The sequence below is a fragment of the Phyllobates terribilis genome, unplaced genomic scaffold, assembly GCF_046119375.1.
Source record: "Phyllobates terribilis strain yellow unplaced genomic scaffold, ASM4611937v1 Scaffold_5__5_contigs__length_657084704, whole genome shotgun sequence".
NCBI lineage: Eukaryota > Metazoa > Chordata > Amphibia > Anura > Dendrobatidae > Phyllobates > Phyllobates terribilis.
The window spans coordinates 27279864-27351952 of record NW_027362765.1 but is presented as its reverse complement, the minus strand read 5'-3'; the positions used below and the strand labels follow the sequence as shown (position 1 = coordinate 27351952).

At 46.0% G+C, this 72089-nt stretch overlaps 1 pseudogene; it reads right to left on the bottom strand.

The window, feature by feature from the left end:
* Nucleotides 1-23358: 23358 nt before the first annotated feature.
* On the bottom strand, nt 23359-56977 carry LOC141271782 (uncharacterized; annotated as a pseudogene).
* Nucleotides 56978-72089: the final 15112 nt, after the last annotated feature.

Here is a 72089-nt window from a genome sequence, read left to right as displayed (position 1 = left end):
CCCAATGATTCAGAAAGAAAATGTAACATCAACTGATCTTCACTGTCCTTTTAAAGGAATAGAGGAATCCAAGTTATCTGTAAACAGAAAGATTGTGAGGGAATATTTAGCTAACATAAATGAGTTCAAGTCTCCAGGTCCAGATGAATTACACCCCAGAGTACTGAAGGAGATCGTAGAAGAAATTTTAGAACCACTCTCCATAATCTTTGAAAATTCTTGGAGAACAGGAGAAGTCCCAGAAGACTGGAGAAGAGCAAATGTTGTTCCTATCTTCAAAAAGGGGAAGAAGGTGGACCCAGGGAACTATAGGCCGGTGAGTCTGACTTCTATACCAGGAAAGATCTTTGAACAAATTATTAAACAACATGTATGTAAGTACATGGATAAGAATGAAGTGATTAACCAGAGTCAGCATGGGTTTGTAACTAACAAGTCATGTCAGACTAACTTAATTTCCTTCTATGACAGAATCACTGACTGGGTGGATCAGGGAAATGCTGTAGATATAGTATATCTTGACTTCAGCAAAGCATTTGACAAAGTATCTCACACCATCCTTATTGAAAAAATGACCAAGTATGCAATGGACCAGGCAACTGTTAGGTGGATTCATAACTGGCTTAGTGATCGGACTCAAAGGGTGGTTGTAAATGGCTTCACATCCAGCTGGATGAATGTCTCAAGTGGGGTACCACAGGGCTCTGTCCTGGGACCTGTATTGTTCAACATCTTTATCAATGATTTAGATGAAGGAATTGAGGGTAAACTGATTAAATTTGCTGATGACACAAAGCTAGGAGGGATAGCTAATACTAGAGAAGAGAGAGAGAGGATTCAAAAAGACCTAAATAAACTGGAGCAGTGGGCAGCAACCAACAGAATGGTTTTTAACAGGGAAAAATGCAAAGTACTACATCTGGGCAATAAAAATGAAAAAAGCATATACAGAATGGGAGGAATAGAGCTAAGCAACAGTACATGTGAAAAAGACTTAGGTATACTAATAGATCATAGACTGAACATGAGTCAACAGTGTGATGCAGCAGCAAAAAAGGCAAATACAATTCTGGGATGTATTAACAGAAGCATACAGTCTAGATCACATGAAGTCATTATCGGTCTTTACTCCTCTTTGGTCAGACCTCATCTGGAATACTGTGTACAGTTTTGGGCACCACATTTTAAAAAAGACATAGACAAACTGGAGCAAGTTCAGAGAAGAGCGACCAGAATGGTGACTGGTCTGCAAACCATGTCCTATGAGGAACGGTTGCAGGATTTGGGAATGTTTACCTTGCAAAAAAGAAGACTGAGAGGAGACTTAATAGCTGTCTACAAATATGTCAAGGGCTGTCACATTGTAGAAGGATCATCATTATTCTCATTTGCACAACGAAAGACTAGAAGCAATGGGATGAAACTAAATGGGAGGAGACACAGATTAGATATTAGAAAAAACTTTTTGACAGTTAGGGTGATTAATGAGTGGAACAGGCTGCCACGAGAGGTGGTGAGTTCCCCTTCAATGGACGTCTTCAAACAGAGGCTGGACAGACATCTGTCTGAGATGATCTAGTGAATCCTGCTTTGAGCAGGGGGTTGGACCAGATGACCCAGGAGGTCCCTTCCAACTCTACCATTCTATGATTCTATGATTCTATGATCCAATTTTTCGCACTGACTGACCTTCATTTCTTAAAGTAATGATGGCCACTCGTTTTTCTTTACTTAGCTGCATTTTTCTTGCCATAATACAAATTCTAACAGTCTATTCAGTAGGACTATCAGCTGTGTATCCATCTGACTTCTGCATAACACAACTGATGGTCCCAACCCCATTTATAAGGCAAGAGATCCCACTTATTAAACCTGACAGGGCACACCTGTGAAGTGAAAACCATTTCCGGTGACTACCTCTTGAAGCTCATCAAGAGAATGCCAAGAGTGTGCAAAGCAGTCATCAAAGCAAAAGGTGGCTACTTTGAAGAACCTAGAATATAAGACATATTTTCAGTTGTTTCACACTTTTTTTGTTAAGTATATAATTCCACATGTGTTAATTCATAGTTTTGATGCCTTCAGTGTGAATGTACAATTTTCAAAGTCATGAAAATACAAAAAAATCTTTAAATGAGAAGGTGTGTCCAAACTTTTGGTCTGTACTGTATATATATATATATATATATATATATATATATATACACATGTATATTGTAGGGATTTTACTCAGTAAAATGCAAACAAACACCCTTTAGAACAGGTAAAAACAAAGAAAACAGTCCTTTAAGCAAAGTCGCTGGTAAACCGGACCTGTGGTCACACAGGTCGGTACGTATCCAGCACACTGCTCAGTCTGGAGACAACACACAGGAGGCCTTCTCCTTCCAAACACAGACCATGTGCCACACAACAGCCATACCTCCCAACTTTTTAAGAACAGAAAGAAGAACACGTCATGCAGGAAATTTTAGCCACGCCCCAATCTACGCTCATCTACCATTTCTTTCTCCCCTGGCAGGAGGAGTTGTCAGAGAGGTGCTGCTAATGAGGGGCATTCAGCAGATGCCCAGGACTGCAGGGCGTAGATCCAAATCCAGGACTGTCCGCTGTATCTGGGACAGTTGGGACTAGAGATGAGCAGATGGATTCACAGGTCTTTGGTCCAGCATCCAGGTCAGTGCTAACTGACGGATGGATAGGAGACCATGAATCTCTAACCATCTGGTGTCCCCAGAGGCTTTTGATCACCCAGGGCAGCGCGATATCATCTGTGCGTCCTGCTCATCTCTTGTTGGGACCTGTGGATTATTTTTTTGTTCCCTTATTCACAGTTGGAGCCACCAGAACTTTCTCATCATTATGTAGCTTCACTATATGACATCCGGCTTTTTGTGGCTGTAAGGCTGTGTTCACACGTTGCAGAAATACTGTGTATTTTGTTTTCTGACCTTTGGACGGAGATATGAGAATAGAGACCAAAACTACAAACAGAATGATGATCTCAAAGTAATTAATCTTTCTGATATAAAATTATCTCCTGATCAGATCTCTGTTTTGTTTCTAGGACTATCGTTTTGCCCTCCAGTGGCCTTTGACACCTATTAAGGATGTTTTTTTGTTTGCTCGGAAGCTTCTTTTAAAGAAATTTCAGAATAAACGATTCCTTAATACACCTTTCTCTACAGAGGCAGAATTGGAAGCGCTCCGGATATTAGAGGAATTACTGCTTGAGCAGACAGAACCGGTGGAAAGTAAGTTTCCTAACTTTATAAAGAAAAAAATCGACAAGTTTTCCCCCTTTAGCACTTAATTCATCTTTGGAGGTTTTTGTGAGGATGGTGGTTAATGAATTATACCAACTATTCATTAAGAGACCCTATGACAATCTTACTGCTCCACAGCGACGAGCATTAAAGCAATTGGGCAGTATGAAACAGGTAGTAATGAAATCTGCCGATAAAGGCGGAAACGTCGTCATCTGGCCTGTTGAATTATATGAAAGGGAAGCCTTTAAACAGCTCAATGATACTGTTTGTTATCAGAAACTCAGCTCTGATCCTACTGCTATATTTCAGAAACAATTATTTTCTCTTTTGGATGTAGCCCTTAAACAAGGATGTATTACTAAGGCTATTTCGGAAGGGTTGCGTACCCTGCATCCTATTGTACCAACTATTTATTTCCTTCCGAAGGTTCATAAGGATCTACAGTACAGACCAAAAGTTTGGACACACCTTCTCATTTAAAGATTTTTCTGTATTTTCATGACTTTGAAAATTGTACATTCACACTGAAGGCATCAAAACTATGAATTAACACATGTGGAATTATATACTTAACAAAAAAGTGTGAAACAACTGAAAATATGTCTTATATTCTAGGTTCTGCAAAGTAGCCACTTTTTGCTTTGATGACAGCTTTGCACACTCTTGGCATTCTCTTGATGAGCTTCAACAGGTAGTCACCGGAAATGGTTTTCACTTCACAGGTATGCCCTGTCAGGTTTAATAAGTGGGATTTCTTGCCTTATAAATGGGGTTAGGACCATTAGTTGTGTTGTGCAGAAGTCAGGTGGATACACAGCTCATAGTCCTACTGAATAGACTGTTAGAATTTGTATTATGGCAAGAAAAAAGCAGCTAAGTAAAGAAAAACGAGTGGCCATCATTACTTTAAGAAATGAAGGTCAGTCAGTCCGAAAAATTGGGCAAACTTTGAATGTGTCCCCAAGTGCAGTCACAAAAACCATCAAGCGCTACAAAGAAACTGGCTCACATGAGGACCGCCCCAGAAAAGGAAGACCAAGAGTCACCTCTGCTTCTGAGGATAAGTTTATCCGAGTCACCAGCCTCAAAAATCGCAGGTTAGCAGCAGCTCAGATTAGAGACCAGGTCAATGGCACACAGAGTTCTAGCAGCAGACACATCTCTACAACAACTGTTAAGAGGAGACTTTGTGCAGCAGGCCTTCATGGTAAAATAGCTGCTAGGAAACCACTGCTAAGGACAGGCAACAAACAGAAGAGACTTGTTTGGGCTAAAGAACACAAGGAATGGACATTAGACCAGTGGAAATCTGAGCTTTGGTCTGATGAGTCCAAATTTGAGATCTTTGGTTCCAACCACCGTGTCTTTGTGCGACGCAGAAAAGGTGAACGGATGGACTCTACATGCCTGGTTTCCACCGTGAAGCATGGATGAGGAGGTGTGATGGTGTGGGGGTGTTTGTCTGGTGACACTGTTGGGGATTTATTCAAAATTGAAGGCATACTGAACCAGCATGGCTACCACAGCATCTTGCAGCGACATGCTATTCCATCCGGTTTGCGTTTAGTTGGACCATCATTTATTTTTCAACAGGACAATGACCCCAAACACACCTCCAGGCTGTGTAAGGGCTATTTGACCAAGAGGGAGAGTGATGGGGTGCTACGCCAGATGACCTGGCCTCCACAGTCACCAGACCTGAACCCAATCAAGATGGCTTGGGGTGAGCTGGACCGCAGAGTGAAGGCAAAAGGGTCAACAAGTGCTAAGCATCTCTGGGAACTCCAATATTGTTGGAAGACCATTTCCGGTGACTACCTCTTGAAGCTCATCAAGAGAATGCCAAGAGTGTGCAAAGCAGTCATCAAAGCAAAAGGTGGCTACTTTGAAGAACCTAGAATATAAGACATATTTTCAGTTGTTTCACACTTTTTTGTTAAGTATATAATTCCACATGTGTAAATTCATAGTTTTGATGCATTCAGTGTGAATGTACAATTTTAAAAGTCATGAAAATACAGAAGAATCTTTAAATGAGAAGGTGTGTCCAAACTTTTGGTCTGTACTGTATATAATCCACCTGGAAGGGCCATAGTCTCGGTGTTAGGAGGGCGGTTGCAGACAACTTTATTAAATGGAACGCAACCGACCCCGGGGTCCGCGATGCAGCCAAGAGCACTGCTGCCGAACACTTTCCGGGTGGAAAGTAAAATAACCAACTTAAAGATAACCCTTCCGTGTTAACTACACACCGGACAGGGTATAGCGGTACGCTCTATCTCCGTTTACTGCACGGAGGAGAGAGCGACCGGCGACACACCTAGCAAATATCTTAGCCCTTCGTGTTAACGAACACGGAAGGGTAAGACGGTACGCACAATCTCCAAGAACCGCAGGGAGACGTGCATCCGTGGGAACAGCAGTAGCCCTGTCTTTGATACAGGCGCTACGCTATGGGGATTGGCGCTAAAGCGGTTCACACAATCTCCAAGAACCGCAGGGAGACGTGTGACCGGACTATGAGCAGTAGCCCTGTCTTCGGTACAGGCGCTACGCTATAGGAGACGGCGCTAGTGTGCGATTGATTCCCGCCGGGTATTCGAGCACTCAGCCGGCGTGCTACCGGACTGAGCAAACCCGTTCTATTTAACTCAGAGGCGGCTCGGGGTGTAAGGGCGAACCCCCTGGTTAGAGCGAGTCAGCGAAGCGAAGCTACCTGCCTCTATGGAGCTAACCTGCCTCTATGGAGCTAACCTGCCAAGCGGAAACTATGGCTCTTTGAGGCCAGAGTCAGCGTGCACACCGCACACAGCTAGCTCAAATGATCTGAGCGCACCGCCATGTTTGTGGGCGGGCCTTTTAAAGATTAAGCCCTGCCCCACTGTCGCACCATTGGTGACGACACCCGTGACCAATCAGGCGGTGCTAGGTCACCGGGTCAGGAGGGTGCCAAACCACCAATCATGATCCGCCAGGTAACGGATAAGCTCAGTGCGATGCATTTTAGACTTAGGCTGCAGAGGCATGGTCTCTCTCCGCAACCTATGCTTCATGTTGCTAGGCACAAATTCACAAGATACCACTTGTACCTCTTGTGCATTGGCTAGGCGTTGGGACCAATGGTGATGCTGTGCTGCATCAGCCCTGGCTAAACCAGAATGGGAGACCACAGAATCCACTGATGATTCAGAACCCATTTCTGATCCAGCAAGCGCACGGTGCCTAACATTATCCCCCCTTCTAACCTCCCCCTCCACTTGACGCTCATATTCCTCAATGAGCAGGGGGGCATGAATGTGGTCCACAAGCTCCCAGGAGCGATCCTCATATCCATGACCTCTCCAGTGTACGAGGTAAATTTTTTCCCCCGAACCATCTTAGACCCCACAATCGCCTGTACCTCAAAATCATCACCCCTGGTGTCTGGAGCAGATTGGGGTTCCGAAAATTTGGTCAGACGAACTGGCTTGAGAAGCGACACATGAAAGGTGTCGTGAATCCTCATGTGTCGAGGTAATTGTAACCGGTACACTACGGGGTTTATTTGGGCCAGGTTTCTGAAAGGACCAATAAAACGGGGAGCAAACTTAGCCGATTCCCCGCGTACCCTGATGTTGCGAACCGCGAGCCACACTCTGTCGCCCGGGGAGAATACGAGGGCTGGACGACGATGAGCGTCAGCCGACTCTCTCATCCGATTCTTGGAAGCCAAAATAGCCTCCTGGGTATGATCCCAAACCTCCCGCGCCTCCTGAGCCCAATCTCTGACCCCAGGTTCCACAGAGGAAACCGGCATAGGAACCGGGAATCGCGGATGTTGGCCATTATTTAGGAGAAACGGAGTCTGACCCGTGGAATCCGCCACTGCGTTGTTTAAGGCAAACTCTGCCCAGGGAAGCAATATCGACAAGTCATTCTGGTTGGCCGAAACGAAATGGCGCAAGTATGTCACCAGCGTCTGGTTAGTGCGTTCCACCAGACCATTGGTCTCTGGGTGATAAGCAGTGGAAAGATTTAGTTCAATGTCGAGCAAATTACACAATTCTCTCCAAAACCGGGAGGAAAACTGTGGTCCCCGATCACAGACAATCCTATCAGGCATCCCGTGGAGACGGAAAACGTGACGAATGAACAACGGTGCCAGAACCCGGGAGGAAGGGACCCTAGGCAGAGGGACCAGGTGAACCATCTTAGAGAAATGGTCAGACACCACCCATATAGTCGTGTTTCCCCGGGACTTAGGCAATTCCACAATAAAATCCATCCCAACCAGCTCCCAAGGTCTATCCGCCACGGGTAACGGATGAAGAAGACCAGCCGGCTTCTGACGGGATGGTTTATTTCTCGCACAGGAGATACATGCTTGGACATACTCCTTAACGTCCTGGGATAACCGAGGCCACCAATATGAGCGCTTGACCCCAAAATGACCTCCGATCTTAGAGGCATGTGCCCAGGACAGTACCTCGTTCTGTAAATTTGGTGGAACAAAAGTCCTCCCGGGAGGAACCTGGTTTAGAGACACTGGAGCCAGCGTTCGCATACACTCTGGCGGAACAATGAGCCTTGGCTCGTCCTCATCCTCAGCCATATCCATGGACCGAGACAAAGCGTCCGCCCGAGGGTTCTTCTCTCCTTTTAAGAAGTGAATGCAGGAAATTGAACCGAGAAAAGAAAAGAGACCACCTGGCCTGCCTCGGGTTAAGCCGCTGCGCCGTCTGTAGGTATAACAGATTTTTGTGATCGGAATATACCACGAACGGATGCTTAGCTCCCTCCAAGAGGTACCTCCATTCTGAAAAAGCCATTTTAATGGCCAGCAATTCTTTGTCACCAATAGTATAATTCCTCTCTGCTGGAGAGAAGGTCTTGGAGAAGAAAAAACATGGTCTTGTCCGACCCTGTTCATTCATTTGGGAGAGAACCGCTCCTGCTCCGACAGAAGAGGCATAAACATCCAGGAAGAATGGCTTGTCCACATCCGGGCGATGGAGAATGGGAGCTCTAGCAAAGTAGGATTTAATCTCCCGGAACTCCTCGGATGTCTCCTGAGACCAGTCCTTGGGATTGGCACCCTTTCGGGTTAAAGCAGCTAAGGGAGCCACCAGGGTGGAAAAATGTGGTATGAACTGCCGGTAGTAGTTAATAAAGCCCAAGAAGCGTTGTACCGCTTTAAGAGAATGGGGCTCCTGCCAGTTCTGTACCGCCACCAACTTTTGTGGATCCATAGCCAATCCCTTACTGGAAATGATGTAGCCCAGGAACGGTAACGACTCTCGTTCGAATTGACACTTCTCCAGCTTACAGTACAAGGAATTTGCTCGCAATCGCTCGAAAACCCTGCGAACATCCTCTCGGTGTGTGGAGAGGTCCGGGGAAAAAATAAGAATATCATCAAGATAGACTACCACGGAAGATAGCAGCAAATCCCGAAAGATATCGTTGACAAAATCTTGAAAAACCGCGGGGGCATTGCATAATCCGAAAGGCATGACGAGATACTCGTAATGGCCATCACGAGTGTTAAAGGCTGTTTTCCACTCATCGCCCTCACGGATTCGCACCAGATTATATGCCCCTCGCAGGTCCAATTTAGTGAAAATATGAGCCCCTCGCAACCTGTCAAACAGCTCAGAAATAAGGGGCAGAGGATATTTATTCTTGATGGTGATGGCATTTAATCCTCTGTAATCAATGCAGGGACGCAAATCACCCCCTTTTTTCTGAACGAAGAAAAACCCCGCTCCCGCAGGAGAGACCGATTTTCTGATAAACCCCCGAGCCAGATTCTCTTTGATATAATCAGACATGGCCTGGGTCTCGGGTACAGACAGAGGGTAGACCCTACCGCGAGGAGGCTCAGTACCGGGGACCAGGTCAATAGGGCAGTCATACGGTCGGTGAGGAGGTAAAGTCTCAGCAGCCTTTTTAGAAAAGACATCCGCAAAGCTCCGGTATTGCACAGGCAGAGCGGACAAGTCGGAAGGAGGCTCAGAGACTGCTCCTCGGGCAGCTGTAACCATACACTGGGGCACACAGTCTTTACCCCAGGACGAAATTCTCCCTGTACACCAGTCAATGTGTGGAGAGTGATGGCGTAGCCAAGGAAGACCCAATAACACCTCATCTAATCCCCCGGGGATAATAAGGAAGGAGATAACCTCCCGGTGACCCTGAGGAAACGACATGGTGAGAGGAACAGACTGGTGGGTAATTTGTTTATCCAGCAGGGACCCATTGACCACCCTGATGTTCATTGGCCTAGGCAGTAAGTCCATAGGAATGGCATGTCTCTGGGCAAATGCTGCAGACAAAAAGTTGCCATCAGCTCCAGAATCCACCCACGCCTTGGCTGTGACCACGGTTGTTCCGAAGGACAATGTCACCTCATAAAGTAATTTGGAGGACGAGACCCCAGAATCTAACACACCCCCTCCAACGGCGGTTAGACACTCTCGTTTCCCGACTGATTGGAGACCTTATTAAAGGGGTACTCCAGGGGACGTGTAAGTCGGGAAAGAGGGGACTTAGACTTAGTCCGGGATATGTCCATAGCCTCAGGCTCCGGATTGGAAACTGCGGGTTTGGAGATAGGCCTAGAGAATGCGGGTGCCAACCGAAACCGAGGTCTGGAAAGCTCCCGCTCTAACTTGCGCTCTGCATGACGCAGATCAATTCTGTTAGCAAGTGTAATTAACTCTTCCAGAGAGGTTGGAATCTCCCTGGTAGCTAGAGCATCTTTAATGTGCCCAGCCAGCCCCCTCCAAAACACCGGATCAGCGACCGCTCCGGCCAATCCAGTTCAGCCACGAAGGTTCTGAACTGAATGGCATAATGGCTGGCGGCGACCGAACCCTGGGTCAACGCAAGCAGCTTAAGAGCCATATCATGAGTGACCTGAGGACCCAGAAAAACGCTTTTTAAGATCCTAAGAAAAAGACCTGCATTAGCCACAACCGGGTCATTCCGCTCCCACAGTGGAGTAGCCCACTCCAGAGCCCTGTGGGAGAGCAATGAGATAACATAACCCACTTTGGCTGTCTCGGAAGGAAATCGTGCCTCCATCATCTCCAAGTGAATGGAGCATAAATTTATAAAACCCTTGCAAAATTTACTGTCCCCAGAAAATTTCTCCGGGAGAGCAAAGCGGGGTAATGGAGCATTTGCAGCGGTGGCAGCCGAGTTTATCATGTTGGCTGCTAGAGAAGCCGCCTGGGTAGCTACTGCAGTGGTATCAGCAACCGGGACTGTTTGTTCCAGAGACCTGAGTCTGGTCTCCAGTTGCTGTATATAACGCTGCAGCTGCTGGTTGTCGGCCATGTTCGGCAAGACCCTGGCGCTCAGATACTGTTAGGAGGGCTGTTGCAGACAACTTTATTAAATGGAACGCAACCGACCCCAGGGTCCGCGATGCAGCCAAGAGGACTGCTGCCGAACACTTTCCGGGTGGAAAGTAAAATAACCAACTTAAAGATAACCCTTCCGTGTTAACTACACACCGGACAGGGTATAGCGGTACGTTCTATCTCCGTTTACTGCACGGAGGAGAGAGCGACCGGCGACGCACCTAACAAATATCTTAGCCCTTCGTGTTAACGCACACGGAAGGGTAAGACGGTTCGCACAATCTCCAAGAACCGCAGGGAGACGTGCGTCCGTGGGAACAGCAGTAGCCCTATCTTTGATACAGGCGCTACGCTATGGGGATTGGCGCTAAAGCGGTTCACACAATCTCCAAGAACCGCAGGGAGACGTGTGACCGGACTATGAGCAGTAGCCCTGTCTTCGGTACAAGTGCTACGCTATAGGAGACGGCGCTAGCGTGCGGGTGATTCCCGCCGGGTATTCGAGCACTCAGCCAGCGTGCTACCGGACTGAGCAAACCCGCTCTATTTAACTCACAGGCAGCTCGGGGTGTAAGGGCGAACCCCCTGGTTAGAGCCAGTCAGCGAAGCGAAGCTACCTGCCTCTATGGAGCTAACCTGCCTAGCGGAAACTATGGCTCTTTGAGCCCGGAGTCAGCGTGCACACCACACACAGCTAGCTCAAATGATCTGAGCGCACCGCCATGTTTGTGGGCGGGCCTTTTAAAGATTAAGCCCTGCCCCACTGTCGCACCATTGGTGACGACACCCGTGACCAATCAGGCGGTGCCAGGTCACCGGGTCAGGTGGGTGCCAAACCACCAATCATGATCCGCCAGGTCACGGACATGCTCAGTGCAATGCATTTTAGACTTAGGCTGCAGAGGCCTAGTCTCTCTCCGCAACCTGTGCTTCATGTTGCTAGGCACAAATACACGAGATACCACTTGTGCCTCTCGTGCATTGGCTAGGCGTTGGGACCAACGGCGATGCTGTGCAGCATCAGCCCTGGCTGAACCAGAATGGGAGGCCACAGAATCCACTGATGATTCAGAACCCATTTCTGATCCAGCAAGTGCCCGGCGCCTAACACTCGGGTTGTGGTGGAATATATGAGGCAGTTTGTAGATTTTTAGATTTCTACTTAAAACCTTGTGTTTTAGAACTTCCATCCTACATAAAGGATTCGGGAGACGTTTTACAAAGGCTACAGGGGATAACATTTGAACCAGATATGTATATTGTGAGTGGGGATGTTGAATCTCTTTATACGTGCATTGATCATCGCTATGGATTGATGGCAGCTAAATTCTTTTTGACTAACAAGGGCACAGATGCGAGATTGCAGGAACTAATTTTGGAGCTACTAGAATTTACATAGACCCACAAATATTTTACATTTGACATAGAAATTTTTACGTCGTGGCTATAATGTGAATGATATTGATCATGGTTATCAGCAGGCTAGATGTATGGAAAGAAACACTCTTCTTCATAGCAAGTTTACCAAGAAAGATGATTCTAGACTGAGGATCATCACCAACTTTCATAGTAGGTGGAAGGATATGTCTGCATTTTTAACCATTTTGGCCAATTTTGAAACAAGACCCAGAGCTTACTAAATTAATTGAAGATCGACCATTAATTACTGCTAGAAGGAGTAAAACTATTGGTGAATCTATAATACATAGTCACTACATTCCTCCTAAATCAGCTTTCATTTTCGACTCTAGAGGACCAAGATGGGGATCTCAATCATGCGGTGATTATAGTATATGTAGATATATGATTAAGACAGATAATTTTTGAACTCTGCTGGCTCTCGCACCTTCATGATTGTCAACACTATCACATGTAAAACCACTTCTGTTGTGTATCATCTTACTTGCCCTTGTGGCCTTATCTATATTGGACTTACTACCAAACAACTGCGCGTGCGAATACAAGAACATGTGAGGGAAATTAAGGCAGCAAGAATGCTAAATGTGGATGGTACCTATAAAGAGGAATTTGAAGACTCTGCCAGCTCACTTTCGGGATCATCATCCAATAGGAAATATCGATATACAAATTAGAGGTATTGATACTGTTTATCTGGATATACCTGGGGATCACCTTATGCAGAAACTAGAACAAAAAGAAAGGAGGGCGCTGGAGTCGGGCGTAGCTAGAGGGAAGCCCCCCATGACTGGGATTGGCCGGGAGGATTGGGTATGGAAGTATGGGGGCGGGCACTATAAGGATTGAGGGGTGGTCTACGGGGAATAGTGTGGGAAGGGCCATTCTTCTGTAGGACTCAGACAGAGAAGACCCACCCACCCACCCTCTTTTTTTACTGCGTTATTTATAAGTTCTGTAATGCAGGGAATAGGGCTAGTTGGTATAGGGAAATTTTTAGATGGGTGGTGAGGCTTAGTGACTGTCACAGTGGCTGGATTGGCAGGGGGTGGGGTTCTTGGAGTTGGTATGGATTTGTTGATACAAGGAATTTGTGAGAATTCCGGGTAATTTGAAGTTACATGGGGGGGGGGGGTCTGGCAATTTTTGGTCAGGGCTCTGGACGGGGTTTTACCCTGGGAGCTCTTAGGTGATTAATCTTTCACGTATTGTGGAAGTATGGTGCCCTCGAGCTGGTGGTGCACGGCTGAGGGTAAGATGGCGGTTGGATTTCTTTCGTGTTATAAAAGCCAGACCTATTAGCTCCAAGAACCCTCCCTTCTTAATTTATCTGGTATTATTATTGTTAATATGTTAATGTTTGTTTGTTAATAAAATGGCTGCTGTGAGGACCTGGCCACTTTCTAAATACTTTTCCAGCACTGAGCACCCCTTTTCGTCAATCTTAATTTTGTGTTTTGTTAGAAATTTCCTTGCTGTGTTTTGTTAGTGATTTGTTTGCTCATCAGTTCAACCTCAGGTATCTATTCCATTCAGTGACCATATCTCAGAGACCTTGGGCTATTGTTCTCTCCGTCACCACAGGTAGTCTCACATGCAAACCCAGGGGATGGGTTCCATATGAGAAAATATCTCCACTAAGGCACAATTAGCTGGGGGAGGGAGGGGTGAGCTCTTCTGCCGATTCAGAGGGCTGAACCCTGTGCAGGAGAAAGAGAAGATTCATTGCTAGTCAGACTGAGAGCTGGGTGGTATCACGGGCTGCGGTCATGATATCCATCATCCGAAGGAGCATATGCTGTGACTGCCAATATACCGGCGGGAGATACAAAAAGCTGTGGGCCAACCAAAAGTTGAGGGACAGTGGGTATCACCTGGTACGGCGCAGTGGAACTACTGATCCTAGGTTGGAAACTCTAGGACTAAGAGAATTGCCTGTTGGACATTTACCTGGAATTGCTGTTCACCATGGTCGGAAGGAATAAAACTAATTGCATCGATAACCTGCCTAGGTTATTATTAAAATTCACAACCGCACATCTGTACAAGTGGTGGCAGCGGTGAGATCACCTATCTCTGGACAGCATACCAGTGAAAGTTACTGAGCGGTGACTTGGCAGAAGAGATGGCAGACTCCATCTACAAGAGGCTCAAAAAGGAGGAGCTGAGAACTCTTTGCTCTGGGAGAGAGCTAGAGTGGTTGCCAGAGGATAACAGTGCGACCCTAATACAACGCTTGGACGATTGGGACCGTGAACAGCCACAGGAGGTCAGTTCAGACGTGGAGGAGGGCATCTCCCTGGAGGGATCACAGCCCAGGACTGTCATCCAGATGGCAGAGGATCAACCAACTGAGTTGAGGCGGCTGCTGGACGCGCTAGGAGCAGTCCACGGAGATGGAGCGGGCGGCAGTGCTAAGCAAAAATCTGGGTGTGCATGTAGCGATACCCCCACCCGCCCCAGTGCAGAGGACAATGGATAACAGGAGAGAGGGGCCTACATCTTTACGGTACCGAGATATAGCACAGTTTAATGAGGACACCTCAGATATTGATGAACATCTCCGGTTATTTGAGAACCTCTGTATGCTGCATGAGGTGTCAGTCCGTGACTGGCCCAGATTTTTGAGCGCTGGCCTGACTGGAAAAGCAAGAGAAGCTTTTAATAACTTGTCTTCGGTGGATCAGAGATGTTACTCTACCATTCGCAGTGCATTGCTAGAGGTACAGTACAGACCAAAAGTTTGGACACACCTTCTCATTTAAAGATTTTCTGTATTTTCATGACTTTGAAAATTGTACATTCACACTGAAGGCATCAAAACTATGAATTAACACATGTGAAATTATATACTTAGCAAAAAAGTGTGAAACAACTGAAAATATGTCTTATATTCTAGGTTCTTCAAAGTAGCCACCTTTTGCTTTGATGACTGCTTTGCACACTCTTGGCATTCTCTTGATGAGCTTCAAGAGGTAGTCACCAGAAATGGTTTTCACTTCACAGGTGTGCCCTGTCAGGTTTAATAAGTGGGATTTCTTGCCTTATAAATCGGGTTGGGACCATCAGTTGTGTTGTGCAGAAGTCAGGTGGATACAAAGCTGATAGTCCAACTGAATAGACTGTTAGAATTTGTATTATGGCAAGAAAAAAGCAGCTAAGTAAAGAAAAATGAGTGGTCATCATTACTTTAAGAAATGAAGGTCAGTCAGTCCGAAATATTGGGCAAACTTTGAATGTGTCCCCAAGTGCAGTTGCAAAAACCATCAAGCGCTACAAAGAAACTGGCTCACATGAGGACCGCCCCAGGAAAGGAAGACCAAGAGTCACCTCTGCTTCTGAGGATAAGTTTATCTGAGTCACCAGCCTCAGAAATCGCAGGTTAACAGCAGCTCAGATTAGAGACCAGGTCAATGCCACACAGAGTTCTAACAGCAGACACATCTGTACAACAACTGTTAAGAGGAGCCTTTGTGCAGCAGGCCTTCATGGTAAAATAGCTGCTAGGAAACCACTGCTAAGGACAGGCAACAAGCAGAAGAGACTTGTTTGGGCTAAAGAACACAAGGAATGGACATTAGACCAGTGGAAATCTGTGCTTTGGTCTGATGAGTCCAAATTTGAGATCTTTGGTTCCAACCACCGTGTCTTTGTGCGACGCAGAAAAGGTGAACGGATGGACTCTACATGCCTGGTTCCCACCGTGAAGCATGGAGGAGGAGGTGTGATGGTGTGGGGGTGCTTTGCTGGTGACACTGTTGTGGATTTATTCAAAATTGAAGGCATACTGAACCAGCATGGCTACCACAGCATCTTGCAGCGGCATGCTATTCCATCCGGTTTGCGTTTAGTTGGACCATCATTTATTTTTCAACAGGACAATGACCCCAAACACACCTCCAGGCTGTGTAAGGACTATTTGACCAAGAGGGAGAGTGATGGGGTGCTACACCAGATGACCTGGCCTCCACAGTCACCAGACCTGAACCCAATCGAGATGGTTTGGGGTGAGCTGGACCGCAGAGTGAAGGCAAAAGGGAAAACAAGTGCTAAGCATCTCTGGGAACTCCTTCAAGATTGTTGGAAGGCCATTTCCGGTGACTACCTCTTGAAGCTCATCAAGATGATGCCAAGAGTGTGCAAAGCAGTCATCAAAGCAAAAGGTGGCTACTTTGAAGAACCTAGAATATAAGACATATTTTCAGTTGCTTCACACTTTTTTGTTAAGTATATAATTCCACATGTGTTAATTCATAGTTTTGATGCCTTCAGTGTGAATGTACAATTTTCAAAGTCATGAAAATACAGAAAAATCTTTAAATGAGAAGGTGTGTCCAAACTTTTGGTCTGTACTGTATGCCGTCACACCGGAAACCTACTGGAGGAAGTTTCGGGAGACTGACAAGCCCACTGCACATACACATCGGGAGTTGGCCAACACGCTACGGACGGCATGCACTCGGTGGATAGAAGGACTGGGGGCTTGGGAAGCAGAACATGTAATGGACATAATCATGCTGGAACAATTTATGTCAAAGCTCCCAGGTAATTTAAAAGAATGGGTGGCAGATAGAAAACCACTCAGCCTGGATGAGACTGCCAGATTGGCTGATGATTGGTCTGCCAATCGACCCGTGCAACGTGGAAGTACAGCCCCCAGTGAGTCGGGAACCAGGGCTTACACGGAGGCCAGTGAGACCTATGGACCACCGAGAGGAGGCACTGTGGGGATTTTGTACTTCACAAAGTGGGGGAGGTTTCCCAAGCCCCCAAGTACTGTCCACGTCAGGGCGACGAGGGTTAAGTTGCCATAACTGTGGACGCATGGGACACTTTGCCAGGGACTACCGGGAACGTTCTATCTCACATCAGGCGGTATTGAACGCACTGAGGAAGGCGATGTTTAGCATAAATCCAAAGAAGTGCGCCATGGGGAAGAAGAGTTATAAAACCTAGGCTATATCATTGGGAGGGGAGAAATCAAGCTGCAGATCAAAGGTGGAGGCGATCCAAATCTGGCCACAACTATTCTCCAAGAAACAGGTTAGGGCGTTTATAGGAATTGTGGGATACTATCGGCAGTTCAGAACGAATTTCACCATGAGAGCCACACCCCTGACCGACCTCTTTAAAAGGCACAAAATCATAGATGGCCAAGTGGACTTCCGAAGCGGAGTGTGTAAATAGCCTTTCTTGGTTGCACCGGACTTCATAAAGGAGTTCATGGTCTAAATGGCTCTTTAGAAGTCAGGTTGGGTGCCGTGTTGTCACAAGAAATAAATGGAGAGGCACATCTAATCATTTATCCAAGTAGGGAACTTTCCTCCTGTGAGAAAAATTATGCTATCATGGAAAAAGAATGCTTGGCCATGCTAGGTTAGAGTCAGACCATGCCCCTGTGAGATGGATGAGGGAAAACAATGGGAAGAATGCTCGAGTGACTAGGTTGTTTCTGGCACTCCCAAGACTTCAGCTTCTATGTGGAACATAGGCCAGGGAAACTACAAGCTAACGAAGATGCACTGTCAAGGTTTCCCTGTCTAGTGACTGAAAGTGCCAAACCCTGCTTTGGACAGAGGGGGGGATATGGAAGATGGTCACTGGTAATGTGGTGGAGGGGAGAAATGTTTCACTGAAATTATTAGCTTCAGTAATATGAACCTTGAGGTTTTGATGTTATGTGCTTAGATGGGTTAATCGGCCATGACATGCAGGTTTATTGTGAAAAGCTAAAGAGTTGACCAGGATGACTGTTCACCATATCTCCACCCTCAGGTATGGCCCAGGAGGTAAAAGTGAAGCTTCTGGACTTACTGATTGCTCTGTGTGCTATGAAAGTGAGCTGACATACAGAGCTGTGATGTTGCTCAGGAGAGCTGAACCCTGTTTGCTGAGTGAGCGAACACTGCATTTATACAGACTGTAACGAGTGCTGTTTGTTTATTGCCAACAAGATTGAATACGGATATTTTTCTGTTGAACTAGTTTATGAGGCATGTTTTAACCACTTCGCACCATAGCCTGTTTTTGCCTTCGTGACCGGGCCAATTTTTTCAATTCTGACCACTGTCACTTTATGAGGTAATTACTCTGGAACGCTTCAACGGATTCCCCTGATTCTGAGACTGTTTTTTCGTGATATATTGTACTTCATGATTGTGGTAAAATTTCTTCGATATCACTTGCGTTTATTTGTGAAAAAATCGGAAATTTGGCGAAAATGTTGAAAATTTTGCAATTTTCAAACTTTGAATTTTCATGCCCTTAAATCAGAGAGATATGTCACACAAAATAGTTAATAAATAACATTTCCCACATGTCTACTTCACATCAGCACAATTTTGGAACCAAAATTTTTTTTTGTTAGGAAGCTATAAGGGTTAAAAGTTGACCAGCGATTTCTCATTTTTACAACAAAATTTACAAAAACATTTTTTAAGGGACCACATCTTATTTGAAGTGACTTTGAGGGGCCTTTATGACAGAAAATACCCAAAAGTGATACCATTCTAAAAACTTCACCCCTCAAGGTGCTCAAAACCACATTCAAGAAGTTTATTAACCCTTCAGGTGCTTCACAGGAATTTTTGGAATGTGGAAGAAAACAATGAACATTTAACTTTTTTTCACAAAACTGCTACTTTAACCTCAAATTTTTAATTTTCACAAGGGCAGCCAGAAAAAATGGACCCCAAAATGTGTTGTGCAATTTCTCCTGAGGACGCTGATACCCCATATGTGGTGCAAAGCCACTGTTTGGGCGCACGGCATGGCTTGGAAGGTAAGGAGCGCCATTTGACTTTTGGAATGGAAATTTGACTGGAATCTATAGCGGACGCCATGTTGCATTTGGAGAGCCCTTGAGGTGCCTAAACAGTGGAAACCCCCAACAAGTGACCCCATTTTGGAAACTAGACCCCTCAAGGAACTTATCTAGATGTGTGGTGAGCACCTTGAACCCCCAGGGGCTTCACAGAATTTTATAATGTTGAAGTGTGAAAATAAAAAAAAACACATTTTTAACACAAAACTGCTACTTTAGCCTCAAATTTTTAATTTTCACAAGGGCAGCCAGAAAAAATGGACCCCAAAATGTGTTGTGCAATTTCTCCTGAGCACGCTGATACCCCATATGTGGTGCAAAACCACTGTTTGGGCGCACGGCCTGGCTTGGAAGGTAAGGAGCGCCATTTGACTTTTGGAATGGAAATTTGACTGGAATCGATAGCGGACGCCATGTTGCATTTGGAGAGCACCTGAGGTGCCTAAACAGAGGAAACCCCCAACAAGTGACCCCATTTTGGAAATGACACCCCTCTGGGAATTCATCTATGGGTTTAGTGACCATTTTAACTCAATGGATGATTTCCAGAAACAAGCACGCAATGGAAGGTTTAGATTCTGGAGAACCCCCCCCTGGAAATTAAGTGAGCTCTACTCGAATGTGTCATTCACTAAATGAACCAAATGTTTGAATGATAAATTGGGATACATTTTTACAGTTTAAAAACGTGGTTGTGTGTGGAAGATTTTAAAGCAGTCAGTGACGCATAAGGCTGGCAATGATGGGCATTGTGGGCAATAGTAGCGGGTATCACGCCTCATTCCTCTCTTAGTACATACACGACATCTTTTCTGGGGGTTCCTTCTTGTTTCCGTTGCTGGAATAAGTGCAATAAAATGTCGCTCAGTGAGTCTTTTCACATCCTCAGATTCTAATGGATGAGCGGGGCTAACACTATGAAAGACAAGATTTTCAATTACCTTTTCTGGATAATCAAGAAAAGGATCTGAATTTCCTGCTTTTTTTGTACAACACAAAAGAATTGTATGTGGGCACCTGAAACAAATAAATAACCAACTTTTTATACCAGGTATAGGACTTTCTTGATACCTGGTATGGCTGTAGAACCTGGTCTGCAAGGTCCACACCCCCCATGTGTTTGTTGTAGTCAATGACTGACACAGGTTTTTGCTTCGGAGTGGTGGATCCTAGTTCTACAATGGCCCTTGTGGCATCTGTGTGGATCGAGCTGAGGACAAAAATATCCCTCTTATCCCTATATTTCAGGGCAAGCAGCTCTCCGTTGCGTACAGCCCGACTGCCCCTTTTGGAACTTTTGGTTGACCAATGGCTGACGGTTTTTACGAATGGTCCCACAAGCCCCGATATGGTGTTCAACCAGACTTTTAAATAGGGGTATGCTGGTGTAATAATTGTCCACATATAGATTGTAGCCTTTTTGAAAAAATGGACTTATCAGCTCCCAAACAATTTTTCCAGATGTCCCCAGATAAGTAGGGCATCCTGGTGGGTTTAGTTGGCTATCTTTCCCCTCGTATATGCAAAAAGCGGATGTGTATCCAGTTGATCTTTCGCACATTTTATAGATCTTTATTCCAAACCTTGCCCTTTTAGATGGGATAAATTGCTTGAGGTGCAGTCTTCCTTTGAATTTTACAAGGGACTCATCTATAGAAATATTTTATGTTGGGGTGTAGAGCCTTAAGAATTTTTCTGACAAATTTTCAATGATGGGTCTAATTTTATATAACCTGTCATGTTCTGGGGCATTTCTGGGCAGGCATTAACTATTGTCGTTAAAATGCCAAAAAAGCATGAGCATTTCATAACGGGTCCTAGGCAGAACGACTGAAAACATAGGGGTGGCTTGAACAGGGTGGTTGGACCAGTAGGATCGAATGCTTGGTTTTTTAACAAGCCCCATGGCAAATGTAAGTCCTAAAAATTTTTTTTATTTCCGGGACATTAGTTGGTGTCCATAAATTTGCCCTAGCATAGTAAGATCGGGGATTCTGGCTTATGAATTGGGATGCATATAAATTTGTTTGCACGACAATATGCTCTACAAGCTGTCTGTAAAAAACAAATTAAAAAAATGAATTGGTCCAAAATCTTCCACCTCCACATTTATACCAGGAATGGCGTTGAAATCAGGGCTGAATGGAGCAGCCGAATCCGAAGCCTCCCATCTGGGAAATGCTAGATCATGTGGCAAAACCCCTTGTACACTGGCGTGCGCCAATTCACTAGTAGCAGGGACAGCGCCTGTACTGGGCAGTGTTCCCTGATTTGGAGACGTTTCTCCAGTAGCGCTATTTGCCCCTATTGCCGTACTGGTCCTATGGCTTGAGGATGGACCAGAATCACTGCTCATTTCTGAGCTCTCAGTGTCACCGCTACTAAAGCCCTCAAAATCCATATCTCCATCTGAGATTGCACTGTCATCACCATCAGAACACAGCAGGGCATACACCTCTTCTGCAGTATCTGTCTGACGGGCCATTTTATTTTTATATTTTTTGACTGGACTGAACGGACCGGACTGGACTGACTGATCTGACAGGACTGACTGATCTGACAGACTCACTAACCCCAACCTTACTTTCTTTTTGATATTTTTTTTTTCACTTTTACTGTGGCAAGGCTGACAGCTCTTGTCACACTGTTTCTCCTCTGCTCTCTCACTGATATCGGAGGAGAAACCGTGTATTTATCAGCCAGATCGCCCAGGAAAGTTTGTTGCTAAAACAAACTTCCCTGGTTATCTCTCTGATTGGCTGGTGTGACGCTGACATCATCGAGACCTGAGCCAATCAGGTCTCAGTGATGTCAGAGGTCACAGCACCGGGATCCCCGCCGCTGCTGAGGTATGTGGGGGGTCCGATCGCCGACTGTCACTATCTTCTAAATGCCGCGATCGCTATGGATTGCGGCATCTAGAAGATTGGATCAGGTCCCCATGATATTAACCTGTTCCTATAAGGTCCCCATGATGCCACATGTCTGAGCTATCGCTCTGAACCGGTACTGCAGCGCTAGCAGGACCCTGGGGGTCCTGAGCGCTGCGGGACCACCCACCGTTTTTAAACATCGGCGCTGCACAGAGCCCAGCAAGCGCCGACGTTTATGTACAGTGGGCGGTCGGGAACCGGTTAATAAAGCAGCTGAAGATTTAAATGAAAGAATTCCTTTGACTATCTCGTTAAGCAGCGGAGTGAGACGATCTACCACAGCAAATAGAAAATTGCTATTTATTAGCTTATTACTGGAAAGATATTAGTAACTGCATATATTTTTATTTTTAATTATGCAATTCTAATTTTGTATTTTTTTGACCATAAGACGCTCTTTATCTTAAAACGCACCCCAGATTTAGACAATAGAACCTAGGAAAAGCATTTTTTCTACTAATTAAACCTTTAGGACACCTCAGTTCCTGGTGTAAAGTGGACAGGGTCAATGTGAAGAAAATATATAAATCAATAAGGGAAAGTATAACAGCAGTAGAGTTATATTTAGTTGACTAAAGGGTGAAATTGGATATATCAGTATTGCAACCACAAAGCGGCTTTATTCTGGACATGTCAAACATAACACCTCAGCTCCTGGACCCTTAGCTGGCAAAACACATGGTCTGAAATTAGGCCGTATATTTCCTATTCACTGTACAGAGGAGTTGGAGAGACACAGGATATTTGAAATACAAGGCTCTTAGCTCACCGTACAGTCAAACAGCATTTATCAAATAGTACAATCAGGTGATCCTGCAAATATGATCCTAAGGTTAGGACTATAAAAATCTTGGTGTCACAAAAGAAGTTCTGCACATGTGGGGCTGCCTGGGGAAATGGTGTGATCCAAAACTCATTTCTCCTTCCCTTAAGGAAACAGAAGATAACTGTAGACAGAAACGGTTAGGTATTTATCCCTTTTTATTTTAGAATTGTTTTGCATATTTGTGCGTGGTTTTATTTTTACCTTTTTATATCTTTTATTGTAAGCAATGTATATTTTTATATTAAAGTTTACATTTTTTTATACGTTTGATCCTTGTATGCAGTAAAGAATCCATAGCCTTTCAGCGAGTGTGTGACCTTTTGATTGTCTGATAGTAACATATCTTGGGGACTCATCACCCCTTGTATTTGAAGAGTGGTGGCAAGGCGTTAAGAAATCGGAATGTGCTGAATGTGTTGAGGTGTAATTTATGCTCACTTTATAGCCTAAAACAGAGGTTTAAAGCTTGATTGAGTGAGAGATGAATTAACCCTTGCAAGCACACCCCATGTCACGTACGGAGAAGTATGTATGTGACAGTCAATATCACTAATTGTAATGCACTGGGGTGAAAGAGGGAATAAATTAATTGTTAGTGTTTCTCTGCACCATGTATATGTATATATAACGTCACAGCAGGGACATTAATGACCACTCTGCAGTGCACATATATATATATATATATATATATATATATATATATATATATATATATATATATATATATATATATATATACACACACACACACACACACACACACACACACAACACTGCTGGGCACTGCACATTTACATACACACATCTCTGCTACATATTAACATTTACATACACACAGCTCTATTTTTTATTATGCATTGCTTATATAGCAAAATCATATTCTGCAGCGCTTTACAGGCGTTATCTTTGCTGTCCCCAATGGAGCTCACAATCTAAATTCCATATCTCTTTGGAGTGTGGGAGGAAATCAGTTCTCAAGGATTTATTCAAATGTGGTTTTTAGTCAACGTGTTTCAAAGTGTCAAGCACTTCTTCAGGAAATGACCACAAGGCTTCTCCCCGTGTGAGCTCCCTGGTGTCTAATAAGCGATGATTTATATACAAAAGATATTCCACATTCTGAACATGAATGTGGCTTCTCCCCTGTGTGTGTATGACGTCTCTGGTGTCTAACAAAGTTTGATTTCTCTCTAAAACATTTCCCACATACAGAACATGAAAAAGGCTTCTCCCCTGTGTGAGTTCTCTGGTGACTAACAAGCGATGATTTCTCTCTAAAACATTTTCCACATTCTGAACATGAATATGACTTCTCCCTTGGGTGAGTTCTCTGATGTGTAACAAAATGTATTTTCTCTGCAAAATATTTTCCACATTCTGAACATGAATATGGCTTCTTCCCTGCGTGAGTTCTCTCATGTATAACAAGCAATCTTTTCTGTATAAAACATTTCCCACATTCTGAACATGAATATGACTTCTCGCCTGTGTGAGTTCTCTGGTGTCTATCTAGGTGTAATTTATCTACAAAGCATTTTCCACATTCTGAACATGAATATGGCTTCTCCCCTGTGTGAGTTCTCTGGTGACCAACAAGATGCGATTTCCGTATAAAACATTTTCCACATTCTGAACATGAAAAAGGCTTCTCCCCCGTGTGAATTCTCTGATGTATAAGAAGATATGATCTCTGTGAAAAGCATTTTCCACATTCTGAACATGAAAAAGGCTTCTCCCCTGTGTGAGTTCTCCGATGAGTAACAAAATGTATTTTTTCTGCAAAACATTTTCCACATTCTGAACATGAATATGGCTTCTCCCCCGTGTGAGTTCTCTGGTGACCAGCAAGATGTGATTTCCGTTTAAAACATTTTCCACATTCTGAACATGAAAAAGGCCTTTCCCCTGTGTGAGTTCTTCTCTGATGTGTAAGAAGATAAGATCTCTGTGCAAAACATTTTCCACATTCTGAACATAAAAAAGGCTTCTCCCCTGTGTGAGTTCTCTGATGTTTAACAAAATGTGATTTCTGTCCAAAGCATTTTCCACATTCTGAACATGAATATGGCTTCTCCCCACCAGTATGCTTTCTCTCTTGCCTAACAAAATCTGATTTCTGGTTAAAATATCTCCCATAGTTGGAAATAGAAAATGTCTTCTCCTCTGTGTGAATTTTTTGATGTGTAACAAAAGAAGTTTCGAGAGGAAAACTATTTCCATATTCTGAATGTGTAATTGGCTTCTTTGCTTTAAAAGCAGTTTGTTTTGTAATGCCTCTTTTCTGACTTTTATTTTTCTTCGCAGTCTGTAATGAATCAGAAGATAGGACCTGTTTCATAGGATGAGATGATAGATCTTTGCGGTGAAGGGATGCTAGTATATCTGGAGTAATGACATTCACTTCAATTGTATCCTGTGTGATCGCAAGGGCATCAGAGGGACAACAGATTTCTTCAATATTTATATCAGATCTCCTTGTACAGTCGTCTGCCAAAAATGAAAAATTATTTTTGAATAAAATATTCTTCCATTGTATTTTTGAACATTTCTAATCAAAATCTCTAAAGAAATGGGAAGTTATGTAGCAAAATTGAATTATTCACAAAGACAATAACAGTTCACTGTCTACTAGAAGACGTCATAGCATGAACTAGTGCAGCGTGGTGTTCAACCGTTTGTTCATTCTGCCTCCAAAATATTTGAATAAAAAGCCATCAAAAAATGTTTTTATTAGTATAATTTTCGCCTACATAACAAGTCATCCCGCAAAAAACAAGCCCCCACTCAGGTGTCAAAATAGTTACTACTCAGATTAATTCACTGATGGTTATAATTTACAAATTTGAGTAACTTTATGGCATTTTTTTCTGCTCTGGTTTTCCGTCATTCTACAACATTGGAGCTTCTACAAATGGCGTGTCATATCTCCTCTGGGATCTACTCCTGCGATGTCTGCTTCTGTCACCAGTGGCCACCATCATGCATTCTGCAGGTGGCGTTGGTGATGAAGTAGACATTGTAACCAGAAGATCTGGGCAGCACAGGCTCTGTCCAGGCACTAAGATTAGGGTGGCTGGGACCAGTACTACCATCCAGTCTGGCAGTATGGGTGTGCGTGCTGTCCAGCTGGACTAATCTGCTGCCTGCTTCAGGTAATTGGAAAGCACCACACCCTACTAAAGCTTAAGGTACATTGCTGCAAGGTGCCAGGTACAGCCTTGTTCTCCTCTGGTTCAGTTCTGTGCATTTGATCTTCTTGTGATCCTGGCCCATTTACAGTCTACTCGGGTCTTCTGATTTTGTATTTTCTGTGCCCTCCTGGTTCTATCTATAATCTAGGCCCCTCAAAGTAATTTCAAAAGTGAGAGGCTAGTCTCTCATTATATGGCAGCATACAGGACCTGTATAACCGCGAGTAGGTGGTAAGGGTATTAAGAAGTGTCAAGAGGAACCACAGACATCACCCACCCAGCAAATCAACTGATGATTTATTAACCATTTTGCGCCAGAGCCCATTTTCGCTTTCGTGACTACGCCAATTTTTTCAATTCTGACCAGTGTCACCTTATGAGGTAATAACGCTGGGACGCTTCAATGTATCACAGTAATTGAGTTTTTTCATGACATATTTTACTTCCCTCCCCATTTATTTCTCTTGACAAGAAGGCTCCAAACCAGACTTCTGAAGGATCCGTCTGGACCACGAACTCCTTTAAGTCCGGTGCAACCACAACTGGCTGTTTACACAGGGCTAGCTTCCACTCCTGGAAAGCCATCTCCAAGTCCACTTGGTCATCAACTACTCTATAACCTTAAGGAGGTCGGTCAGGAGTGCGACTAGCATGGTGAAATTCGGAATAAACTGCAGACAGTATCCCACAATTCCTAGAAAAGCCTTAACCATGGGTCCGACTAAACCCATGGCAATGAATTCAAACCAAACTTCTACAATGGGGAACGGCATTAGGAGACTCCGGAAGTGAGAGACTAGGGCGGTTAGCTGGAAAGTGGGACACGACCTACAATAGTTCGAAATCTCTTGGTGACATCTGGGCCAGTAGAACCTAAGAAGGATCTGCTCTTTGGTCTTGTATACACCCAGATGACCACCCAAGACATGGGAATGGTCCATTTCTAAACACCCTACGCCTATAGGGTCCTGATACCACCAGCTGCTCCAATACTTCTCCCTCCAGCTTACTCATCCGATAAAGCAAATCCCCATCTACTGCAAAGTAAAGAAACGTAGTGTAGGCCCCCAGCTCTTGAGCAACCCCGCTTAAAACTGTGACATTATCAAGCGCCCCTTTGGAGTGTATGGTCCTTCAGTTGAGCAGTCCCAAAGTTCCTCCCAAAAGCCTCCAACTCAGGGATGTCTGCCTCATGTGTCGCTGTCTTGTTCTCATCACCATCAAGCACACACAGGGGTAATTCACCTGCCTCTGATGGTATTTTTTAATGGGTGAACACGTTCTTGTATGAGTAACTTGGCACCAACCCCTTTTCACCAGAAAAGTCCCAGAGTAAAGTAAAATCAAGTCCTAATATAGCTGCGTGTATCAGGTCCTTAACCACTCCAAACTCATGGGATTCAGTGCCACAGTTTGTTTTCATGGTCACTCTGGCTAAAGGGTAGCGTCGCCGTGAATACAGCGGAATTCCACAATCCTTTGAAGGATCAACTGGTGGGGGAGTGTGACCCTTACTAAGGTTACCAAGCTCTTGTCCAAGAATCCAGACACCAGTACATCATTTAACATCATGGGTCATGCCTGTCAGACGTGTGAGGTCATCGTCTGAAATGGAACTCCTAATAACCGCCCAACCACCATCTGCCACATAAGCACCTGTTGCTGCTGCAGTTGCTGGAATTGGACCAGGTATCTCACACAGAATATGTAATTTGTCCACAGCCGTCACACTTGCTTCCTGGGAATCTTTCCCCACACTTCTAGCTCCAACTGTGGTAGATCGGCTCACTCAGCTGCTTAATGAGGTACGAACAACAATCAAACAAATCTGGCACTGTCATGGCCGATTAACCTCTCTCAGCATATAATATGCTGAGGTAAACGACTAGTTTAATTTGAGTGAAGCCAATAACCATCCCTCCAGCATGTTACCAGTAACCTTCTTGCAATGCTTAAAAAAGAGACACCGCCAGATCATAGGCCAGACGGTGTCCAAAGTGCCTTCGTCTGCCTTATTATAGGGAGTCTTCAGCCAGGGGTTCCATATGAATCATGTATTTCAGAGATTTACACGAAAACCCTGGTGTAAGCACTCAGCGTAGAGCACAGGATAAATGTGAGCCGAGCCTTACTGCGATCTTTGGGAGGCAAGATGAACTAATCAACAGCAGGTCAAGAATTGGTTTTATTTATTTTTTACGCTGTTCGTCGTGCGATATAAGTGATTAGACAACTTTATTCTTCAGGTTGGTGCGATTACAGTGATACCAGATTAATATTGGGTTTTTATGTTTGTGTGCTATCACACACTAAAAGGAGGCTTCTTTTTTTTTTTTTTTTTTTTGCACAACCAAGTTTTTGCATTGCGATATTTTGAGAGCTATAATTTTTCTACATTTCTGCTGACCGTCATGTGACGTTTTTTTTTTTTTTCTGGGACAAGTTGACATTTTCATTGCTACAATTTTTAAGGCACATAATATTTTTTGATCACTTTCTATACCATTTTTCCGGGAGCCAGAATGAACAAAAAACAGCAATTCAGGAATAGTTTTGAGTGTTTTTTTATGCCGTTCACCGTGTGGTAAAATTGATAAGGCAGCTTGATTCTTCAGGCCAGTATGATTAGAGCAATACTACATTTATATAATTTTTTAATTTAAACAAGGTTTTATTCAATGAGAAAAATCATATGAACATATTCATATATACAACAAAATTTGTACTCATTACTAGTGTTGAGCGATACCTTCCGATATCGGCAAATTGTGATGAACCTGTAGCCGCCATCTTGGTAATGATAAATCATATCCAGGGATGGCCACACTTCAGCAGCCCCCACCCTTGGGACCTTCTGTTAAAACGTCAACTAGATAGTTTCCCCCCATCCAGGCTCCTGTAAGATAAGAAGCCTACTTAACACTTGAATGCTAGGAGCTTCAAAGACTTCGAGAGGAAACACAGCCAGCAGGGGGGGGTGCTTCGTCTATCTGTACCTGACCATTTGTCCCATAGGACTAGTTTCTTTGTCTGTCACAAGCATGGAGGCATAAGATATAGAAACATGAATAGTACACGCATGTTGCGTGGGATGGGCCAATAAAAAAATATCACGGCGTCCCGGAGCCATTGCACACACAAGCCTCCGCGGTAGACGTTTGTACGTGCTCTGGAAGCCAAGATATAGCGCGGAGCCATTCCTGAGGACCGTATGGTATCATAATTGATATCAAAAGGTCGGTTACGGCGGCCCGAATCCATGGGAACCCCTGGGGGTATCATGAGACCATCCCAGAAGAAGTTATTGGGTTCCATAGAATTTGGGCTTCTGATCGAAGTTAGACCTGAGGGTGGAGACTGAGCCAGCTGACCTCACCAGCAGTGGGCGGGACGGGGCAGGTAAGATAGCAGGACAGACAAGAGACAAGTCAGTTTTTGACCCAAGAGTGGTGTGCTGAACATCTGAGCACCAGCTGAGGCCACCAAGGGGAGGAGCAGTTTGACCATGCGGTGGTAGGCCTCAGCCTGTAACAAAGAACCGTGCCTGCGACCGCAGAATCCTCTCCCTGCGTCACAAGAAAATCAAGAAACCGGTAACTGATATGCTGTGGTGATTCTGTGTGTTGTATTCCATTGTTGTATAGTTTAGCCTGACCTTATACCTGTGTATATTTAGTTGTATATCGTGTATCTAGTGTATTATTATAATCAATTACCTCAAGTAATTGTGGGCCTGCCTTTTATTCTGCATAACGAACGCACGTCCGTGTGAGCTCGGCTCAAGCCAAAAACGCTACCCAGGGTTGGTTCCTGACCCGATATAGGCCCATTCACGGACTGGGCGTATATCTAAAATAGGGACTGGTGGCAGCATACCAACTGGGGATTGGGGAAGGCTGGTAGTGACGGTCGGAGGTTCAGATATATATATTCCTGGCGCGGCCAAGGAAGATATATATACCGCCCTCACTACAGAGGGCCCCGATACCCAGTAGGTTACAGGACAGTCTCTCTGGCGACCGCTTATCCTAGGTGCAGTTCCTTGACTGACCTGAGGCTAAGAGGGCGCTAGCGAGTTGTGCTGTGTAGTGACGTTGAAGGGATAACACACTACCGTGTTCCCTGCGCTGGTTGCAGCTACCTGGCACTACTTTCTCTAGGTGCAGTACCTTGACTGACCTGAGAGGTAAGGGGGCGCCAGAGAGCTGCACCCACCGGCCGGCTTTCATCACACAAATATCGGATCGGATTGGATCGGACCGATACCCAAAAAGTATCGGATATCGCCGATTCAGATACCGGAAACCAATGCAAGTCAATGGGACAGAAATATCAGAATGAAAATAAACCCTTTCTTTCCTTGTAGGTTAATTCTACATGAAGGAAAACAACTAAGAATAATGTAGAATGTATTGGGGGAGGTGGGGGAGACAATAAAGGCATAGAGGTTTAGCCCAATCAAATGGAATAGCAGGAATTAATATTTTTTTTAAGACGTTCTGAGTTACGGAAATATTGACTATGTTAAGTATTTTTATATTTTGTCAGATATTTATGTTTCACTACTTCCTTGCTCTTCACCTTCCTTTTAACTTCTCCCATACTTTCTCCTTCATCATCCTCAGCATCAGCATCTTTTTCATCCACTTCATCTTCACCTTCTTCGTATTCTTTTTTTTTACATTCTTCATATTCTTCTTATTCAACTATTATTCTTCTTCATATTCTACTTCTTCATCATATTCTTATTTGTGACAGGCATTCCTGTAGTTATCTATAAAAGTTTGGACATTACACCTTTCGTTCTGCCCGTCACAAAAGATTTACAACAGGATTTGTCCGCGTTCAGTTTGGCCTGCAGCAGCAGGTCTTTTCCAGGGGCACCACGAGGAGGAACGGACTCACCCCCATACACTGCTTAGTCATCTTCTGCTTATAATTTAGATATTATCTTTTGCTCTGATTTTTAGTCTTATGCTTAATGTTCTTCCGCTTTTTGTTCTGCAGCTTCTTGCACTTCTGCTTCTTGGTTTTCTGTCTCTTGTTCTTCTGTATCTTGGTGGTTGTCTTCTCTTCTTTGACCTCTTGGTCAACTTCTTCAGGGTCATCTTCTTGGTCTTCTTCGGGGTGGTCTTCAGGGTCGTCGTCTTCGGGGTCCTCGTCTTCGGGGGTCCTCGTCTTCTTCGGGTTGGTCTTCAGGGTCCTCGTCTTCAGGGTCCTTGTCAGGGAGATCCAGAGTGATTACCAAGAACCATTTCAAAAAGCTTGAACTTGGAAATGTAGCAGAAAGAACAAGAAGGCTGAGGAACTACCAAGGACCAGCTGACTGTACTGGAACCCGGATGGGTAGCAGAAGGTAGAAGAGCCAATGGAACTACCGAGGACCAGCTGACGGTACTGGAACCCGGATGGGTAGCAGAAGGTACTACCGAGGACCAGCTGATGGTACTGGAACTCGGTTACTAAGCAGGAGGTACCTGTGCCAGAAAGCACTACCAAGGACCAGCAGACGTTGGTGGAACTTGGATACCGAGAAGGAGGCACCTAATCCAAGAGCCAATGGAACTACCGAGGACCAGCCGATGGTACTGGAACCCGGATGGGTAGCAGAAGGTACCCATGTAAAAAAAATTTTCAAGGCCGCGAGCCGGCCGCAGTTACCAAAACCCACAGTCCTACAGGGGGTGCTTGTCCTATTGGCACTATGGAACCAGCCTTCATTGCCAGATCCCGCAGCCCACATAGGAGTCACCTAAACTGCAGGCACCATAAAGTCGGCTAACCCGACCGCAACAAGACAGGACAACGCATTGGAGGCAAAGTGACGTTGACACTACCCGGAAACAGCTGGCGTGCTGGAACCAGGCTGGGCAGGAGGGAGTACCCGTGCCAAAGACACTGCTGGGAAACAGCTGGCGGTGCTGGAACCCAGGGTAAATACTAAAAACAGAGTGGAGCCAGAGGCGTAATTGGAGCAACTTTAAAATCTGTAGTAGTGTGAATGTGGACAGAGCAGGAGAATTTGCCGGACACACAGCAGGGGAACAGCTGACGTTACTGAACCCCAATAACACTGGACCAAGCGTTGACTGTGCAGACGGCACTTCCGAGCGCCAACTGGCGGTGTTGGAGCTCAGGGATTACAGTTCAGGTGGTAGAAACATGAACACAACAGGAGACCTGGATACTGTTGCCAACCAATTATTTATTCTGGAAGAGGACTGGCAAATTCATGAGAGATCCAGGCCTTGTTCATTTTGAGAAAAGTAAGCAGTTCAACGTTATCGGAGGATAGTCGCATGCGACTGGTCTGTTAGTACACCACCTGCGGCACTAAAGACGCGTTCCGATAATACACTAGCAGCAGGGCAAGCTAGCACCTCTAATGCATACTGACTAAGCTCTGGCCATGTATCCAGCTTACAGACCCAAAACTTGAAGGGAGAAGAGCCGTCAGGGAGTACACTAAGAGGGCAAGACATGTAGTCTGTCACCATCTGACGGAAACGTTGCCTCCTGCTGACTGGAGCAGTCTGTGATGGTGTAGACATTTGTGGCGGCGGGGACACAAAACTTTGCCACATTTCGGCCATACTGGTCTTGCCTTGTGCTGAGGCGCTGCTTCTGCTCCCTCTTTGTGCATAGCTTCCTCCACTGCCTCGAAGCACTGAGCTGCTTTGTAAAGCACTAGCAGCACTGCTCTCGGTTGGAATGGAGAACATGATGAAATGCACCAGTGCGTCTTGGTACTCCCGCATTTTACGCTCCCGGTTCAACGGTGTTATGAGGCTTTGTAAGTTGTCCCGGTAGCGAGGATCTAGGAGGGTGGACACCCAATAATCAGCAGTGTTGAGAATGCGGGCGATGCGGCGGTCGTTTCTCAGGCACTGCAGCATGAAGTCAACCATGTGCTACAGACTGCCAACTGGCCAAGAAACGCTGTCCCCTGCTTGAGGCGTGATCTCTGCCTGCTCTGCATCACCCCACCCGCGCTCTAGATACTGACTATTAGAGCATTGTGTACCTCCCTCCTCTGGACAGATGTCTTCCTCATCCATTGACTCCTCCTCACAAAGTGTCCCCTGCCTAGGCCTTTGTGAGGAACCACGTTGCGCAGACTGTAGAGAAGCAGATGGCATTTGTGACTCCTCATCCTCCACCTCTTCCAAAACCTCGTCCCTTAGTGCTTGCAGTGTTTTTTCAAGCAGGCAGAAAAGGGGGATAGTCATGCTGACTAATGCATCATTTGCACTCGCCATCCACGTGGAATAATCGAAGGCACGCAAAACGTGGCAAATGTCCTTCATAGAAGCCCACTCAGTGGTGGTGAAGTGTGAACGGCGCGCACTGCGACTTGTTTGCGCCTGCTGCAGCTGGTACTCCATTACTGCTGCCTGCTGCTCACACAACCTCTCCAACATATGTAACGTTGAATTCCACCTGCTGGGTAGGTCACATATGATGCGATGTTCCAGAAGATGTAATCGGCGCTGCAGAGCTGCAATGCGTGATCTTGCGTTGCTGGAACGCCGCAAGTGAGCGCACTCTATGCGGACCTTGTGAAGCAGTGCATCAAGATCCGGATAGTCCCTCAAAAAACTCTGCACGACCAAGTTAAGCACATGTGCCAGACATGGGATGTGAGTGAGGTTGCCTAGGCCCAGAGCTGCCACCAGATTTCGGCCATTGTCACACACTACCATGCCTGGCTCGAGAATCGCTGGCACAAACCACACGTCGCTCTGCTGCTTGATGGCATTCCAGAGCTCCTGCGCTGTGTGGCTTCGATTTCCCAAAGAAATTAATTTTAATACGGCCTGTTGACGTTTGGCCACGGCTGTGCTCATATCGGTCATCATAAGAGGTAACCGTTCACGGGTCGATGTGGAGGTAGACCGTGACGGCTCCTGCAGCGCTGATTCAGAGGAACTGGAGTATGAGGAGGAGTCAATGTGTACAGACTGGATTCCTGCAAACCTTGGAGTTGGCAGAACACGTACAGCGCCACTCTCAAGATCTGTACCCGGCTCCACAACATTTACCCAATGGGCAATGAGGGAAAGGTATCGTCCCTGTCCATGCTTACTGGTCCACACATCGGTGGTCAGGTGGACCTTGCTACTGACGGCGTTTTGTAGCGCATGTTTAATTTTTCCCTCCACATGATGTTGCAGGGCAGGGACGGCTTGCCTGCTGAAATAAAAGCGTCTGGGCACGTTGTATTGTGGGACTGCCAATGCCATAAAGTTACGGAAGGTGTCAGTCTCCACCAGCCTGAATGATAGCATTTCAAGGGCCAGTAGTTTAGCAATGCCAGCATTCAGAGCCTGTGCTCGGGGGTGGTTTGCCGAGTATGGGCGCCTTTTCTCCCATGCCTGTGCTAACGATGGCTGTAGACTGGCCTGGGAGTGTGAGGATGACTGGGAAAGTGGTGCTGTGGGTGGAATTACACTGTGTCTCTGTACAACAGTGCCAGAGATTCTTCCATGGCGATCCTGTGAGGAAGCCGAACCAGCTGTGTGTGAGCTGGAGGAAGAGGCTACAACATGAGCTGAAGAGGTGGTAGGTGGCGTGTAGGTTGGCCTAGGTCTTCAGTGTGTTTTTGTAACTCCACCACGTGCTTGGTCCGCACGTTTCCACATATTTGTGGTATTGAGGTTGCTGACACTTTTCCCTCTTTTCACCTTCTGATCACACAGCTTGTATTTGACAAAGCAAATGTCATCTGCAACTGTGTCAAAAAAGGACCAGGCACTGCAAGTCTTGGGAGCGCCCGCTTTGGATTTTGGAAGAGCCATGCTCCTAATGGGTGCCGAAGTGGAGACTACAGGCAACCAAGTCTGCCCCCTCCCTCTCCCTCCTTTTTGGGTTGTTCGGGGGGCTACAAAAATTAGGCTAATACTAATCTGGCTGGGGCTGCAGGGCACAATGCTGCAGAAAGGCTCCACTAACTACTCCTATATAGTGTGTTTGGAACCAATGTAGCTCAATACGGATGGAACCACCACACTAATAGGAGATATCAGGAAAAATTATGAATTGGCAAAAAAGGACAATGTATGAGGCAGTGACACACACTGAGTGCACTACAACCAGACGTGGCTGAAGCACACACTACAGGGTGAGCTGCACTCACACACACAGACCTTGCAGACAGCGGTGAACAGCACAGAGAACTGTGCACTAGCGCTGCAAGGCACAGCGATTTATAAAGTAGCTTGGGTAAAGCAGAATAGACCAAATAGGTAGCTAAAACTGTCCCTCAGAACAACAGCGTCCTATCCCTAACTGAATTCACAGCAGAGTGAGCTCAAAATGGCGGCGGCAGCTTTTATAGTGCATCATGACATCATTTCAGCAGCCAATCACAGCCATGCCATTAGTTAAGATGCCTACATGCCTAACAGGAAGTGCCCACACTTCTTAGGATCCTCATTGGCTGAATAAAATGAAACTGGCTCATTGCATTATGGGAACTTCCGATTCCGGTATAAAATATTGCAAAAGTATCGGAATTAAGTATCGGAATTCCGATATCGCGAATATCGGCCGATAACCGATATTTCAGTATCGGAATGCTCAACACTACTCATTACATCTCCAATCCCATCTTCATTTTTAACATTTAAAATATTACAACAATACTTCAACTGATAAACATGTAACATACATCAATAACCAGAATTTTTCAATTTAGAATCATTGATTAACTTTAAATCTTCAGTATCCCTAAATTTCCCCCAAGATCTTCAAGGCTGTACCTCTAAATGCTGTAATCAATTGTGTGATTTTTGATTGAGTGTAAGTGTGTTCAATGAATGTTCTCCATTTTTTTAAAACAGTTTGTTGTTTTTTCCTGTGTCTATATTAGCAAAGCATAGAAAAGTTTTTAGTGTATCTATTATCTCTGTTAATTTAGGGACCATTTTTTCTAACCAAATGTCTAAGGATACATTTTTTAATTACTAAAAGAACTAAATGTACAATGTCAGGAACAAAAAAATTTTCTTGCTTTGGAGTCACCTTCTAGCTTAATAAAGTGAAAAACAGGATTGTAAGGTTCTGGAAACTATTATTTTCCAGATTTATTGAATATATAATACCTCATCTTTCCATACTCTTTGGATATATGAACATTCCCATATACCAGGGGTACCCAACCACTGATCTACGGACCAGGACCGGGCCGGCGCCACTGCAGACCATCACTGAACACTAACAGTGTGCTCTACGGCAGCTCAGAGCACACTGTGTGGGGTGAATGCTGCCCGCTGCCCTGCCCAGTCCTGCAGCAGGGAGTGATGGGACGGGGAAGGGGGCTGGCCTCAGCAGACGCGGCTCCCGGCACAGAACATTATGCGGGGTGGCGAGCTGGTCTCAGTGACACAGCTCCCAGCACAGCACATTATAAATGGCTCGGTGGGGTGGGTCAGCGATCTGGCCACAGTGTCGTGGCTCCTGGCATACACTGTGTTAAAGGGAGCCGTGTCTGACCCGGGTGGCGGGTATCAGTTCTGCACTGGAGCAGGGCCCAGGCCTTCTGGTGATATCACTTCCTTGCATGCTCACCTGGGCCTGACACCAGCAGAGGACCTGTAGCTGCAGGTACAGTGTGATTAGTAGTATCCTCCAGTCTATGTCCTAATATAGAGTATTGTAAGGAGTATATACTGATCACTGTAGCAGCTGTTTTGGAACTACTAGATTATTCTGCCCCTCAGAACCGCCTTTGCTGTGTCCCAATATAAGGGAGCTGCCTCCTCATGCTCCTTATTATCTATACTGAAATCTAACCACCATTCTTTTAGGACTTTCTGGAAAGTTTTATTATTAGCTAAAAAAAACCCCTGGAATCTCCATGTACCTTTTGAGAAAAGGTCATGTAAGGAGAGAGAGACCAGCGTATGGTCTGATCTAATTATATCATGAATATTTACGTTGTTCATTCTATTTATCAAATCCTGAGAAACTAAAAGACAGTCTATTCTAGACCAAGTGTTGTGCACTTGTGAAAAGTGACTAAATTTGCGATCTACTGGGTGTGAGTTACACCGTACATCCAACATGTCTGTATGCTCTACAAAAGGGGCTAATATTTTGTCATGCGTTCGTACCATGTCATCTTTTCCTTTTTACCCTGATCTATCTTCCGCGACAATCATAACTGTATTTAGAGCTCCTCCTATAATTATTTTCTTATCTTCATCCTCTAGTATCTGTTTCTTTAAAGAAAGGTTTGTGAATATCATTCGGTGCATAAACGTTATACAGCCTTATTCTCCCAATTGGGCTATCTAGCAACAAATTTATCCTCCCAACATCATCAGCATTGTGTGGAATCACCTTACAATTTACATGTTTACTAATTAATACCAGCACCCCTGCTTTTCTGTTTATGGCTGGAGAGCCCAAAATATCTCTCCCACCCACATCTTATCCATTCTACAGAAATCTTGCTCTTTTAAATGTGTTTCTTGTAATAATGCAATATCTGCCTCAATATTTTTAAGGTGTCTCAAAACAATCATTCTTTTACGTGGAGACTGAAGACCTTTTACATTCCATGTTATTACTTTCATATTATAAGATACCAAAACTAGAACTATAAACTACTATATAAATAATCAAATGCTTCAAAACTTATATCCCTCCCTACCCAAAATTCAACTAAATCAGAGATTTTAAAAAACTTTTAGACTTCGCTTTTTTCACGCATGTATTAACGGGACCTCTGTAATCCCAGAAGAACTTCTTTGCCAGTCCAAATGTTTTGGATTAAGTTCAAAACATCCTTCATCCTCTGTAGGACTAATCCTAATTTCAGCTGTGTCAAGCCTGTCTGCTTGCCATGAAATGGCTGCCTGCATTTGTTGTAGCAATGCAGACACCGTCTGCTCCAGTGATTTTTTAATTTCAGGTGCAAACACCTTTGCTACTTCTGCAGCTAGCGTTTTATAAAGCACATTTAGCCCTGTTAGGTGCTCGTCATCCCCTTCTTCCCCCAATTGTGGAGGAATTACCATTCTTTTTAACGATCGGCGTGTCCGGCGCCATTTTGCTGCACCCGTCCTTCTTAGCTGGCTGTGGTTTACTGGTCAGGGTCCCGTTCCTTGTAATGCTGGAGATTTGTGGGTCTCACCGGCAGGTTTTCTTCCCTGTCGCGCAGAGTTTGCGGTTCCGGGAACCCCATGAGGAGAAGCTAGGTCACGCTTCCCAAATGCGGCGATCGATATTGATCGCGGCATACAGGGGGTTAAACAGTCGGGGGTAGTGGACATTTCTCCTGGCAGTGACAGTCGGGTCTCAGCTGTCATGTAAGCTGAGCTCCCGGCGGCGATGGAACGGGCACAGCTTCTGTACCGCGCATGATGTATCCATACGTCAAAGGTCGGGAAGCTATTCCCAACTATGACATATGGGTAGGTCAAAAGTCATGAAAGAGTTAAAGGCTACCAAGGGGTTTCAGTCTAATATAAGTGAGGCAGGCCGATCCCACCACAATCAAATACATCATACTGAATGAACTCGTAAAAATAGGAGACTGAATAAAAATGTAACATCCCCATAAAGAACATATGTTCTGGGGAAGAAATATAACACTAAACCAGAGTTGCAATCATTTATGGTGGACCATTGGAGCTACTATGAGTTCTGTCCAGAAGAGTAGAGAAGGTAATAGTGCTCCACATTACAGGAGCGATTGTAAAAGTATTCTGTATTCCTTGGTATAGAAAACATAATGGGAAAACTGACATGGACCAGGGGTGGGCAATTAATTTTACAGAGGGGCAACATGAGAGAACGTGACTGTTGTGGAGGGCCGAACCAATTGGCCGAACTTAATTCTGTTCAATATTAATATCAATATATTAATTATAATTATATTATTAATATTAATTGTATCAATTAATATTCAGCAGAAGTATGTTGACATCTCCCTATATACTGTTTGAACTCGAACAAAGTCTCTTCTATATATCGTATGAGCCCCTAAACAGCCCCACAGCCTCTCCCCATGTCCAGCAGGAGAGCCCCACAGCCTCTCCCCATGTCCAGCAGGAGAGCCCCACAGCCTCTCCCCATGTCCAGCAGGAGAGCCCCACAGCCTCTCCCCATGTCCAGCAGGAGAGCCCCACAGCCTCTCCCCATGTCCAGCAGGAGAGCCCCACAGCCTCTCCCCATGTCCAGCAGGAGAGCCCCACAGCCTCTCCCCATGTCCAGCAGGAGAGCCCCACAGCCTCTCCCCATGTCCAGCAGGAGAGCCCCACAGCCTCTCCCCATGTCCAGCAGGAGAGCCCCACATCCCCTCCCCATGTCCTGCAGGAGAGCCCCACATCCCCTCCCCATGTCCAGCAGGAGAGCCCCACATCCCCTCCCCATGTCCAGCAGGAGAGCCCCACATCCCCTCCCCATGTCCAGCAGGAGAGCCCCACATCCCCTCCCCATATCCAGAAGGAGAGCCCCACAGCCTCTCCCCATGTCCAAGATAAGATCACCATAGCCTCCATGTCCAGCCAAACATCTCATACACAAGAAGAAAAAAAGGGAAAAAAAAAAAAGAGAGAACACTACATACCTCGGTTCCATGCCACCGGCGCTCTGTCTCTGGTGTGCTGACTCCACGCAGTACACAGCTGACGCGATGAAATGACGTCATCGCATTAGCTGTTTCACACACTGATTGGTGGAGGAAAGGGCCAGAGGCACCTCCTCCACCAATGCAGTCAGCACAGATGGAGACAGACTTAGAGGAGACAGCGAGAGTGCGGCCACTGTTTTCCAGCCATTCAGCTGTCTCGGACCGCAGGTCGGACTGGAATAGCCAGAGGGCCAGTTGTGGCCCGCGGGCCACACTTTGCCCAGGTCTGACATGGAGTGATACCTAGAAGCCAGGACTTGAGCCATGCCAACACATCTCCTGCAGGTGTGAATATATTACACCCATCAGCCACGCACAGCTTAAGAGATACATCATGGCACAGGTGTGTTTTTTATGCAGTTTATCGCAATCCTCTTTGAAGTTAGTTGGTTTTAAAATAAATTGAAAATTCAGGATAAAGGGAAACTCTGCTGTTATTGTAGAGAAATTCACACTTGGCCCTCACTGCACATTTCATGTTGTCAGTCATAAAAGTGAAGTTTAGCCACAAAGACTGGACCTGGTCTTGTTGGGACCATATGAGCACATTCAGCAGCACAGAAGAAAAGGTAGATTCATCCAATAAGATATCAAGGTTCTACGAAGGTAACAGCATCATTACCCTCCGCTTTCTCTTACTGGCCCATCATAATATGTTTCTTTAAATAATTTCCAAACTTGTCAGCACATGCTACTTATGCTGTCATTTGGCTTAGTAGTTTACAGATCTGGGCAGATAAGGGTCAGCATTTTCTGATGCCAGGAGGTAAGCTCTATAGAAGAAGGGCTTTCAATACCCATAGTAATTTAAAAAGTATTGGGTGGCGGAACATCAGGGATATAACAGCAGAATGGTGATCATATGATTGTCTGATAAAGCAGTGAAAGCTGATGACTGAGAAGAATCTGTGACTTCTCTGTATTTAGTGGTTGCTACTCACCTGGGTAGTCATATGTAGGAATCTCCTCTTTACACCGCTCATCACCCCTCACATATGTCTCTGTAGTATCGATATGGGTCAGATCTTCACCCTGAAACAAATATAGTAAAAGTCACAGATAGATGGAGAAGACACATCTATGATCAGCTCTAATCCTGCTATCTCCACTGTTCTCATTACACAAGTATAAAACATATAATACTGGTGGATAAAACAAGACCTTCACAGCAGTCTACACATCATAGGGGAGATCTCATGACACTTTCTCTCCATCTACCTGATGATCCTGAGGAACACTATGATCTTCTTGTTTACAGTCCTGTGGGAGAAGAGACCAGAAAGATCCCTCTGGTGTTGTCCTCTTACTCGCTAGAACTGGAGAAAAACACAAACAGGGACTAAATTCATTCTTTACATAGAGATAATTATAGGAAGTGTGTATTTAGTCCTGTCTATTACCTGGTGATGTGAAGGGCGGGGGAACCTCCATCATGATGTCCTTGTACAGATCTTGGTGTCCTTCTAAATACTCCCATTCCTCCATGGAGAAATAGATTGCGACATCCTGACATCTTATAGGAACCTGACACATACAATGATATCGTCATCTCCTGTTCCCTCATAGCATTACTATGTAATGTCCCAGCAGTGTCACCTCTCCAGTCAGCAGCTCAATCATCTTGTGGGTGAGTTCTAGGATCTTCTGGTCATTGATATCCTCATGTATCAGGGGGTGAGGTGGAGGCCCCGTGATTGGGCTCAGGGGTCTTCCCCATCCCTCAGACACAGGGGCCTGCCAACGTTCACTAGAGGTCTTCTTCACTACTGTGTAATCCTGGTTATGGAGAGACACATTAATAAATCTCACTACAGACATTTCCAGAGTCCTCACCTTTCCAGTTCTGTCCATCTGTTATTCCCATAGATAAGAATGATGTAATATGATGTCATCAGAATATCTCACCTCTCCAGTAAGCCGGAAGAGGATCTCTAGGGTGAGTTGTAATAGCCTCTCCGCCATTTTGTTCTTGTCCATATCCATTCTTGATGGATAAATCAGAAAAATTATCTGAGAAGATCAGGTATTGTAGTGACCTGAATGTGAAGATGAGCCAATGTAACATCATAGAATCACATGTAATAAATACAATTACAGTAGATAAGAGGAAACATATGATGAGATAACAGAATATAAAATCTACAAATTTTCTCTCGTACGGAGTGGAACATAAGTTGAGTTAGTGACCAAGTCATGTCCTCCATTCTCCCAATCACTAACTATGATGGTCATTGCTTCAACAACTAATTGGACATAGGTATCTCAAGTTTGTTGGGACGGACCAGGAAATACAGAAGGGTGTAGGACTCAAGCAGTGGTGGCACAGGAGTAGTGTGGAATCATTATTGTGTTACTATCTTTACTACATTCATTTTTTTTCCTGACATCTACTAATAAAATTTATATACTTTAAATCACACATCAAAAAGGGGGGGGGGGGGGTCATGAGCCCACAGCCATGTAGAAAGTAACTAAATCTTTATTAGGTAAAAGAAGTCTAGGTACAAAAGATGAACATGGCAGTTTAAATGGCGTCATCTACAGCCCATCCCCAGAGGAAGGCAGGACTGGCGCCATTACAGCAAGTGAGAATACTTATGGGTCGGTGTATGAATCTATTTCCCAACACTGTTATTGCTATTGTTGTATATTCAGCCCACAAAGAAATCATCTAAAATGTCACTATCTATTAATCCATTTAAAAACAAAAAAATCCCAAACAATATGAGATATAGAAAGTAGGCATTAGACCTACCGGTAATAGGTTTTCCAGAAGTCCCTCAATATAGCACCATCAGGACATCATCCTTCATATCCTTGATAGGGACAGGAAATACATAAGAGGTTAAAACGCCCCCTCCCTCCACCCCACTCCAGTGATTTTTCAAGTACCACACCAGGAATGATGTAACTCTATTTTATAAGTCTTCCTACAACCTATGTTAACTTCACATAACTATTTTAGAATATTTAGGGAAGGAATAGAATGGGTGCCGTCATGAGGGACTCCTGGAAACCCCATTACCAGTAGGTCTAATGCCTACTTTCCAGGACGTCCCTTCTGACAGTACCATCAGCAGAATACCAGAGCATACATATTGTTAGGGTGGGACTACTGCCTAGAGGACCTTACTACCGAAGGCCATTTTTTTGACCTGATAAAATGTCCAATTTGTAATGTTTGCAGAAGGTGCTCAGATTTGGTCCACCGATGCTTCTGCTCTTTCTGCCCATGATGTGGATATAGCTCGGGTAGAATGGGCTCTGATATTTTCTGGAGGCGATTTCCCTTCAGCTGAATAGTCCAGACTTATTACAGATGTGACCCAGCTTGTCAATGTTGATTTTGTTGCCTTCTTTCCCCCAAACTGTACGAACAGGTTAGAGTCTATACGCCAGTCCTTCATGACTTCTAAGTTAAGTAGAACCACTCTCCTAACATCCAGAGAGTGGAAGGTTAATTCTTGATCATTCCTATAGTCCTGACAAAAGAAGGGTAAGACAACCTCCTGATTCATATGGAATGGTGTTTCTACCTTTGGCAAGAAAGCTGGGTCTAATCTGAGGATAATACAGTCGTCTAGGCATCTCAAGTAAGGGTCTTTGATTGAGAATGCCTGAATATCCCCTATTCGTCTTGCTGTAGTTATTGCGACTAGGAACATTGTCTTAAATGAGAGAAATTTTATGCTTGATTCTTTAAGAGGCTCGTAAGGCTAGTGAAACGCCTCAGGACCATGTTTAAGTCTCATGGTAGGACGTAAGATTTAATTGTTGGTCTTAACCTTGTTGTGGCTTTAATGAATCTTTCAACCCAAGGATGGCGGGCTAGCAGATAGTCCATGAAAGCACTTAATGCTGCAATCTAAACTTTTAATGTGCTGGGTCTTAGAATTCCTGCAGACGACAGGTTTTGAGAAAGGTCTAATATTTTAGGAAAGTTTGGATTAGAACGCTCTGATGTTGACTGATTCTGTGAACAGAATTATTTCCAAATTTTTTTGTAGATTGCCGATGTCACTGGTTTTCCACTATTTTGCATTGTTGAGATGACCGAATCTGATATCCCTCTAGATCTCAAGATCTGCCTTTCAGGGTCCAGGCCGAAAGGAGAAATTTCACATCGGGGTGGTATATCGGACCCTGGAATAGCAAGTCCTGTCTCTCTGGGAGGATTATTGGATATTCCAGGGACATCTTTTTCAGTAAGGGGAACCAGCTTCTCCTTGGCCAGAAAGGTAGGATTATTATTACCCTGGCCTGGTCCTCCTGAATTTTCCTCAGTACTAACGGTATTAACGGTAAAGGAGAGAAAGCGTAGGCTAGGTTCATGTTACACCTTTGAGATAAGGCGTCTATCTCAGTAGGTCTGTCTCTTGGATTGAGGGAGAAGAATTTTTCCGCCTTTGCATTTTTCCGTGTAGAGAACAGATCCCATTGGTAAATTCCCCTCTCTTAGATTTGATGATCTGGGGAGATCCTGCTTCTGCCAGGTACCTTGTAGGTATTGATAGTTTACGTGAGCCCCCCAGCAACTGTTGCTTGCATTGGTTGTGCCCGTGACGAATGGAGCTTATCTCCACATAACTCCTTCCTGTAGGTTGGCCTCGGCAGTCCACCATTTTAGCGATATCCTCGTTATTTTTGACAAGGATATTCTCTTGTCTAGATACTCCATCTTCATGCTCCAGGTTGATCAAATTTGTTGCTGAAGCTGTCTTGAATGGAATTGGCTCCACCTGACTCCCGGTATGGAAGCTGTCATGAGACCCAGGATTTTAAAACATTCTCGGATGGAGACCTTTGTTTTTCTCCCGAAATCATTGATTCTGACCCCGAGCTCCTTTTGTTTCTTTTCCGGTAGAAAAGACATCTGCTGTTCCGAGTCTAGGAGGATTCCTAAAAAGATTTTCCTTCTTTCTGGGATAAGGCGTGATTTCTCCCAGTTTATAATCCATCCTAGATTTCTTAGGGTCAGGATGGTTGATGTTAGACTGGTCTTTAGCTGTTGCAGAGACTTTGCTAACACAAGGAAGTCGTCTAGATATTGAATTATTAATATCCCTTGTTCTCTAAGAAACGCCATGGCTTCGGCCATTAGCTTGGTAAAGATGCGTGGGGCCGAGGAAAGAGCAAACAGAAGACAAATGAATTGATAATGTAGTATGGAGTCTGCTTTTAGCGTGAACCGTAGAAACTTTTGAGTGTGATGGTGAATAGGAATATGATAATAAGCCTCCTTGAGGTCTATTGTGCACATCACTATGTTCTGTCTGATTAGGGGAATTGTTGACCTGATCAATTCCATTTTGAATCTCTTGTAGACGACTGATCTGTTTAGAGATTTTAGATTTATAATTGTGCGATAATCGCCCCTGGGTTTTTTTTTTATTGAAAAGAGACTTAGAACCGTTCTGCCTCTGGCACTGGTATCACTGCTCCTGAATCTATCGATTTTCTTATGTCCATCAGCAGTCTATTGGAGACCTAAGGAGACTGAGTAGTTAGGTGGAATTTTCCCTGTGAGATCTGTTTGAATTCTATTTTGTAGCTATGTGCAATGGATTGGAAAATCCATGGACTGCTGGAAACTTCCATCCACACCCTGTGGAAATGTTGGAGTCTTTCACCCACTTTCCTGGTGTCATTGTCTACGCATGTTAACATTTGTAATGGGAAGGGGTTTCTCATTTTACCTCCTTTCTGGTAGCTCCACCTACTGGACTTCCCTTTACCAGAATATTCCGTTCTCTGCTGGTAACGTGGCCTCCGAAAGGATGATATTTTCTTAGGTTTTTCCTCTGGGAATCCCTTTTTTTTTTTTGCATCAGAGGCTTTCTCCAGTATTTCATCTAACTCTGGACCAAATACCCGGAGGCCTGAAAAGGGGATGACACATAATTTGCTGTTTCCCGTATGTGTCCGGTAGTTTCGTATTACAGATGGCACATCTCCTTTTCTTAGGAGCTGATGTTGCCGTGTCTTTTTTAGGCATCTCCTTGTCCTAACAAATGACAAGGGATACCAGATATTTACTACCGCAGACAGATGGGAACAAGTGACAAGAAGGGGATTATCCAGCAACTTACTTGGACTGGAGATTCAGCCGTAGTATCAGAGGGACCAGTGGTTAGACCTTCCATTACTGGTGATCTGGCAGTCTGGTAACCTCAGTCCCAACCCCCTCTTTAAATAGCATTTCTCACCTGTCTTCCATCTGAATCAGCAAAAAAAAAAAAAAAAAAAACTGCACTTCCCCTTTAATTCCAGCTCGGCGCATTTTTTTTTTTTTTAAACAAACCAGAAGTGCGTTCCACGGTGGAACGCACGCCGGTTACTAAAGGTCTGCACATCGCTTCCTCTGTAACCGGAAGTGCTGCTTTCTCCATACAGTACAGACCAAAAGTTTGGACACACCTCATTTAAAGATTTTTCTGTATTTTCATGACTATGAAAATTGTACATTTACACTGAAGGCATCAAAACTATGAATTAACACATGTGGAATTATATACTTAACAAAAAAGTGTGAAACAACTGAAAAATAGAATTAGTCCTTACCGGCAATTCGGTTTCTAGAAGCCTTCCACGACAGCATTGGAGGATGTTGTCCACGCCCTATCGGGGGACAGGAACACAGAGGTTAAAAGCCCCTCCCCACCATCAATCCCCAGTGTTTACCAAGATCACCTGGAAAAATGGTTACCTGACAGTTATATGGAATCCATAGGGAGGGAAACTCGTGCTGTCGTGGAAGGCTTCTAGAAACCGAATTACCGGTAAGGACTAATTCTATTTTCTCAATACGCCTTCCACGACAGCATTGGAGGTATACCAACAATATTTTATTAGGGAGGGACAATAGCTTGAAGGACTTTCCTACCAAAGGCTAAATCCCTAATGGACGATAAGTCTAATCTATAATGTTTAGAAAATGTGTGAAGGGAAGACTACGTAGCTGCCCTGCAAATCGGCTCCGTAGAAGCGCCCGCTCTTTTGGCCCAAGAAGTTGATGTGGATCTGGTAGAGTGAGCTTTTAAGGCGATCGGTGGATCAAACTGTTAATTGATATAGGCTTCCTCGATCGCTTTTTTAATCCAGTTTGCTATAGTGGATTTAGCTGCCTTCCTTACCCTGTTATGCCCTGAGTGTTGTATGAATAGGTTTTCATCCAATCTCCAAGACTCAGTCTGTTGCAGCTAATAAAGAACAACTCTGCGGACATCTAAGAGATGGAACTCTGCTTCCTTTGAATTAGAAGGCTTCTGGCAGAAGGAGGGAAGGATGACCTCCTGGGAACGATGGAAATCTGTAACGACCTTTGGGAGAAAGGAAGGGTCAAAACGAAGAGTAATTCTATCTTCAGTCACAGTCATGTAAGGTTCTCTGATGGAGAGAGCTTGCAGTTCTCCTACTCTCCGTGCAGAAGTGATGGCTACTAAAAAGGCAGTCTTATGAGAGAGAGTCTGTATTATGCTGGAGGACAGAGGCTCGAAGGGAGAGAGGGTTAGACCCCAGAGCATCACATTAAGATCCCAGGATGGGACATGGGATCGAATTTTTGGGTGAAGTCTGAGTGCCGAAGTTATGAATCTTTTGATCCATCTGTGAGAGGCCAAATCTTGGTCGAATATGGAACTTAGGGCTGAAATCTGCACCTTGAGAGTACTAGGTTTGAGACCCAACTCCAATCCATTCTGTAAAAAAATCAAGCATCCGAGCAATGTTGGGGTGTGAGGTGTCAGGAATATCCGGGGCATACCATGATAGGAATCTTTTCCATATTTTGCCATATATAGCATTGGTTACTGGTTTCCTACTTTGTTGAAGAGTTTTTATAACCTTTTCAGAGAGACCTTTGGATTTTAAGATCTCTGCTTCAGTAACCAGGCTGCAAGATTTAGCCACTGAGAATTTGGGTAAAATAGGGGACCTTGTGAGAGAAGGTCGTTGACCGGTGGAAGTATCACAGGACCGTCCAGGCAAAGTTCCGTGATGGCGCCGAACCAAGGTCTTTTGGGCCACAGAGGGGCCACTAGAATTGTTGCCACCCCCTCTAACCTGACTTTCTGGACAGTTCTTGCTATCAGAGGAATTGGAGGAAACGCATACACCAGTTTGAAATGCCAGGGATGGGCTAATGCATCTAGATTCATGGCATTGTCTCTTCTGTCCAATGAAAAGAAGAGGGGAAGTTTTGCGTTTAGGAGACTGGCAAAGAGATCTACTTCGGGGAGACCCCATTTTGCTACCAGTGACTGGAATATTTGAGGATTCAAGCTCCACTCTCCTGGCTGAATGTCTTCCCTGCTCAGAAAGTCTGCTTGAATGTTGTTTGAGCCTTTCAGGTGGATCGCCGAAATTGACAGGAGATGATGTTCTGCCCAGGAAAATATTCGACTTGCGATTTGTTTTAAGCTGTCTACCCTTGTACCTCCCTGATGACGCAGGAAGGCGACTGTAGTCACATTGTCCGAGAGTATCTTGATGTGAGTACCCTGGATTAGGTTGACTGCTGCTCTGAGCGTTTTTTCTACTGCCTTCAGCTCCCTGAAGTTGGAGGATCTGGCACTGATCCTGGGACTCCATCTGCCTTGAAAAGGAGTCTGGGCCACCATGGCACCCCATCCTCGTATACTGGCATCAGTAGTCACTGTGATTAGAGGGTCCTGGGTCCAAGAAATCCCCTTCTGAAGATTTTGGGTGCTTAACCACCAAGAAAGGTAAGCTTTTACCCGGCCAGGAGTCCTGGACCGTTTGTTTAATGAGTCCCTTTGTCTGTTCCATGATTTTAGGATATGATCCTGGAGAGACCTTGAGTGGGCCTGAGCCCATGATACTGACTGGATACAGGCCGTTATTAACCCCAATACAGACATTGCCGTTCACAATGTTGTATTCTTCTGGTGTTTGAAATTTGAGATCTTGGTTCTGAGAGCAGTTTGATGCTCCAATGGAAGCAAGGACATTTGTCTGTTGGAGTCCAGTAAGACACCAAGGAACTTCCTCCTCGACGAAGGAAGGAGTTCCGACTTTCCCAGGTTCAGAACCCAACCTAATGAGCGGAGGGTTTTTAGGGCTATGGAGACATGAAGATTGAGAATCCCCACTGAAGGGGCGACGATCAGCATGTCATCCAGGTATGGAATTATGCAGACCCCTTGTTTCCGGATGAGTGCAATGACTTCCGCCATAATCTTCATAAACATCCGAGGTGCTGAAGAGATGCCGAAGGGCAGTACGTTGTACTGGTAGTGTTCTGCTATGTTGTCCCTGGAAATCGCAAAGCGCAGGAACTTTCTGTGGGTCGGATGAATCGGCACGTGGAAGTATGCATCTTTTAGGTCTATGGTTGCCATGACATAATCCTTCCCTATTAGGGGAATAGTTGACCTTATGGACTCCATCTTGAATCGCCTGTATTTGATGTGATGGTTTAGGGATTTCAGGTTGATTATGATGCGTGGGATGCCTGATTGTTTCTTTATTAGAAACATTTTTTGAGTAGTGACCTGTACCCTCCTGGCCAGGGGGGACCAGAGACACTGCTCCGGATTTTAGCAGGTTTTGTAAACCGACTGAGAGAAACTCCCAAGCCCCCCGAGAGGGAAGGAACGTGACCCTCAGGACCCGACTCTCGAATTCCAATAGAAGACCCCCCTTGATAGTATTGAGGATCCATTGGCAGGAAGAAATTGCCTGCCACTGGGGAAAGAAATCCGAGAGACGCCCCCCTACACGGCGCAGGTCATTGCTTGTCCTGCTGCTGGTGTTGTTGCTGGGGAACAAGGATGTTACGACCACTGCCTCCCTTAGGATAGCTCCAGTGCCCAGACTTTCCTTTTCCTCTATATTGTGAGGGGGTGACTCTGGGAAAGTCGAAAGGGACGTTTTTTAGGTTGTTTCTGTTCAGGAAGGGCTTTCTTCCTATCCGAGGCCTTCTCCAGGATATCATCCAGTGCTGGCCCGAATACATATTTCCCTTGAAATGGAATGGAACAGAGTTTAATCTTAGAGGTAACATCCCCCACTCCATGTTTTGAGCCACAGCGCACGGCGGGCAGTATTGAATAGGACAGCTGCTCTAGCCGCGATCAGGACTGATTCAGCCGAGGCGTCCGCTAAGAAGCCCATGGCGTTTTGAAGGAGAGGGATGGAGTCTAGCAGGTCTGCCCTGGAGGTGCCCTGAGACAGATGTTCCTCTAGTTGGGCCAGCCACTTGAAGAGGGATCTGGCCACACAAGTCGATGAAATATTCATATTGAGAGAGGCAGAAGAGGTTTCCCATGATTTTTTAAGGACACTTTCCATTTTCCGGTCTAATGGGTCCTTCAGTTGGGATGAATCCTCAAAGGGAAGTGAGGTTTTCTTCACAACCCTTGCCACTTGGATGTCCACCTTAGGGACGTCCCAATCAAATTCCTCACCTTCCAACGGAAATCAGTGCTTTAATTCTGAAGGGGTGGTGAGTCGATTTTCTGGGGATTCCCATTCCTGTCGGATGAGATCTCTAATGACCTCATGAACAGGAAACCCAGTCTGCTTTTTTGATCTAAGGTCCCTAAACATTTCATCTTGAACGGAACAGGGGACCTCAACTTCCTCCAGCCCAATAGTGCCTCTAACTGCATCCGATAATTCTCGTAAGTTGTCCAAGGAAAAATAGTATATTCCGGTTTCAACTTTTTTGGCGGGCCCTAAGGATGCTACTTCATCCAATTTGTCAGAGGCAGAGCTACTAACATCAATAGAGACTACATCTAACTCTTGGATCTTCCTCTTCTTAGGGGGAGATGGCCTGGAGGAGGAGTAGACAGGCAGATCTAAGTTCCTCAATTAGAGAGGGATTTTCTTCCTTAATTATTCTATCTATTTCTTCTTATAAGATGAGGATAACTTTTTAGCGCAGATGCCACATCTACGGGGCTGGTCTTTATCTTTCTTAGAAGCAGGGGCCTTGTCTTCCTAAGAAAGGGGAAGAGAAGGGGACCCATGTAACTAGAAGGAGGGGAGATCTAGTGTCATCTAAAGGAGAGGCTAAGATAACCCCTTAGTGACCACCCAGGTACTACTCACTGTAGCCGAGGGCGTGCTGGGCTCTGCAGATGCAGGGATACTGGATCTGTCACCTTCCATGGCGGAGATAGCCCTACCTTTGGCGTCTTTAGGTGGGTTTTTATATGGAAAAACCGTGCCTCCCAGCAAGGGACCTCAGTCCCCTCCCCCTACCAGTCACTTTGAGGGCCACTTCGATTCGATATGGGCCTTGCCGGCCCTGGGACACGCTCAATCTCAGCGTCCCGGCATGGAGCACACAGGCCGGAAGCAGGGCCTGTGGTGACGTCACTCAGGTGTGCGCGTGCCCAGACCGCGCCTGCTGGCTCTGGGAGCGCCCACACCATGCGTCCCAGCGTGGAATGCACATGCCGGAAGAGACAGGACCTGCGCTGACGTCACTTCTGGTACGCGCCCAGAACGCCGGCGGAAGGAGGAGATGCCGGGGAGCTGGAGCAGGCCCCCGGCATAAACACACCCGGCTTGCTTTACCCTCTATGGGGAGCAGGAAGCCAGGAACGGTCCCAATGGGAACAGCATGGAGGGAGCGCCCCGACCAACCACTGCCCGGCAAGTATAGCCTGATACAATGCTGCCTGCTGGCCGACAGCACTGCAGGACCTCTCCATGCCCCCAAGGGGGACAGGAAAACACTGGGGATTGATGGTGGGGAGGGGCTTTTAACCTCTCTTTGTTTCTGTCCCCCGATAGGGTGTGGACAACATCCTCCAATGCTGTCGTGGAAGGCGTAATAAGAAATATGTTTTATATTCTAGGTTCTTCAAAGTAGCCACCTTTTGCTTTGATGACTGCTTTGCACACTCTTGCCATTCTCTTGATGAGCTTCAAGAGGTAGTCACCAGAAATGGTCTTCCAACAATCTTAAAGTTCCCATAGATGCTTAGCACTTGTTTGCCCTTTTGCCTTCACTCTGCGGTCCAACTCACCCCAAACCATCTCAATTGGGTTCAGGTCTGGTGCCTGTGGAGGCCAGGTCACCTGGCGTAGCACCCCATCACTCTCTTTCTTAGTCAAATAGCCCTTACACAGCCTGGAGGTGTGTTTGGGGTCATTGTCCTGTTGAAAAATAAATGATGGTCCAACTAAACGCAAACCGGATGGAATAGCATGCCGCTGCAAGATGCTGTGGTAGCCATGCTGGTTCAGTATGCCTTCAATTTTGAATAAATCCCCAACAGTGTGACCAGCAAAGCACCCCCACCCCCACACCATCACACCTCCTCCATGCTTCATGGTGGGAACCAGGCATGTAGAGTCCATCCGTTCACCTTTTCTGCATCCCACAAAGGCACGGTGGTTGGAACCAAAGATCTCAAATTTGTACTCATCAGACCAAAGCAGATTTCCACTGGTCTAATGTCCATTCCTTGTGTTCTTTAGCCCAAACAAGTCTCTTCTGCTTGTTGCCTGTCCTTAGCAGTAGTTTCCTAGCAGCTATTTTACCATGAAGGTCTGCTACACAAAGTCTCCTCTTAACAGTTGTTGAAGAGATGTGTCTGCTGCTAGAACTTTGTGTGGCATTGACATGGCCTCTAATCTGAGCTGCTGTTAACCTGCGATTTCTGAGGCTGGTGACTTGGATAAACTTATCCTCAGAAGCAGAGGTGACTCTTGGTCTTCCTTTCCTGGGGCTGTCCTCATGTGAACCAGTTTCTTTGTAGAGCTTGATGATTTTTGCAACTGCACTTGGGGACACATTCAAAGTTTTCCCAATTTTTCGCACTGACTGACCTTCATTTCTTAAAGTAATGATGGCCACTCGTTTTTCTTTACTTAGAATTTGTATTATGACAAGAAAAGCAGCTAAGAGTCTATTCAGTAGGACTATCAGCCGTGTATCCACCTGACTTCTGCACAACACAACTGATGGTCCCAACCCCATTTATAAGTCAAGAAATCCCACTTATTAAACCTGACAGGGCACACCTGTGGAGTGAAAATCATTTCCGGTGACTACCTCTTGAAGCTCATCAAGAGAATGCCAAGAGTGTGCAAAGCAGTCATCAAAGCAAAAGGTGGCTACTTTGAAGAACCTAGAATATAAGACATATTTTCAGTTGTTTCACACTTTTTTGTTAAGTATATAATTCCACATGTGTTAATTCATAGTTTTGATGCCTTCAGTGTGAATGTACAATTTTCATAGTCATGAAAATACAGAAAAATCTTTAAATGAGAAGGCGTGTCCAAACTTTTGGTCTGTACTGTACTTGTGGCAGCAGCTGGAACCCAGAGCACCCTCTGCGGAGGAGAAGGTTCCTCTCCGGAGCCTCCGCACCTACCAGAAAAAGCTGAGGGACCTTTGTTCAGCTGGGTGTCGGCCTTCAGACCATGGCAGAACGGAGGGGAGGAATGCGAGGATCCCGTCGCGATCCTCGTGCGTCTGGCTTCAGGAACTCCAGCCCCTGGTACATGTGAATCCTCTTTTGTGTCCGTCCCTGGGACAGGAAGAACACTGGAGTGGAGAGAGGGGCCTTTTAACCTCTTGTGTGTTTCCTGTCCCTATCAAGGCTATAAAGGACAACCTCCTGATGGTGCTGTCAGGAGGGACGTCCTGGAAAAACACACTATGGTGAGGAGGTATGTCAGCTATATCTGTAGACAGTGGAAATAGAAGCCCATATGATAATGTGTATAGCTGAAGGCTTTTTTCACTCTATAAATGGACGATGTTGATGACATCACACACTCCCAGAATGCTAGAAGGCTAATGCAGTGAGAACAAGTGTCCCCAAATGATGTATAGCGCATGTACCCCGGCAGCAGGATCTTCTAGGGCGCATGCGCAGGTATTCCAGAGATAAGAGGTCAAGATTTATACATGTGTCCTGGGCCTGAGATAATGTCAAGATGTCTAAAGCAGCGCCCCGTACTGGTGCATGCGCAGCACGAGTCCATCGATGCCGAGCGCGCACCCCCGCTGTCACAGCAACAGTCAGTTGCCAGTAGGAGGCGCCCGCACGGTACAGCAGCATAAGATATTACTGCAGTTTACAATTTAATTAATACGCCCTGGCGATTGCCGCCACCACACAGGCTGTGCGGGCGCAATCGCTGCTGGGTGTCAGCAGATAGTACTGGGTGTCATCTGTGGCAATGTGCAGGGAGCGGTCCCGCACCGCTCCCTACACATTAACCCCCGGAATGCTGGGATCAAAGTCGATCACAGCATTCCGGAGGTGAGCGCCAGTACTCCCCTCTTCCCCGGTGTCCCACGCTGTATGAGGCTGGGTCCCGTGGGTGTCATGGTGACCCGGATGTCGTCATGACAACATCTGGGTCACCAGACAGCCGGAAGATACTTTGATCATGTGCAGTGCACGATCAAAGTATCTTCTGTCTCTGCAGCGCTGACACCCAGTATAGCACAGGGATGGTGCTCCATCCCTATGCTATACAGGCGATCAGAGTAAAAAAAAAGTGAAAGTCCCATAGTGGGACAAAGTATAAAAGTAAAAAAATAAAAAAAAATAAAAAGTGTTAGAAAATGAAAAAAATAAAAATAAAAAATCCCCAAAAAATAAAAATATAATGTACCATCAATGTACCCACAGGGAGGAGGTAACGAGAAGCTTAAGAAGCTGACCGAGTACTGCAAGGTATGTGTCCAGGAGATCTGATTGTCCCAACCTGGATTCTTTTGTGTGTTCACTGATGGTAAGAGAAGCAGATTTGTATTCCAACAGCTGGGGCTGTGGTCTCTTAGGCTATGTGCCCACGATGCATTTTTCAAGCGTATACACTGCGGAATTTCCGCAGCGTAAACGCTTGGTAAACCTTCCCCCATGGTCTCCAATGCAATTCCGCACTTTCAATGCCCATGCTGCGGATTTTTCCGCAGCATTTATGCTGCGCTCAAAAATCCACAGCATGTCCCTTAATTTTGCGGAAGCGCTGCGTTTTTGCCGCCATTGACTTGCATTAAAACACGCTAATTCCGCAAGACTGCATCTGTACTTGCGTAACTGGGGCGTTCTAATGTGCGGATGGTACCCGGGTGTGGAGGACAGGAGAGTATCATCCACACCCAGGTACCATAAAAAAAAGAATTAAATAAAAAATAAAGATTATATTCCCCATTCCGTCGGCCCCAGGACTCCTTCTCTTCGCATACCGACAGATCGCGCAGGACTGAAGGACCTGCGCTGAAGTCACAGTCATGTGACTGCAGGTCTTTCCAGTACATCGTAGCGCAACCTGCTGGCAGCCAGCACAGGAGCACAGCAAGTCTCGGGGGCCATCGAAAGGCAAGTATAGGTTTATTTTATTATTTTTAACCACTCTCTCGGGTAACACTATATAAATCCATGCCGTTTGCATGGATTTATATAGCGTGACCTAGTTGTCAAAAGCACTTTCCAAGTGATGCTAATCGCTTGGAAAGCGCTTGTCAACCCGCATGCGGAAATGCCAGTGAAGAATGCTTCACATCCGCATGTCCCTGGCAGGAAAACGCATTTACAATCCGCATGCGTTTTTTTCTGCCAGGGAGATGCAGAAACGCTCAGGAAAAAATCCTGAGCATTTCTGCATCGTGGGTACATAGCCTTATCCCCTTTACGACACGGGACGTAATAGTACACTCCATGTTGTAACTCCCCGGTTCAGCTCGGGCTCCAGCGCTGAGCCCGCACTGGACTGGGCACATGTCAGCTGATTTATACAGCTGACATGTGCCAGCGACAGCCGGGGGTGGAGTCACGATCTACCCGTGGCTGTTGACTAGTTAAATGCCGCTGTCAATCTCTGCCAGCGGTACTTAACTTGTGCTTCCGGGCAGCGCGTCACTTACCCCACCCATCGGTGACCCGTCACATGATCGCGGGTCACCGATGGGTTGGCATGACAACCCCGGGTCAGCAGCAGACTTCTGTGGTTGTCATGTCCAGATTGCTATGAGCGCCGCTCAGTGACCAGCGCTCATAGCAAGTGAGCAAATCTGATATATACAGGCGATCTGCTCATCTGCTAAAAAATAACCAATATATGTTTGGGGTCTATAAACTCGTAATGGCCTGGAGAATAATAATGGCAAGTCAGTTTTAGCATTCAGTGAACGTGGTAATAAAAAAAAAGAAAGAATAAAAAAACAAAACCAAGCAACTGTGCAATTGCACTTTTTTGCAATTTCACCGCATTCGGAATTCTTTTCCCGTTTTCCAGTACATGATATAGTAAAACCAATGAGGTTGTTCAAAAGTACAACTCGTCCCGCAAAAAATAAGCCCTCACATGGCCATATTAACAGAAAGAAAAGAAAAAAAAAAAGTTATGGCTCTGGGAACAAGGGGAGCAAAAATACAAAACGCTCCGGTCATTAAGGGGTTAATCTCTCTCTCTGCAGGGGCTGATACAATAGAGAATCAACAGCCATTCACCAAATCATCATACAACAAGGGAAGAGTCACTGTACAGACTGATGTGAACGACGGCTCATGTGCCCTGAACTATGAAATAATACGTCTGGTATAATTAACAATAAATGCTGTGTCGTCACAGAGGGGGTCCTGTTACTTGTGTGGGGCTGTGTGCTGGAGGGGTCTGTATGGGGAAGGAGGGTGTCGTGTTACTTGCATGGGGCTGTGTGCTGGGGGTCTGTATGGGGAAGGAGGGGGTCGTGTTATTTGCATGGGGCTGCGTGCTGGGGGTCTGTATGGGGAAGGAGGGGGTCGTGTTATTTGCATGGGGCTGCGTGCTGGGGGTCTGTATGGGGAAGGAGAGGGTCGTGTTATTTGCATGGGGCTGCGTGCTGGGGGTCTGTATGGGGAAGGAGAGGGTCGTGTTATTTGCATGGGGCTGTGTGCTGGGGGGCTGTATGGGGAAGGAGGGGGTCGTGTTACTTGCATGGGGCTGTGTGCTGGGGGTCTGTATGGGGAAGGAGGGGGTCCTGTTACTTGTGTGGGGCTGCATGCTGGGGGTCTGTATGGGGAAGGAGGGGGTCATGTTATTTGCATGGGGCTGTGTGCTGGGGTTTGTATGGGGAAGGAGGGGGTCGTGTTACTTGCCTGGGGCTGCGTGCTGGGGGTCTGTATGGGGAAGGAGGGGGTCCTGTTACTTGTGTGGGGCTGCATGCTGGGGGTCTGTATGGGGAAGGAGGGGGTCATGTTATTTGCATGGGGCTGTGTGCTGGGGTTTGTATGGGGAAGGAGGGGGTCGTGTTACTTGCCTGGGGCTGCGTGCTGGGGGTCTGTATGGGGAAGGAGGGGGTCATGTTACTTGCATGGGGCTGGGGGTCTTCTAAAATCCCTCCTCAGATCACTCACACTGAGTCCTGTGTCCTCATCCCACCTGCACAGGCTCCATGGTGCAGCCCCTCAGTCCTCACCTTCCCAGCAGCCTCAGCACAACACAGCTTCCTGGTGTCCGGTCTTCACTCACTGGACTGAAGGAGGCCCCGCCCCGCCCCTTCCAGTGACATCATCCCCTCAAAGAATCACCTCCACTCTAGACACTACCAACACCACATATATGGCTGTGTGCACAGGACCTGTGATGAGGTCACAGGAGGGGAGGAGTCAGGGGTCACATGATCAGGGGCCTCAGTGGATGCAGGACTCTGCTGTGCTGGTTGTCATGGTGCTGGATGAGGTGAAGTTTATGTGTGGGGTCAGGAGGGGTTTACAGTGTGGATGTAGCAGAGCCGCGTGTGTATGAGGTGTACGGAGCGGAGCCGCGCGTGTACGAGGTGTACGGAGCGGAGCCGCGTGTGTACGAGGTGTACGGAGCAGAGCCGTGTGTGTACGAGGCGTACGGAGCAGAGCCGCGCGTGTACGAGGCGTACGGAGCAGAGCCGCGCGTGTACGAGGTGTACGGAGCAGAGCCGCGCGTGTACGAGGTGTACGGAGCAGAGCCGCGTGTGTATGAGGTGTACGGAGCAGAGCCGCGTGTGTACGAAGCAGAGCCGCGTGTGTACGAGGTGTACGGAGCGGAGCCGCGTGTGTACGAGGTGTACGGAGCGGAGCCGTGTGTGTACGAGATGTACGGAGCAGAGCCGCGCGTGTACGAGATGTACGGAGCGGAGCCGTGTGTGTACGAGGTGTACGGAGCGGAGCCGCATGTGTACGAGGTGTACGGAGCGGAGCCGCATGTGTACGAGGTGTACGGAGCGGAGCCGCGTGTGTACGAGGTGTATGGAGCGGAGCCGCGTGTGTACGAGGTGTACGGAGCAGAGCCGCGTGTGTACGAGGTGTACGGAGCGGAGCCGCGTGTGTACGAGGTGTACGGAGCGGAGCCGCGTGTGTACGAGGTGTACGGAGCGGAGCCGCGTGTGTACGAGGTGTACGGAGCAGAGCCGCGTGTGTACGGAGCAGAGCCGTGTGTGTACGAGATGTACGGAGCAGAGCCGCGCGTGTACGAGATGTACGGAGCGGAGCCGTGTGTGTACGAGGTGTACGGAGCGGAGCCGCATGTGTACGAGGTGTACGGAGCGGAGCCGCATGTGTACGAGGTGTACGGAGCGGAGCCGCGTGTGTACGAGGTGTATGGAGCGGAGCCGCGTGTGTACGAGGTGTACGGAGCAGAGCCGCGTGTGTACGAGGTGTACGGAGCGGAGCCGCGTGTGTACGAGGTGTACGGAGCGGAGCCGCGTGTGTACGAGGTGTACGGAGCGGAGCCGCGTGTGTACGAGGTGTACGGAGCAGAGCCGCGTGTGTACGGAGCAGAGCCGTGTGTGTACGAGGTGTACGGAGCGGAGCCGCGTGTGTACGAGGTGGACGGAGCGGAGCCGCGTGTGTACGAGGTGGACGGAGCGGAGCCGCGTGTGTACGAGGTGGACGGAGCGGAGCCGCGTGTGTACGAGGTGGACGGAGCGGAGCCGCGTGTGTACGAGGTGGACGGAGCGGAGCCGCGTGTGTACGAGGTGGACGGAGCGGAGCCGCGTGTGTACGAGGTGGACGGAGCGGAGCCGCGTGTGTACGAGGTGGACGGAGCGGAGCCGCGTGTGTACGAGGTGGACGGAGCGGAGCCGCGTGTGTACGAGGTGGACGGAGCGGAGCCGCGTGTGTACGAGGTGGACGGAGCGGAGCCGCGTGTGTACGAGGTGGACGGAGCGGAGCCGCGTGTGTACGAGGTGGACGGAGCGGAGCCGCGTGTGTACGAGGTGTACGGAGCGGAGCCGCGTGTGTACGAGGTGTACGGAGCGGAGCCGCGTGTGTACGAGGTGTACGGAGCGGAGCCGCGTGTGTACGAGGTGTACGGAGCGGAGCCGCGTGTGTACGAGGTGTACGGAGCGGAGCCGCGTGTGTACGAGGTGTACGGAGCGGAGCCGCGTGTGTACGAGGTGTACGGAGCGGAGCCGCGTGTGTACGAGGTGTACGGAGCGGAGCCGCGTGTGTACGAGGTGTACGGAGCAGAGCCGCGTGTGTACGAGGTGTACGGAGCAGAGCCGCGTGTGTACGAGGTGTACGGAGCAGAGCCGCGTGTGTACGAGGTGTACGGAGCAGAGCCGCGTGTGTACGAGGTGTACGGAGCGGAGCCGCGTGTGTACGAGGTGTACGGAGCGGAGCCGCGTGTGTACGAGGTGTACGGAGCGGAGCCGTGTGTGTACGGAGCGGAGCCGCGTGTGTACGAGGTGTACGGAGCGGAGCCGTGTGTATGAGGTGTACGGAGCGGAGCCGTGTGTGTACGAGGTGTGCGGAGCCGCGTGTGTACGAGGCGTACGGAGCGGAGCCGCGTGTGTACGAGGCGTACGGAGCGGAGCCGAGTGTGTACGAGGCGTACGGAGCGGAGCCGCGCGTGTGCGAGGCGTACGGAGCGGAGCCGCGCGTGTACGAGGCGTACGGAGCGGAGCCGCGCGTGTACGAGGCGTACGGAGCGGAGCCGCGCGTGTGCGAGGCGTACTTAGCGGAGCCGCGCGTGTGCGAGGCGTACTTAGCGGAGCCGCGCGTTTACGAGGCGTACGGAGCTGAGCCGCGCGTTTACGAGGCGTACGGAGCTGAGCCGCGCGTGTACGAGGCGTACGGAGCGGAGCCGCGCGTGTACGAGGCGTATGGAGCGGAGTCGTGTGTACGAATCCACATGTGTGCGAGGTGTACGGAGCGGAGCCACATTTACAGAGAAGAGCCATGTGTTTACAAGGTGTACAGAGTGGAGGCAGTGTGTGTACAATGTGTTTGGAGCAGTGTGTACAGAGCAGAGCCATGTGTGTACGACGTGTGCGGAGCGGAGCCTTGTGTATATTATTATGTTTCCCCCTTGGCACACCCAGTTTTGGCCTTAGAGCCCCATTTCTCTGCCCTGAGCTCAGTCCCGGGGGTCCGTCGCTCCCTGTATTATAGATTTTGAGTATCTTGGTAGAAATTTCTCCTGGTCGCTTACTTAGGCCACGTTCGCACGTTCAGTATTTTCCATCAGTATTTGTAAGCCTAAATCAGGAGTGGGTGATAAATACAGAAGTGGTGACGTGTTCCTATTATATTTTTCCTCTTATTGTTACACTCCTGATTTTTGCTTACATATACTGATATAAAATACTGATCAAACACTGAACATGTAAATGTGGTCTAAGGCCCTGGCCCCACTATCAGTATTTGGTCAGTATTTTTCTCAGGTGTGAGAAACCAAAACCAGGTGAGGTGCAATCAGATAAAAGGTATAATTGAAACAAGTCTCCAATTCTGCATTTATCACCCACTCCTGGTTTTGGCTCCCACTCCTGAGAAAAAATCCTGACCAAATTCTGATAGTGGGACTGTGGCCTTACACGGACTCATGGTCACGGTTACAGCATTATTTGCTCCGCACTACGGGCACAATTACCCCCCGCCCCTTTTCTACACAGTTTTATGTGTGGAATGTAACCTGTGATTTCTCTTGGAGACAAATAGACCCCACACAGGAGGTAATTATTACCAGTCACCGGACATCTACTATATGGCGGCATTAGATTTTTGAACGTCTTCTTATGTTTTTAGCACATTAGAAGGATGTTAAGTTTAGCAGGAAATTTTGGAAATGGATCTGTCTTTTTTGTGATCTGTTAATTTCTGAAATGTCTTTTAGGGTCTGAATTACAGGTGAATCTCACTAAATTAGAATATCATCAAAAAGTTAATTTATTTTAGTTCTTCAATACAGAAAGTGAAACTCATATATTATATAGAATCATTACAGAGTGATCTATTTCAAGTGTTTATTTCTGGTAATGTTGATGATTATGGCTTACAGCCAATGAAAACACCAAAGTCATTATCTCAGTAAATTAGAATAATTAACAAAAAACACATGCAAAGGCTTCCTAAGCATTTAAACAGGTCTCTTAGTCTGTTTCAGTAGACTCTACAATCTTGGGGAAGACTGCTGATTTGACAGATGTCCAGAAGGCAGTCATTGACACACTGCACAAGGTCCCAAAGTTCCAATTTTCATTTGGAAATCAAGGTCCCAGAGTCTGGAGGAAGATTGAAGAGGCACACAATCCAAGCTGCTTGAGGTCTAGTGTGAAGTTTCCACAATCAGTGATGGTTTGGGGAGCCATGTCATCTGCTGGTGTAGGTCCACTGTGTTTTATCAAGACCAAAGTCAGCGCAGCCATCTACCTGGAAATTTTAGAGCACTTCATGCTTGCCTCTGCCAACAAGCTTTTGGGAGATGGAAATTTCATTCTCCAGCAGGACTTGGCACCTGTCCACACTGCCAAAAGTACCAATACCTGGTTTAAAAACAACAGTATCACTGTGCTTGATTGGCCAGAAAACTCGCCTGACCTTAACCCCATCTACAATCTATGGGGTATTGCCAAGAGGAAGATGAGATAAACCACACCCAACAATGCAGACATGCTGAAGGCTGCTATCAAAGCAAGCTGGGCTTCCATAACACCTCAGCAGTGCCACAGGCTGATCGCCTCCATGCCACGCCGCATTGATGCAGTAATTGATGCAAAAGGAGCCCCGACCAAGTATTGAGTGCATTTACTAAACATACATTTCAGTAGGACAAAATTTTGGATTTTAAAAACATTTTTCAAGCTGTTGTTATAAAGTATTCTAATTTACTGAGATAATGACTTTTGTGTTTTCATTGGCTGTAAGCCATAATCATCAACATTAACAGAAATAAACACTTGAAATAGATCACTCTGTTTGTAATGACTCTATATAATATATGAGTTTCACTTTTTGTATTGAAGAACTGAAATAAATTAACTTTTTGATGGTATTCTAATTTAGTGAGATGCACCTGTATTATGTTGCAGTAAATGCTTCACCTCTGGAAGTTTTCATCATCGCATTTAGCAAGATTGGTAAAGAGCTTGTGAGGAGCCTCTCCACTTCAGAAGTGAGCTACTCTAATAACGTTACGACTACTGTTGAGTGAATATGTTCCAAATCCGATCTCAAATGTTAAATTCGACACAAATATGGCACATTCGGATTCGTTATCGGAAACACCAGCATTTTTTCTTAAAATCGGCGAAAATTGGTAACGTTCGGTGAAAAAATGCAGGAAAATTATTGCGGTGCAATTAAACTGTTTTTAACACTTTGCCTAGCATACTGCTTGTGTATGATGAGCTGAAGGACATGTTTGATGAGTGGAGGGGCTGGGGGAGAGCAGACACAAGCTGAGAGCAGCGCTGTGCTTCTAATTTTTTTTTTCGAACTTTGTGTGCAAATCGCGGCTAGCCAATCAGCACAGGAAGCATCCACACTGTCCGGATACAAGGGCTTGTGCCATTGGCTGCTGAAATCACATGTTCTTTCTATATAAAGACATGTTCTGTGAGCACCATTTTATGCTTGTAACTGCTCACAGACTCTGCTGCTGGAACCTGCTCCTGTATACTGAGAGATTTTAGCTAGATAGATAGGTGGTTGCTTGTAAGTCAGATAGTTTAGATAACTAGTGTCCTGTGTGTCTGTGAAATCGACCTGCCAGCAGATTTTTTTTTTCTTCTGCTATTACTGAGGTCCAGACAAAGACAGGGCCCATGTCACAGAACTCTGTTATACACTGCTTCTATTGCGCTCCATGCACGAGTATCTATTAAATCTGTTTTTTCACTCGCTAATGTGATACAGCAAGCAAGCCCTACTAGCCCACCTTTTCATTTTTTGGGGTTGAAATTTAGCTGTATGCTGAGCTCCTGAGTGCAGAGTATAAACATCTATTTTTTCATTTGTTAATGTGATAGCGCAAGCTATAGGAGCCCACCTTGTCATTTTTGAGGGGTAAAATTCAGCTGTATGTACAGTTAAAAAAAAATTATTTTGCTAACCAGAGCACAAAAAATAAATTTTCTGTGACAAGCGTGATAGTCTGTTATAAGCCACCTAGTTCTTTTGTGGCGGTGAAATTCATCTGTTTTCAGATTAAAAAATTCTATTGTGTCTGTTGCTAGCCAGAGTACAAAAAAATATTTTTTTCTGTGACAAATGTGATACTGTCTGCTATAAGCCACCTAGTCCTTTTGTGGTGGTGAAATTCAGCTGTGTGTAGACTCAGTAAACAAACTATTTTTTTCTGTTGCTAACAAGGGTAAAAAAATATTTTTTTTCTGTGACAAACGTGATACAGTACGTCATATGTCACCTTGTCATTTTGTGGCCGTGAAATTCAGCTATATGCAGAGCTTATGCAGAATAAAAAAATCTATTTTTTTTTGTGACTAATGTGATATAGCAGGCTAGACCTGAGTTTGAAATATCTTGGAGCATATATTCTATGTTATACAGGCCTCATCCATAGTAAAAAAAATACTTTCTTCTGTTACTAACATGATACAGCAGGGAACATCTCAGTTTGAAATAGTTTGGAGCATATCTCCTATGTTATACTGGCCTCATCCAGGTCAGGGCAACAAGAGGAGAAGGGTCACTCCCAGGGTGAGGAATGGAATAACACATTGGATGATGATGAGGTTGAATATCGTGCTTGGTGTGAACCCAGAGTCACGCAGCCGAGTAGCTCATCTGAGGAGGTGGAGGAGGAAGACGAGGAGGTTACCTTCCACCCTACAGTGCAGACACGGAGTGATGCAAGCACGAGGAGCATTGCATCCTTAGCCACAACTGTGTCTGTGGGTAGCAGCGGCCGCAGGTCTGTAGCTCGCAAGGGTTGCCTAGCCTGGGCCTTTTTTGACACCGCAAAGGGAAAAAAAAAGGTTGGGTCCAAGCAGCTTCCTGACCCTCGACTGTACTGTGCTGTCAGGGCAAAAAGAGGAGGAGCGTGACTCTCAGGGCTAGGAATGGGATAACACATTGGATGATAATGAGGTTGTAGATCCCACTTGGTGTGAACCCTGAGGCACGCAGCTGAGTAGCTGATCTGAAGATGAGGAGGAAGACGAGGAGGTTACGTTGCGTCCTAAGGCGCAGATATGAAGTGATGCAACCGTGATGAGCGCTGCATCCTTAGCCACAACAGTGGTAGTGACCAGCACTGGTCACGGGTCTGCAGCTCACAGGGGTGGCAAGGGTTGTCTAGCCTGGGCCATTTTTGACACTTCAAAGGATGAGCCAACTCATGTTATCTGTCAACTTTGCAAGAAAAAACTCAGTAGAGGGAAAAAGTGCAATGAATTGACTACTACATGCATGAACCTTCACATGCGCAATCAACATGCGTTACTCCAGCAGTCTCACTGCGATAAAATGCGAACCTCAACAACCATCAGCTGCCCTATCAACCGCATCTGCTGCTTCTTCCTCCTTTGTTACTGTGCCAAGTATTGTCACACAGGTCTCCCACTGCAGAACCTCCAGTTCTTTACCTGCTCCAGTCAGGCTGAGTGAGAGCTTGTCAGTGGTAATGGAAGCGGACATGCCTGCTGTTTTTGACTGATCTCAGAGAATAAGCACACCACAATTTTATCAATCCATCGTAACATCTCCGTCTGCATTTCGCTCATGGTCCAGCAATTTGTCCGCTTTACCGTACTCCACCCTCTCTCAACACTGTAGCCAGCCCTCGGTCCTGTGGTTGTGGTCACGTAAAATATTGTTTCCTCCTACACATGACAAAGCTAAGAGATTGAACTCCACCATCTCCAATCTGTTAGCCACGGAAATGGTAGTGTCAGCCCCTAACTTTTTGAAATGTGAACACTCCTGGTTGGGTCTCCATCTGCTGAGTTGGATGTAATGGAACAGTTGTTGGTCCCCATTATACTAGTTCTACTTTAGTGAAATTAATTCTTTGGCGCGGATATTGTGGTCTCAGGGTTACACATGATATAATCGAAATTGGTTTTCTTAGTACCATGGTATATAAAGCAGGCTACATTTCACTCAACTTAGTGGTTCAGCGGTAAATATGCTCAACTTAGTGGTTCAGCGGTTTCTCAAAACCTACCCAGATCTGCCAGAGCTGCTTATGAAAGTACACCGCGTATGTGCCCATTGCAGAAAGTCAGCTACAGCTTCCGCCACCCTGGCAGTGCTTCAGCAGCATTTGCAGCTTCCAGCTCACCCACTGGTGTGCGATGTGACAACACATTGGAAATCAACGTTGCAGATGTTGGGAAGGATTTATGAGCAGCAGAGGGCAGTTGTTGAGTACCATCTTCAACACGCCCGTTGGAATTCAGGTCAGCCTCCGTACATAACAGCTGATGAGTGGGCATGGATGTCTGACGCTATAATTAGCGTCACCATCCCTCTTCTCTGTCTACCGAAATGCTTGCTGTTCACAATTAAAGAGGAGGCATTGTAGGCGGAGCAAGGAACTATATAGGGTGATGCTATACTGCCAAGCCTCATCTCAACTCAGATTTGGTGATATTGAGGAGGAGGAGAACATGGACAGTCGTCCTCTTGATGAAGACGGAGAAGTCTTGGAAGTCTTGATACCCCCTCTTTCAGTCTGTGGTAAAGCTGTATAAGTTTCGCTTAATGATGATCTTCAGTAGCCTAAACCGTGGCTTTGCTTATGGAAATTATTTCTCAAAACTCATTGCAGATCAGGCCATTTTCCATCTCTGTAGACATGGAATTCAAGGCGTAAAGAGAGATCTTTGTGTGTGACTAAGCACCACCGAAAACTGTGAGATGATGTTGGATGGGCTGCCATTGCTTATGGAACAAGCTGCATTAGAGGACTTGCTGGGAGAAATGACAGCCGGAGTACATGCGGTTTCCCTCTATGTCCTTTTTAGGTCCTTTCACCGACCTAAATAATGTGGCTGAGGTGAAATACAACTGTCACCGAGAAGCAGTGTCAAACTGAAGAACATTGGGCCCACCAGATGATTTAATTCTGAGGGCCCATCTTTCTCCCCTGCTCAAGAGCCCCATAGCAGCTGCAAGGTTTGCGTTATGAACTTTCCTGAAGTAGAAGCCAGGGCCCACCAGATGGCTGGCCAGTTCTCTGGTGGGCCCATCCAACCCTGCCGAGAAGCAGCCCTGGCTAAGTGAAGACTGTGTGAAGGTTCCCAGACACTCTATGGCTGCTTTTTTACTGAGGGGAAAACCGAAGCACCCGGGTGAAACCCCTGCAAACATGGGAAGAACATATAAACTCCTTGCAGATGTTGTCCTTGGTGGAATTTAAACCCAGGACCCCACAGCAGGGGCCTATCTACGGTAGGGCAGCCCTGGCATGTGCCCTGGGCGCAGCCGGCAGGGGGGCACAGTCGGGTCGCCTAATGCCGCCCCTGGACTTGGATTCGGCACTTCTCTGAACTGGGTGTCAAGCTGACACCCAGTCCACAGAAGCTGCAGTGCGCCGGCTCCCAGCTCTGACCACTCTGGGTCAGAGCGATGCCAGCAGCGTGATCAGGTCATGTGATCACTCTGCTGACGTCACTCGACGGCGTCCAGAGAGAAGAGCATCCGTGGTGGTAAGTGCTCCACACTGGAGCTGAAGGCACCAAAGATTGCATGGAGGGGGGGGGGATTTACTGAGGGGTTGTGTGTGGGGTGTATATACTTTGTGTGGGGGAGTATTTACTGTGGTGGGTATATACTGTCTGGGGGTGTATATACTCTATGTAGGGGGGCATTAACGGTGGGGGTATATATACTTTGTGTGGAAGGTATTTACTGTGAGGATATATATTATGGGGCATATATACTCTGTATGGGGGGGTATTTACTGTGAGGATGTATATACTGTGGGGCATATATACTCTGTAGGTGGGGTATATACTCTGGGGAGTATTTACTGTGGTGATGTATATACTGTGTGCGGCTGGGTATTTACTGTGAGGCTGGGGAGATTTTGTGTAACGGTGCTGGGGGGCATTTAATGTAAAGAGGCTGGGGGAGATTTAGTGTAACGGGACTGGGGGAGATTTACTGTGTGGGGGGATTCACTGCATGGAGGAGATATAGTGTAACGGTGCTGGGGGGCTTTTAGTGTAACGGGGCTGGGGAGATTTGCTGTGTGGGGGAGATTTAGTGTAACAGGGCTGAGGGAGATTTACTGTGTGGGGGAGATTTAGTGTAACGGTGCTGGGGGGCATTTCATGTAACGGGGCTGGGGGAAATTCAGTATAATGTATCTGGGGGGGATTTACTGTGTGGGGGGAGATTTAGTGTAACGGGGAAGATTTGAGGACACAAGTTTGGGGAGCAAGAGATACAGTAGGTGCAGACACAGTATGGGGGGATGTGTGAGGAGGCAGTATGGAAAGTGAGAGGGTAAGTGTATTAGGAGGGAGAAGGAAACGTGTGAGGAGACTATTGAGGGGAATAAGTTGAGGAGACATTATGGGGAGAAAAGTGCGAGTGGGCACAGAATAGAGACTGAGTAGTATGGGGGGACAGTGTAAGGGCACAGCCAGGAGGAATATTATGCCAACAAGGGCGGTATTTGATGAGGGGTACAATATAGAGAATGGAGCCTATAGGGGGGACACAATGTGAGAGGACAGTGTGAAGAGGGGGCTCAGTATGATAAAGAGGGGGCAGTGTGGAGGGCATGTACCATAAGAGGGACAATGTGTGGGTCATATTTTGTGCAGGGAATATAGTGAGGCAATTATTTATTCAGGGGCTCATTGTAGAGCAGATATTATTATTCAGGATCATTATAATGACACTGTTATCTTTAAGGGCACCATGTGGGGATGTGAAAGAGAACGACTCCAGAGACAACGTCATCTATCAGGTACCTGGATGTAAATGTTATTTGTGATACTGACTAATATTTTTATTTATGTTGTGAGCATTAAAGGGGTTGTCCACGTTTGTGATGAGTCTGCAGTCATTCTATGTAACTGCAGACTTCTGAATTCTCACAGTGCACACTGCGCGCTGTCAGGATTCTCTGGTGCTGGCGATTTGCATACATGCGATCACATGTCTACCAGACATGCGTGGACTCACTCAATGAAAATTAATTGAGCGAGGCCGGACACGTCTAGTCGGAATGTGGCCAGAAGTATACAAATCACATACTTGTGCAAAAGAGAATCCTAAAAGCGTGCAGTGCATGCGCTGTGAGAATTCAGAAGCCTGCAGTCACATAGAGTGACTGCAACCTTTCATCTCAAACCTGGACAAGCCCTTTAGTCGTAAAATGAAGCCTTGTAGCCAATCCTAACAGGGGGTTATATATTCACTGTCAGGATTTAGCTCGGTTTGCTGTTTCCATCAGTCATCACATGGCCATTTCACTCATATGCGATTTTCATACTGACGGTCATGTGATAATGAGCTTTTCTTCCTGCTTCTCGGTTTTCCACTGACTATTGAGAGAATTAGGGAGAGCTGCTCATCGGCACGTGACTAAGTGTGCAAATCGCATATGTGCTTGGAGGGGGGGCGCCAAACTGAATTCTTGCCCCGAGTGCCAGGAGACCTACACACGTGGTGAAAATTGTTGGTACACCTTCGTTAGGGAAAGAAAAACCCACAATGGCCACAGAAATAACGTGAATCTGACAAAAGTAATAATAAATTAAAAATCTATGTAAATAAGCTAATGAAAGTCAGACATTGATTTTTAACTCTGCTTCCACAGAATTTTAAAAAAAAATAAACTCATGGAATAGGCCTGGACAGAAATTATTGTAATCTTAGCTTAATATTTTGTTGAACAACCTTTTGAGGCAATCACTACAATCAAACGATTCCTGTGACTGTCAATGAGACTTCTGCACCTCTCGACAGGTATTTTGGCCCACTCCTCATGAGCAAACTGCTCCAGTTGTCTCGTGTTTGAAGGTTGCCTTTTCTAGACGGCATGTTTCAGCTCTTTCCAAAGATGCTCAATAGGATTTAGGTCAGGGCTCATAGAAGGCCATTTCAGAATAGTCCAATGTTTTCCTCTTAGCCATTCTTGGGTGTTTTTAGCTGTGTGTTTTGGGTCATTATCCTGTTGCAAGACCCATGACCTGCGTCTGAAATGAAGCTTTCTGACACTGGGCAGCACATTTCTCTCTAGAATCCCTTGATAGTCTTGAGATTTCATCGTACCATGCACAGATTTAAGACACACTGTGCCAGATGTAGCAAAGCAGCCCCAAAACATAACAGAGCCTCCTCCATGTTTCACAGTAGGGACAGTGTTCTTTTCTTGATATGCTTTATTTTTCCGCCTGTGAACATAGAGCTGATGTGCCTTGCCAAAAACTCCCATTTTTGTCTCATCTGTCCATATGACTTTCTCCTAGAAGCTTTGTGGCTTGTCAACATGTAGTTTGGCAAATTCCAGTCTGACTTTTTTATGATTTTTTTTTCAACAATGGTTTTCTCCTTGGTCGCCTCCCATGAAGTCCACTTTGGATCAAACAACGACGGATGGTGCGATTTGACACTGATGTTGCTTGAACTTGAAGTTCACCTTTAATCTCTTTAGAAGTTATCCTGGGTTCTTTTGTTACCATTTGTATTATCCGTCTATTTGATTTGTCATCAATTTTCCTCCTCCGGCCATGTCCAGGGAGGTTGGCTACAGTCCTATGGATCTTAAATTTCTGAATAATATGTGGAACTGTTGTCACAGGAACATCAAGCTGTTTGTAGATGGTCTTATAACATTTACTTTTAACATGCTTGTTTATAATTTTCTTTCTAATCTCCTGAGACAATTCTTTCCTTTGCTTCCTCTGGTCCATGTTGAGTGTGGTACACTCCATGTCACCAAACAGCATAGTGAGTATCTGTAGCCCTATATACAAGCAACCCGGCTGATTACAAGATTGTAGACACCTGTGATGCTAATTAGCGGCCACAACTTGATTTAACACGTCCCTTTTGTCACATTATTTTCAGGAGTACCATCATTTCTGTTCAGGCCTATTTCATGAGTTTAATTTTTTTTAAATTCTGTGGAAGCAGGGTTGAAAAGCAATGAGTGACTTTTATTTGTTCATTTTCGTAGATTTTTAATTTGCTATAACTTTTGTCAGATTCAAGTTATTTCTGTGACCATTGTGGGTTTTCTTTCATTAAACGAGGGGTACCAACAATTTTGACCACGTGTGTAGATACACCTCTCCCAAAAAGCTGCATTCTGCAGTGCTAACCACTGAGCCACTGTGTTGCCGTCTCTGTTCTCCCTCTGATATCTAACATGCTGAAGAAACTTGCACCTACTGCCACTCAGTCTTCAGCTCCTTTGTAAGAAACTAATGTTTGGGCAGACACTCAGTCTACCAAATACAATTCCTGAGAAGGAAATTGTGGATGGCTTTGCTTCCGGTACTGGGTGCACTACTAATACCATGGTGTGCCATAATTCACTGGAAATATTCCAGGCTGGTTGGAGACAAGCTCATTCCCTCAGAAAATTACCAGCAGCAAGCTAAGGAGATGGTGGCCTCTATCATCATAAAGGAGTTAGCTCATTCTCTAGGAGACCAATCACCGCTGCTGTCTACCTTGTGAACATTGTGTTGAAGCTTACAAGATGTCACTGGTCTACTGTGACAGAGGGGAGTCAGAAGACCGCAGCGTCCGATTCCTCCCACTCCTGCAGTCATTAGAAGCCTTTCGCATTCATATTAATTGGTGCAGGTTTCTTTTAGCAGTGCAGGAGTTAATCTGCTCAGTTGTGAGCTCCTGGAAGCTTACCTTCATTTAGGCTTTCAGCAGATTTGTCCCATGCATCTCTCCTACTGTGTAACGCTGTACCCCAACACATTAGACTCTCGCCTACTGTGGAAACCTTGAAAAGGAAGCTGAAGACTCACTTCTTCTGACAAGCGTACAATCTGCTGTTAACCCTCGCTCCAGTATACCACTGCACGACAAGCTGTACCCTGACCAACTGTATCCTAACCCATCCCTTGTAGATTGCTTGAGCGCCCTCGCAGACAGGGTCCTCTCTCCTCTTGTAGCAGTCGGTGACCCCTTTTCAGGTAAAGCGCCACTGAACAAATTATATTATTATAGTAATTGTACTCTGGTTCAATTGATGGCACTTTCCTGCCCCTAATTTGATGTGTTTTGGCAGGTTTTGGGCCCATTTGAAGGTGTTGTGTATGCATTTGTTTTTGCCCCCCATTGAATCCAATGGCGTTCGGTAATGTTCTGCGAATATTAGACAAATAAATCAGCATTTATTACAAATTCGACGATCGTAATCCGAACCGATCATTGAAACATTTGCTCATTTCTAGTTACGACCCCACACAAATGCACAATCAGCAGCTATTGATATTGGGTTTTGATAACATGTAGATTATGTATGAACAGTGAGTAGAGGGGTCCGATGTTAGTTGGCAAGTTTTGACAGTAAATAAGAAGGTTGTGGTCAGAGAGCGGGAGAGTTAGGCGACGGCCCCACTATCAGTATTCAGTCAGTATTTTTTCTCTGGACTGGGAGCCAAAACTAGGTGAGGAACAAACAGAGAAAATGTATAATAGAAACAAGTGCATTAATTCTACATTTATCACCCACTCCTGGTTTTGTCTCCCACTCTTGAGAAAAATTACTGATCGAATACTGATAGCGGGGCCGTGGCCTTAGTAAAATTATTTGAGCAGAGCCAGGAGAAGACAAGGTCCAGTGTATTTCCAATGTGAGAGAAAATACTCTATTTTGTGTCTGTGTTATCCATCTTGTCCTATAACTTCTGTGTCATGGTGATCAAATAATGCCACGTTCACAAGTTCAGCATTTGGTCAGTATTTTACATCAGTATTTATCAGCCAAAACCAGGAGTGGAACAATCAGAGGAAAAGTAGAATAGAAACACGTCACCACTAGAGATGAGCGTTGTTCTACTCGAACTGTTCGCCAATCTCAAATTCGAGCTGTTTTGGGCGGTGTTCGAGCCGTTCGGCGAACACGAACAATTTGAGAAAAATTCGGCAGTTCGAGGTTATGTTCGATAACTGTTCGTGCACCAAAATCATAACTGGATTTTTTCTCAGTAATGATGAAAATTAATGTTAATACTCAGTTTGAGTGTACAGAGGGGTGGGGGGAGGGGCAGGGGATGGATCTCTGCAGGAACAATGAAGATCTCCATTTTTTTTTCTCTTTCCCGCATTTACAGTGGGGAGGTGCAATCTGTCAGCCTATCAGCAGCGCACACACGGAGCGAAGTGCTTTTTTTCACACAAGCAAGGGCATGTGTCAATGGCAGTGTATGTCACATGTCCTTGCCCTATAAGACCAAGCCATTTTCCCCGTCGCCACCATTTTCTCACTGCTGCAGCTGCGTGTTAGACGGCACCG